This window comes from Nothobranchius furzeri, chromosome 2, assembly GCF_043380555.1.
Source record: "Nothobranchius furzeri strain GRZ-AD chromosome 2, NfurGRZ-RIMD1, whole genome shotgun sequence".
Classification (NCBI taxonomy): domain Eukaryota; kingdom Metazoa; phylum Chordata; class Actinopteri; order Cyprinodontiformes; family Nothobranchiidae; genus Nothobranchius; species Nothobranchius furzeri.
In genome coordinates, this window is record NC_091742.1 from 93,140,035 (window position 1) to 93,211,435 (window position 71,401).

The following is a 71,401-nucleotide window of genomic DNA, read 5'->3' on the forward strand; positions in this document are numbered from 1 at the left end:
TTGTGTCTTTTTGTCAATAATTCCATGAAGTTCTAATTTAGCTTTACGTAATTTGCTCATTGACTCGGGAGTGAGCATGCGCTGAGACGGGAGTGAGCATGCGCTGACGGCCGATCACCGGATACACGGCAGCGTTTGAAGCTGATGGCAGCTCGTTAACAAACATCCACAAACAATTAAGACACATTTTCGCCTAATTTATTTACTGACAACGCAAAAAATAATCTGGTAAGTATAACTCACTCAATCTGGAGGTAAGTGAAGAGAATTCAGAAAGTTTACTAAATTATATTGACGAAGTTTTCGAGTTATTCGTTATGGGTCCGAAGAAATCAGCAGCTGAGGCTGAAACACCTGCTGGGACCAAGAGGAGCCATCCTCAGGACTCGCCTGAGGCCTCATCTCCCCGTAAGGACGTATTAGAATTATTAGATTCTATTGATAAACGGCTTCTGGGATTTGAGGGGCGACTTCATCTGCTCGAGGTTCTTCACCAGGAGTTTCAGAACCTCCGAACATCTCTGGAGTTTAGCCAGGAACAGGTGGAGCGGCTCGCTGCTGAGAACGCGTCTCTGCGGAAGTCCGTCTCTTCCCTGGAAGAGGGAATGACGCGGATCACACTGGACAACAAAACTCTGAAGGAGACGGTTTTGGACCTTCAGGCCCGCAGCATGAGGGATAATCTGGTGTTCGCAGGTCTGCCGGAGCAGACGGGAGGGGCGGAGAACTGCGAGCAAACAATAAAGAACTTTCTTCAGACAGAAATGAATATTCCAGAAGAAAAAATTAAAAGCATCACATTTCACCGGGTACATCGCCTTGGAGCTAAAAGAGGAGACAGCAGAAGACCTCGTCCCATCGTGGCCAAATTTGAACATTTTAAGCAGAAGGATCTTGTTAAAAGTCACGGAAGAGAGCTCAAAGGGAAAGATTTCAGCGTTAATGATCAGTTCCCGAAGGAGATTCTGGATCGACGCCGGGTTCTCTTTCCGCTGCGTAAAAAGTTTATCCAGGATGGGAAGAGAGCTGTCATCTCGGTGGATAAGCTTTATGTGGACAATAAACTGTACAAGGAGCGAGGAGTGACTGACTGGCTGTTTTAGCCCAACATCAGGTCAGACATTTATTATTCTTATCAGGATTCACTGGGTTTGATCACGTCAGGATTAAACAGCTGCTGAATCCGTTTTGTAGATGATAAGATCACCTGTTAATCACCACCCCACACCCCTATTACCTTTTCTTTTTAGTTCTTACTTCTTTTTTAACCTATATCTATACCTTCCCTTCCTTTTTACCTGCTTCTGTACCTTTACACCTGTATGGCACAACCACACAACTTTCCAACACTGCGTCAGACTCGACACACGCACGCACACGCACACGCGCACACACGCACACATGCACGCACATGCACATGCACACGCACACGCGCGCGCACACACACACACGCGCACGCACGCACACACACACACACACACACACACACACACACACACACACACACACATATATAGATCAGGCAGGGGGCCAGAGAAAATTACGGAGTCCGACATTGTTTTGGCAAACTTACACACCGAAGCAACATTAATTTTAGTGACCTCCGATTGGCGTAACCGGGTGTCGTTACCGCCAGCGTGAATAACAATCTTACTGTATTTACGCTTATCCTTAGCCAGTTTCAGATAAGATTTAATGTCGCCCGTTCTGGCCCCAGATAAACATTTAACTATGGTTGCTGGAGCCTCTAATGCCACGTTTCTGACTATGGAGCTGCCAATGATCAGAGTCGGCTTGTCAGTGGGTGCGTCACTGAGCGGGAAAAATCTATTAGAAACATGCCCGGACATGTCCACTTTTCACTCTCTGTCCGGGGCGTCCCGACTGGGGGTTCTTGTATTGATGAAAATGTCCGGCTTTTGCAGGAGCAGGGATCGAATTATGGGGGAGCTGTATATCCTACACATCCACGGAAGCCGGAAAAAAGTTTTCTACCTATATTACATCATTTATGGACTCTTTTGAGCAGAGAGCACAGAGAGGGGCACAGCGCGTTGTTGCGCAGCGCTCCAGCGCACGGTCCATTCTCAAAGTGGCGCAACCAAAAAACTATAATTAGCACACAATCGTTCATGTCCGCACATGTTCTTTATTTTCTGTCTTATTTGCGCCTGAAGCGCTCTGCCACTGCGGAGCTCATCACCTGTGCTGCGGTGGTTTCACCTCACTGACGCAGCATCGAAACGCACACTCCGCTTTGTGGTCAGGAGATCCCTTTGATCTGCTCAAAAGGAAATGATGAGGTGAAAAAGTAAGAATCCAGGCAGCAGATTTTCTGGAGAATTAAGAGGAGATGCAGGAAGATGAGAGACAGACAGGGCAGGAAAATAGTTAAATAAAAACAAGAAAACAAAACAAAAAGTAGGTAGATTTATCTCCACTACACATTTTTACCTGCATAAAGCAATAAGTTACAAACATGTAATAATTATACATCTGATACAATTTAGATCACCTTCAACACTCAGTCACACACCCAGGGCCGTTTCAAGACATTTTGGGGGCCAAGGCAAAAAGACCCCCCCCCATAATTTGGCTCCCCAGAAGCCTCTGTTTAAACCCTACCCTCTCCAGGAGTATTAGTTATACAGTGTTTATAAAAGCCCCTCAGATATTACTGACATGTTCTAATATTATCAGATGAAAAACTAAATTATCAGACATGCTGTCTCATCTGCTTCTTTTCTAAACTTGTAAAAAGTAACAAAACCATTTGAAAGCCACTATTTGTGGATTCTCTGAAAGTTTCCATGGAGTGTGTGACAACTTATTTTTCATTGATCCTATCGTCTAATCTCACAGCTGAAACAAGCATCCTTAATAATCTGTGCACAGGAAGCTTACCGATGCTGTAGAAAAACAAAAGGTATAATAATTTCTTCTTAATTAAACCTTGATGCAGAAAAATGAGATTTTGCATTAAATATGCTAAATATTTACATATGAATTGTTTTAGAGCCCTTTTATTGGCAGAATCTGATATTAATTTAGTTCTTACAAAAAAATGGGTCCCAACGTTGTTTGTGTGGCGTTGCCATAGTGTGACGTCATAGGCACAGATCCCCTGTCCTCTTGTTTGGAAATGGAAATATGGTCACCCTGTATTAAACAAACTGTCCACCCGGGCTTTTGCGCTGCACAGAGACGCTTCGCTGCCTATGACTGAACGTCAGTTGAGAGTCAGTCTCATGCAGACTAACCAATGAAGAGAGGGCCTCAAGTTAAGACCCTCTCCTCATTGGTCAGTCCACACGAGGTGGGTCAAAGGTTACTCTGGGCGGGTTACGTGTTGTCAGGCATTCAAATATTGAGTATATTTACTGCATATTACAGTAAAATATTCTGTATGTGACCACATTATGGTGATCCTTGGGTTGTGATGATGGGGCCCTTGAATATTGTTGCCCAGGGTACAACAAAGTGTTAATCTGGCCCTGGGTGCTGGAGCCGATGAAACAGCGTTGACAGCACGACAAACCAGTCTATGGATAGTCTCCAGGTAAAAACGGCAGGTGTTTCACAGCGTCAAAGGGACCCCCCTTTGGGTCAGCGAGTTCAGCTTTTATTCTGAAGGAACCGTTGTTTTGTTGGTAACAACGACAGGATTTTCCAGCTTGACAGTTCTCAGCCTAAAAGTAAAATGTACAGATGGCCAGTCCTTACTTCACTTAGCAATGATGGACATCAGATGATCTCGAGAGCTGGTTGAATACTGAACTCAAAATGGCATTGTTCTGTTTTATTAATCTTAGTTGTTTACAATTCTTGATGAATCGCAGCGGACAGATTAAATAAACACCACAGACACTCTGCCACGCTTCAGAATGAAGGTTCTGATTGGATGAGTAAACAATGTGTCATGTGTTGACATTACGTGGATCAGGATGTCTAGTGCAGTTAGACCAAAGTCATATTACTCATTAAACATTAATCATAAAATTGTGATTTTAGTGATCGGTCACATGGTTATTATTGACTAACAGTTGTTTTGATTAGCTTTATTAAAATAGTTCTTTAATTAAAGAAAAGCGTTCTTCTTCCTTCTTCTGTCTTCTTTGCTGGAATGTAAACATCAGAAGGGAGTGCATGACCTTGGCTGTTCATGCACACTGGTGCTGTGTCAAAGGACAGCTGTTAAGAGGGGAGAAATGGTCCCTCCATAATGGTCCCTCCATAACAAAACATAACGTGTGTTTGTGGTCCCTGAATAAGCACAGAACCCTAGAATCGTCTGATTAAACATTCAAAGATCAGATTGATATTATATATTTGTATGGAATATCACATCTTATTGGTCATAATTAATGTTTTAATAGCTACAAACATCTAACATAATCTACGATAGAAGAAATCAGGCTCTGATGTTCAGAGTGACCCACTTACAGAGAAACACACATCTGTCTCTCTGGAATGAGCTGCTGCTCATTATTCGACCGTCACCATCGCTGCAGGTTTTTAAGAGAAGACTCGTTTTTATCGTCTGGTTTTCTGTGATGGGTTTTTATCTTAATTGCTTGTGTTATGACCTTTTTATCTATTTGTTTTAATGTTGTTTTTATTATCCTTATTGCTCTTTTGTGATTTTATTCTGTCGTGTTCAGCGCCTTGGGCCCCGGCAAGGTTGGTAGATGGCGCTATATAAATAAAATTTGATTGATTTGACATTTGATGGGTTCTGATCTGAACAGGGAGAGACTGAAGATCAAGAATCAACAAGAAATTATGTGAAAGCTGCAACCTGATGCAATAATGTAGCGTAATGGTTTATGGCTCTTTTATGAAAGATGAACCATCCTACATAATAATCTGGAATATTAATTTTAATAAATTAATAGCCAAATTTTATAGAGATAAGAAGACTCAAAGATTGTTTTCATCGATAAACTGACGATCATATCCGTATGTCTGTGTTTCAGTTCAATGCAAAGACAAGTTTGAAATTTAAGAGTTTTAATTCTTCAATTTAAACTAACGATTTGAAATGACAATCATAGGAAAAATAATCAACATTGGCAACCTTGTTGGACAATCTTTAACAGTTGATATTTTAAGCTTGCACAAATAGACCTTGTGTTGGACCATAGACTGTACATACTGGACAAAGGGATTCCATTGCCTACAATTACACGTTTGTTGTCTATAATGGGAGGTGGCCACCACCGCCATTTTGACCGTGTCACAGGTCCGTCCAGCCCAGACAATTCCATAAAAGGGGAGAGAGGAGGAGCTGAGGGTGGGGCTGTAAGGCTGGGCTCGAGTGACGACACCCGTGCGAACTAGCTACGAGCTAACCTGAAGCTAACCCTGGCTAACCCAAAGCTAACGCGGAGGTGGGAGCCAAGCTAACGGATGTAGCCACCTAGCTTCAACCCAACTGGAGCTAACTGGAACACCCATCGACCTGAACCTCACACGGAGTTTAGGTGGAGGTTTTCGGCGCCTGTTAGTGACAAGTACCTGGATTTAAAAAGTATTGAATCGGTAAGTTTATAATTTATTTCCGTAATGCAAACATTTTGCTGTGAGCAAGTTTTCAGTACCGTATCTTCCGGGCTATCGCTCCTGAGTCGCACCAGCCATTAAATGTATAATGAAGAAGAGAAAATATATTTAAGTCGTATTTTGGGGGGACATTTTATTATCTTTCTTACAAAATCTGAGACCAAGCGTTTCACATTGCAACACAAGCACCGGTAACCATAACAGAATGAACAACAGCCAGCAGAGGAGAGGATGGCAGTGTTTCAAACCCTCCCGGCCGGCGAGGAGAGCTCATTCCTGGGCTGGAGCCGGCCCTCAGCACCCCGCCACAGGCTCTAACAGATGCTGGCGGTGTTTGAAACCCTTCCAGTGGGACAGGGGAACTCATTCTTGGGCGGGTCGGAGTCGGCCCGCAGCAGCGCGGTGTAGCCTACATATTTTGTTATATAAGTCGCTCCGGAGTATAAGTAGCAGGACCAGCCAGAATATGTAAAAAAGTGCGAGTTATAGTCCGGAAAATATGGCAGTTATTAGTATTCGAGCTAAATATGCAGCCTAAATACATTTCATATATTTCCAAAATGTAATACTTGTTTGTATCTTGTACAGCCAACTAGTCTTTATTCTGGACTCAGCACAATTTACCAAAAGTAAAGAGACATTCTACAGATGAAGTAAGCACAAGATAACTTACTGGAAGACACGGGATTATCATCAGAACCAGAACAAGAGCCTGATAACAGTCATGTGAAAATAAGTTAAAAAGTATGTATGTATATTAGAAATAAAAATATATTAGAATTAGTGTAACTCACTGTGATCCAAACAATAAATCAGCCATAGCTGATTAGTAAATATGACATGAGGTCTTGGAGTTTTTAATTTTTATTTTTATTTTTTTCTTAGATCTGTTTAAATGTCACCATGGCAGCCTGTGTGTCTCCAACATCAGCTACACAAAGCAGCAAGTGTAAGTTCCACATACCTGTCTCACCACTTCATGTATGGTTTTGTACTTTAAACAATTATGACAAACCTGTTATTTTTTCTCCATAGCCATTTGGATCATTGGAGACAGCTGAGTGAGGCGTGGTGCCCAGAGAGCTGCAGAGACCGGAGACAACCTTGGCCTCCCTGACGTCTGTGTCTCCTGGTTCGGTTGGGGTGGACCATCGACATACATACATGTGCCGACACTTTGCGCCCTGTTTTATAAACTGTAGTGTTAAAAATAAATGTTTTTGCTCAATTACTGGAATTTCTTTGGTTAAGACAAAAGTGAGGAATAATCATTTACAAGTTATTTGTACAACAGGCCCATTTTAAATCCCAACAGTTTCTTAGCAGACAATAGAAATGTGTTCTTTACTAACTTTACTTGGTTTAAAAATCTTACTAAAATAGTGCCGTATTGCAAAACCCAATCATACTTATGTAAACATTAGCTTTGTAGATATTTTTTACAGATATGTATTTGTGTGCAACAAAACCAAACTAAAATAATTTGTCATTCTTTATTGAAAAACAATAGTTATACAGAAGTGTGGGAAAATGATAATGTGAAAGTATTGCTCTTTAAATGTAATCCTATTTATCTTTAAAAAGAAAAACTCTAAAAATGTCCTGTACAGCATCATGACAGAAGAATGGTGGTCTGTCAGAATGTGCTGAACAGATTTGCTCTTTGAAGAGGAGTGTCATGTTTGGAGGAAGGTACTTAACCCAAGACATGCAGAATACAACACTGACCAAAAACTGATGGAAAAAATGATTTATTTATAAGGAGGAACTTAAGGTGCACAGATAAGTCTGTGGTTGGAAATGCAACAACAGCTCAGCGTCTGGAGGAGGGAGAACACAGGTGAGCTTAGGTTCTGGTTTCAAAATCCATTGTAGGCAGGCAGAGGTGTTCAGCAGACTTACTGTGGTGGGTGTATGTGTTGGCTGGAGGAGGGAGAGGTAGAGAGCCGGGGGAAGCGCAGGAGAGGGAGCAGAGGTGGAGAGAAGCGGGGCGTCCTGGTGGATGGGGCACTGGGTGAGATGAGAGGTGGGTTATGGAGGGTGGTGATAAGGTCCGTGTGTTGAATATCCAAATCCTGGAGTAGAGGTCAGTATCCAATGAGGTCGACAGGAATCCTGAAGAATGGTAAATCCAATATAAGAGCAAAAACACTACGAAATAACATTAATCCTAGGAACACTAGAGGTAACACGAGTGGCTGGTTACTACCAAAACTGAGGCAATCTTCTGGCGTCAAATTGTTTCCTCCATCCACCTTAAATAGGAAAGCACCCCGCTGATTGCTGACCAGGAACGGCTGGGGTGGAGTCACCAGAACCATGAAGAACGTGTCTCCAGAGACAACCCGGGTCCTGGTACCGATCAGGAAGCGGACCTTATCACCCAGAGCTGCCAGGTCACGCTCAAAGCCTTCATGTTCACGCTGCAGAGCCTGAACGCTGGCCAGGTCGTGGCCGTAGTTGTCTGTGTTCAGGGCCTGGTTCTTCTCCTCGATCCACTCTTTGGTCTCATCAGCGTCTCTGAGAAGACATCAGAACTCCGTCTGAGTGTGGGTCCAAACTCTACTGACCCGTAAGCGGCGCATAAGTGTGCGGGGTACCTGTGGAAGCGCTGCACCTCATGGGCGCTGCCCAGCATGTTGCTCCGGTCTTCAGCCAGCTGTTGCAGCGAGCGCCAGCGGTTGTTCAGCTCCTGGAGAGAAACCAAACCCAGTGAGATGAAGGTGGACGCCAGCGGGCTGGACGCCGGACGAGGAAACCTGGAGACGGATCGCTCAGACAGGAAGGGAAGAGCTTCCTCTTACCTTGATGGAATTAAAGTTAGCCGTCGTCTGAACGCCCAACGGTACGGTCTGAGGTCAAAGGTCACAGGAAACACACACCAGTCAGCAGTCATACAGATGCATAAAGATAACTGTAGCCATGGCAACCAGCTGACATGTCCCCACTTTCACCAGCACCTGGTGCCTGCCGGGTCACCTGAATTCCTGTGTGATGTCAGCACGGTCGGCCGTGACTGCGGCCATCAGAGGTGACCTCTGATCAGCTGAATGAACTCACCTTCTAGGGTGACGCCGTCTTACCCCGGGTTTCCACGGGAGCCGTCAGCAGCACGTTACTGCAGCAGCACGTCTTGCTCGCGTAAGCTGCTGCTTGGCCCTTCCCACGAGACGCGAAGCAGCAGGGGAGCAGCTGTCACCGACCGAGCACGAAGTCACACGAGTGACTTCGTCAGTAAACACAACAACAAGCAGGAGAAAACTACAACATGGTTTGTGTTTTATGTTCTGTCCGTTTTATAATCGCCAATACGGACCTGAAAAACAAAGGAGACCGCTAGCTAGGTGATAACTTCTCACGGGGCCGCACAGTTAGTAACTGTTTTTAAAAGTAAAGCAACCGGAAGGCAGTACGTTCTTTATTCTGAAAATCTCGGTAGCTTCTCTCAATTTCCGCGTCCGATTTCCTGTCTTTCCTTCCCCAAAAATGTCGAACTTGACCCGTTTCAGAGGCGTCGCACGTAGAAAATAGAACCGGCGCGTAAGGGCCGCGACATGCTGCTCCTGAGACGCGGCCGACTCGCGCTGCTGACGGCTCCAGTGGAAAAGGTTCTGTTGACCACAGCGGTTCCTATCAGCAGCTATGACGTGCTGCTGCAGTAACGTGCTGCTGACGGCTCTGGTGGAAAGCCGGGGTTAGAGTCGGCTTCATCCTGTAAACAAACAAATGAGTGGTAACAAAAACACCACGTCTGGTTCTGGTGGAGGCGGAGGACAACACGCACCTTTCCAGGAGCAGAACCCAGATGTTCTTGTTGCTACAAACAGAGACGAGCAGAGTTAACAAACCAGGAAGTGAGAGGGACCAGCTGCTGCAGACAGGTGACGCTCACCTGAGCCTGAACCATAGGAGCCTCCTCAGCCATCAGACCTTCTGACTCCAGTTCAGATGCCACCTTGTTGATGTCCCGCAGGCGGGACTCGTTGGCCTTCAGGTCCTGCAGGACAAAAACACCTGCTGATTATCACCTGAGCTGATCTGACAGCTGCTGCTGGAAGACGGAGAGGAGGAAAAGTCCGACCTTCTGGAAGTCGTCAAACTTCTTCTGCAAGACCTCGACCTGCTCCAGGTCCGACCCGTCTCTCCATCCTCATTCAGCTAAAGACGCGAGTTCAAGTAAAACAACCTAAAGTCACACAAACACAAAGCAGGTGTGGAGATGTTCGCTCTGAGCTGGAGGTCGTTCCTCGGCTGTGAAGGGCACACGAACCTTGTTGGTGCTGTTGAGCAGCGTGAGGATGTCGCCCTTCTTCATGGTGACCTCTCGAGGACTCTTCTCCTGGTAGTCGTACAGAGCCAGAACCAGCTCCTTCCCGGTCTCATCGTCAGTTGGAGCCACTTGTTGCTGTCGGGTTAACAGGTCTGGTGTTAGAACGTGGTGGATAAGACTGTTCTGACGGGCCGAGGGTTCTGAACCAGCGAAGTGACCTGGACCCAAACAAAGTGAGCCAGAACCTGCAGACACCTCAGAAACATGTCAGGACCAGACCTGCTCTACCTTCCTCCATTATGGTCTCTCCTTTCTGGGTGACAGCCTTGATGCGAGGTTCATGACCTGTGATCTCAGCCTGCAGAGCCTGGTGCTTCTTCAGCAGGTTCTGGACACCAATCAGGTCCTTCCCTGAGGACACATGTTAGAGTTCAGCATTATGCAGTAGACAGACCAGTTTAACCTAGGGGTTTCTTTCTTCTACAATCTGCTCTTTAACTGTATTATTTCCTGCTATTTCAGCTGTTAACTTTATTTTTTCTCTAAGTGTTTTTCTCCCCAGAAGAAGCTACAACGATGTTCTGCTGAGCTGTGGTGGCCTCATGGAGGGGGCCATCATCTAGCACACTGCTGCTAACCACTTAATCATTCTCCCTCTCCTGATAATAACATTTTACTTTCTTTGATGTTGGATGTACTACTGCTAGTTTACCCGTTTAATTATAGATTCACTAGGATAAATACAATAAAATTTATCTCTCGCCAAATAGAATATTTACTAAGAAATCACAATGTAACGTGTGTGTGTGTGTGTGTGTGTGTGTGTGTGTGTGTGTGTGTGTGTGTAAAAGCCATGTGTAGTGTTTATTTATAAAGCATATGTTGTTGGATTTTATCCAGAATCGAGACTTTGAAAATATATTGTTTAATTACAGTTTGATTTATTTGACATCTGTATAATGTTTATTATTTTGTTTTTTCCCCCTAAATACCTAACGTTTGAGTTTAACATGAATATCAGTCATTCATCCCAATACATGAAGTTACACATTTTAAATTTTAATAGGGGAAGACTGCAGGAGGGAGTGGTAAAATCATAGACTGTACATACTTGCTACCCGCCGGCTGTGATCACAAGCGACAACATATTAGTTCCCGCTGCTTCTTCGGTAAACAGCGCAAACAAAAACAAAGAAACTTGGGATCTTGTCGGCGTGGCGGTGGGATTTAAGGGAAACGCTGTATGCCCTATAGACTTCTCACCGAGCTGCAGTATTTCTCCGGTCAGATCTGTCTCTGAGAGCTCCACAAGCGGTCAGCCCGCGCAGAAACTAGCCGCCGCACCGGTCAGGCTGCCTGGCCTGACCGCTGGGGATTACCAGATGGAAGAATGGACACAGGTGTCACTCCAAGCCTGCTGGAGATTTTAAGGGTTCAGATGAAAACACCCTACCACTCAGGCTGCTTACACATCGATATTAAGTTGTCGCTGTTGCGCTCACGCTGTAATACAGTATTAGATGCGGTTAAAGTCAGACATGAAAAACTCCACGAGCGGTCAGACCGCGCAGCAGCTAGGCGCAGCAAGTAGGCGCCGGATCGGTCAGGCTGCCCGGCCTGACCGCTGGGGATTACCGGGTGGAAGAATGGACACAGAAGTCTCCCTCTTAGCACTCCGTCATATTTCAACCCATTTTGATCTTTTACCATATTACCCATCTAAATATGCCCTATTAATTATTTTACCGTATTTTACATTTAAATTTCATGGTTAAACAGTACATGCTACATGTTAAACTGATAGTTAGCTAGCTACTTCGGTAAACTCAGCTAGTTTAAAGGCAGCAGTGACATAAAATACGAATATAGATTTTAACTTACCGAAAAAAATGAAGTGGAGACTCCATGGACGCTCTATTAGTGCAATTAATACCACTGCAAGTCATTTTGTCCAACAATTGCACCAATAATATCCAAAACAGAATTCACAAGCACAGAGACTCAAAATCCCGAAACAGCTTCCAGGAGGGGCCGAGGCTGTACTGAGGCCTTTCCACGGAGCTAGCTCTGTGGTCACGTGGGTCTGAGGCGGCGGTCACGTGTGTCGTATGCTCATTAATTATACAGAATTTTAGGCTTTCAATACACTTAAACAGAAGAGTGAGAAAAAAATTCACCCCCCTCAGAGTTGTCATGAGTATAAACTAGATAATTTAGACAAAAAACATGTTTTGGCACCAGGCTGTAAACATGTTTATTTCTGCTGTGAAATCGGCATTTTTAACATGGGAGTCAATGAGGATTTGCTCGCTTCTGGCACCTGCCCCCAGCGGATGAGGGTGGAACTGCAATTTTTCTTACTTCCGGGATGGGACCATTTTTAGAGCGGCATTGTGGGGGCTTGTGTTGGACGTGCTAAGATTTGAAAATGATGGAATTATGAATGCGTGCATGCAGGTGTCTGAGATTGCTTCAGGGAAAGAAAAGGTGAATCTGAGTGAAAAATAATGTTTTGAATTAAACTTTAGTTCTTATTAGAAAAACTGCATCAGAACGCTATCTATTGTGTTCTGCCTCACCGTACTCAGGACCCTCTTTCAGATCCGGACCTCGGAGGATGTTTATCCAGGTCACACCTTGGCTGGCAGAGGAGACAAAGGTGTGCAACGGTCCAGTCCAGAGTTGACCTCGGTACACGTTGCTGAAGCGTTCGGCAGATGCGCTTTCTCAAGTTTAAATTAACTCAGAAATCAAAGACTCTGGGACGAGTCTGACCGACTACAAATCATTCTGGAACAGAAGAACAGAACACACTCATAACACCTGAATGATGGAGGACACTCTAACAGGTCTGCAGATAACCTTTAATGTTCAAATAATTCAAAAATTAAACCATCATAACAGCCCTAGACAGATGAAGACACGAGACATTCTGTATAAAAGACGATCATGTCTCCTGTCAAGTGTTGATGATCCAACAGCGGACTGAACCAGAACTGCTCTGAACTGTGTCATTTACCATCTAAACACACATTGTTCATGATTCTTTCTCAGTAGCTTTTTTTCACACTACTGGCTCTGTCAGGTCCGTCTTTTTCAGGATTCATCTTTAGTCTAAAAATTTCCCTTTTTTTGTATTTTCATTATGGTCTTTGTTCGTCTTTTATTTTTTTAGTTTTGTCGTACTTATAAAGCACCTTATGAGCGTATCTTGAGAGACGCTATATACAAAAATTTTTTCTTCTGCCTAGTGGTATGCAAGCACATTACAGCGGTACTTGGAAACAGTTCATATTTCACTTCCCAGATGATGGCTATCAGTGATTCGACCGCATTTGCTGAACCTTACTTAAAAATCAAAACAAAACAAAAACACTGGACTGTGATCTGTATTGCTTAATTAATTCACAAATGAATAAACCCACAGCTTTTATCAGTGATAATGGCAAAAAAAATGCCTAAAGCCGGGCGTAAACTGTGCGACTTTCTCACTCGTAGCACTCAGCTTCAGCTCAAACTGTACGACTTCCTCGCAGGGCAGATCTCACGAGTCATGTGCTCACACTGCACGACCCAGTTCTCGGATGCGACCTGACTGCTCACACTGTATGTCTGGTAGCAATACGTCGACCCTAAAAATATGCTAAAAATAGCAGTTTTTACTCAACACGTTAGACTTTTTTGTTTGTTTACCTGTTGTCCTTCGGAAGTGCTGCAGGAGGACACACAGGGATTTATGGGGGTTGGATGAGGAAAACGAAATAAAGAAAGTAAATCTGTGTTTTGTGATCAGTTTCATTTGACATGAACACGACAAACACGCTTTCTTGACAATCTTTGTGAGCAAAAAATCGTGTAGAAACAAAAACGAAAAAAGTGTGTTATTAGGGAAATAGCGGGCGAGCGGTGTAGATGCATGATTGCGCATGCGCCGTGAGCGGTTCTGGTACTTTTTGGGTCGCAGCGCCGCTTCAACAGTGTGATACCCTCACGAGGGACGAGCAAAATATTAAACACGCCAGAAGTTTGTGCGAGCTCACGATTGCTGATCGGTAGCTGGTCACGTGGTGTTATTCGCCTCTCGTAACCCCCTGTACACTACACGACGCTCGGCGCAAAACTCGCCCCGATCTTGTGGATTCTCGCACGAGTGGAAAATCGGCTCAAAAAAATGAAAAAGTCGCACAGTGTACGCCCGGCTTAAACCACAACTACATGAAATAAATCAGAACAGGACAACCACATGATGCTGCGCTACTGACAGAGGGCGTGAAGCCTCGTTCACACTGAATACAGAACGCATGCAGAAGTGCTAAGTGTCTGTGATTAATTGTCCACCAGCAGTGATTAGTTGTGTCATCAGAAATAATGGGAATGTGGTTAATTTTCATGCTGAGCTGTTTCTTGGGAGTTCTACGACTCAATCATGGCAAAGTTTGAGTTAAAAAAGATAACCGGCTTATTACAATCTAGTCCATGTTAATACAAGCATCGGTACACCGGTGGAAAACCATGCAGCCCAAAAGTGGTTCTCTCTTTCCGGCATCTGTCCACTGCTTATAACTCTGCAACAGCATCTCTAACAACTCTGGTACAGGCACAATCCTAAACCTGCTTAGAATAGCAAAATGCTATTGTAGGAGAATGGAGTCTCCACAGAGCCGCCTTGTAATTTATGACTTCTTGACAACAGTCCCAGCTGTCTCTCCACAGCCTTTAAGGTGGAATTTCTTCTTATGGGCTCCAAATGAATAAGACATTATTTTTCAGCTGCTGTATGCTATTACTTTATATACAGATAAATTATTTAAAGCAGACACCACCGGTATCTAACAGCTTTAAATTGCAGTGGGTTATGTATGTAGTGGAAAATAGTGTATATATTTTTACACTGTAATTAGATCCAGATATTATAATCAGAAGCGGTTGTTTTTATCATCAGGGAGTTTACTTAAACACTTTGTATTGACTGAGAGACAAGAAAAGAGAGAGTTGGGATCGTTTAAGAATCTTTAATTTCTATAATTATGAATTCAAACAATCTACCAGGACTAACTCAATGATGGATGCATATGGATTTGAATGTTATAGTGTGTGTGTGTGTGTGTGTGTTCAGAATCTCTAGGCTGCCGTAGGTGGATCTGGTTGTCTGATGTTATGACTACGGACCACGAGGCTTCAGAAGCTTATGACATGAACCGCCATCTTGTGCCGTGACTACGTACCTATGGAGTCTCCCGCGGTCAGATCAGGAGTGTCAGGTCCTAGAACCCCCTTGGTGCTGGGCTGATGAAACAGTGGTGCAGCACGACAAACCCGTCTACGGATAGCTCCGGCAGTAGCAGCAGATCTTGGCGGGTTCAGCTTTTATTGTGAAGGAACCGTCGTCTTGTTGTTCAAACGACAGAAATTTCCAGCTTGACAGTTCTCAGCTTAAAGAAGAAAATGCATCTGGCCAGGGTGCACTTCTCTTTGCGATGACGAATCGAGAGCTGGTTGAAATGTTGATTCTCAGATGTAACTCCTTTGGAACTCAGATCGAACAGAACTGAGGCTGGGAAGGAACTAACTTTAAAATGGCGTTGCCTTGTTTTATATCACTTAGTTGTTTATAAATCTTAGTAAACCGGATTGGACAACTTAAGTAAACAGCCCAGATTCTGCCCTACGACAGACGAAAGTTCTGATTGGATGAGAGCAAATGTGTCATGTGTTTCTATGTTATGTTGATCAGTCTGTCTGGTGCAGAGTCCTGTTTATTCATTAAACACATAAATCATGACATCTTTATTTCACAGATCAGTCACCTGATTAATATTGATCAACATATATTTTGATTAGCTTATCACAAATAACGTACTTTGATTAATTAATGGAAAGCGTTCTTCTTCTGTTCTTCTGTCTCTTCTCCTGGAATGTAAACATTCTGAAACAAGCACCCGACCTTGGCGATTCATACACGTTGTTACTGTGTAAAGGGGCAGCTGTTAAGGGCAGACAATTAGGATATTCATAACGCTACATGTACTACAACCATCATGTGTCTGTTATCTTGTCTGTTTCTTAAATACAGGAGGGTATAAAGTTTTTTCTTAATCGTCGTCGTCTTCCTCCGCTTATCCGGGTCCAGGTCGCGGGGGCAGCATCCCAACTAGGGCGCTCCAGACCATCCCCTCCCCGGCCATCTCCACCAGCTCCTCCGGCAGGACCCCAAGGCATTCCCGAACCAGATTGGAGATGTAACCTCTCCAACGTGTCCTGGGTCGACCCGGGGGCCTCCTGCTGGCAGGACATGCCCAAAACACCTCCCCAGGAGGCATCCTGACCAGATGCCCAAACCACCTCGACTGACTCCTTTCGATCCGGAGGATTAGTGGATCTACTCCAAGTCCCTCCCGAATGTCCGAGCTCCTCACCCTATCTCTAAGGCTGAGCTCGGCCACCCTACGGAGGAAACTCATTTCGGCCGCTTGTATCCGCGATCTCGTTCTTTCGGTCACTACCCAAAGCTCATGATCATAGGTGAGGATTGGGACGTAGATCGACCAGTAAATCAAGAGCCTGGCTTTCTGGCTCAGCTCCCTCTTCACCACAACAGATTGGCTCAGCGTCCGCATCACTGCAGACGCGGAACCAACCACCTTGCGACCACAGCTAGCAACAGCCGCCTCAACAATCGCAGAGTGGAACAAGGCCCACTCGGAGTCAATGTTTCCCTCTGCTCTCGGGACGTGGTCAAAGCTCTGCCGGAGGTGGGAGTTGAAGACCGTCTTGACAGGTTCTTCTGCCAGGCGTTCCCAGCAGACCCTCACTATGCGTTTGGGTCGTATCATCTGCCGCAGGTCAGATGATACGACTACAAAGTCTATCATCGACCTGCGACTTAGGCTGCCCGGTACCATGGACGTAATTTTGGGGGGGGGGGGGGTCAAGGGGGACATGTCCCCCCCACTTTTTCCAAAGTCAGGTTTTGACCCCGTCACTTTTTACCATCCAAAAACAATATTACGCAATATTAAATTGACACTGGTTGAGCTCTAGGACCAAGCGGAAAACAACGGTTTGTGTTGAAGCCCGTTTCCCATTAGAGCATACTGTAAAGATCCCCCCCCCTCCCCCCCCCCCCCCCCCCCCCCACACACACACACACTTCTAAAGTGAAAATTACGTCCATGCCCGGTACCAAGTGTACCGATGAGCATCCTTATGTTCGAACATGGTGTTCGTTATGGCCAAACTGCGGCTTGCACAGAAGTCCAATAACGAAACACCACTCGAGTTCAGATCAAGCCAGCCGTTCCTCCCAGTCACACCCCTCCAGGTCATGCTGTCATTGCCCACGTGAGCATTGAAGACCCCCAGCAGGACAATGGAGTCCCCTGATGGAGCACTATCTAGCACTCGTCCCAGGGACTCCAAAAAGGGTGGGTACTCTGAACTGATATTTGGCCCATAAGCACAAACAACAGTCAGGACTCGTTCCCCGACCTGAAGGCGCAGGGAAGCTACCCTCTCGTCCCCCGGGGTAAACCCCAACACACAGGCAGAGAGTCTCGGGGCTAACAAAAAGCCAACCTCAGCCCTCCGCCTCTCACCCGGAGCAACTCCAGCAAAGGAGAGTGTCCATCCCCTCTCAAGGACTTGGGTTCCAGAGCCAATGCTATGTGTCGAGGTGAGTCCGACTATATCTAGCCAGTACCGCTCAACCTCTGCCACAAGCTCCTGCTCCTTTCCTGCCAGAGAGGTTATGTTCTATGTCCCAAAAACCAGTTTCCCTGTCCAGGGATTGGACCGCCAAGGCTCCCGCCTCGGTCTGCCACCCGATCAACACTGCACCGGACCCTTCATGTTCCTCCTGCGGGTGGTGGGTCCACAGTTGGATGAGCCTATGTATCCGGTTCGGGCTGGGCCCGGCCGGGACCCATGGGCGAAAGCCCGGCCACCAGGCGCTCCCTCACAGGCCCCAACCCCAGGCCTGGCTCCAGGGTGGGACCACGGTAAACCTCCGGGCCGGGTACTCCGACTCTTTGAGCTTACATCCATGAAAGGTCCTCTTTAAGTAATATTGTTTTGTATTCAGATTTCATGAATGAACATCTCAAATGTTTGGTTAAGGTCCGAGTTTAAAAACAAAGGAGATTTGAAAAAGAAAATCAAAAGAAGAGGTGGCTCAAGGGCCGAGTACGGACTTGATCAATGATAGTTGAGCAGAGGTACAAGACTAACATTAAGGTTGTAAAAAAACTAAATAGTACATTTGGAAGTACTGTTGTTAAATATATCCCTCGAGCCTCGTGTGGATGCTCGTATGTCTCTTTAAATGTGTCTTTCGGCTAAATCGTTGTCCACACAGCTCACAGGCAAAAGGCTTCTCTCCTGTGTGGACTTTCATGTGATCATTTAAATGTGACTTTAGGGTACATCTGTATCCACAGAGCTCACATGCAAACGGCTTCTCTCCGGTGTGGACTCTCATGTGTCTGTTTAAACTTGACTTATGGCTACATCTGTATCCACAGAGCTCACAGGCAAAAGGCTTCTCTCCTGTGTGAACTCTCATGTGTGTGTTTAAACTTGACTTATAGGTACATCTGTATCCACAGAGCTCACAGGCAAAAGGCTTATCTCCTGTGTGGACTTTCATGTGATTGTTTAAATGTGACTTTTGGGTACATCTGTATTCACAAAGCTCACAGGCAAAAGGATTCTCTCCTTTGTGGAATTTCATGTGATAGTTTAAACTTGCCTTTTGGGCACATCTGTATCCACAGAGCTCACAGGCAAAAGGCTTGTCTCCTGTGTGGACTCTCAGGTGATTGTTTAAATGCGACTTTTGTGTACATCTGTATTCACAGAGCTCACAGGCAAAAGGCTTCTCTCCTGTGTGGACTCTCATGTGATCGTTTAAACTTGCCTTTTGGGTACATCTGTATTCACAGAGCTCACAGGAAAAAGGCTTCTCTCCTGTGTGGACTCTCATGTGTGTGTTTAAACTATTTTTATGGCTAAATCTTTTCTCACAGAGCTCACAGGCAAAAGGCTTTTCTCCTGTGTGGACTCTCATGTGTGTGTTTAAACTTGCCTTTTCGGTACATCTGTATCCACAGAGCTCACAGGCAAAAGGCTTCTCTCCCACATGGACTTTCATGTGATTGTTTAAATTATGTTTACGGCTAAATCTTTGTCCACAGAGCTCACAAGCAAAAGGCTTCTGCCTGGTGTGGAATTTCATATGACGGGTTAATTTGGACTTTTGGCTAAATCTTTTCCCACAGTCATCACAACTAAATGATTTCGATTGTTTCTGGACTTTTCTACATGAGCCTCGATGTTGCTTCTCTTTCACACATTTTGTATTAACCGAACACTCTGAAGACTTTACTGCTGAATGACTTGTCACTCTCACATGTTGCTGAAGAGACCACTTGTGGAGGAACCGTATACCACACACAGGGCAGCTAAATGATTTGTTGACTGTCTTAATATCTGACTCCGAAGACTTGTTCTCATTACAGCCATGGTCTCCGTTTCCAATTTCAGGCCCAGAGTCTGAACACTCAGAGTCTAGATTCACATCATCTTCATCTTCTCCACTAACTTCAATCTCTGAAGAATCAGATGTCTTTTCATTAGGGTCCAGATCTAGGTTCTTGATAGTTTCTGCTCCTCCACCAACTTTTGCTGTCATCTGCCCAGCCAAGCTGCTGGTTGGGACACCTCCGTCTTTCATTTGATGGTTGTGGAAATGTAAGAGCAGAGGTTTCTCATCCGTCTCTTCTCTCCTCCTTGAAACTGCAGTGAACCAAGCAGAAATATATAAAAGAAAAACATTCAGTAAAAAGAGAAGACAAAAGACCTAGGAGGGTCTTACAATCAGTAATATACATAACCAATGTTGGTAAACACATTACTATTTGTGGTAATGCATTACTTTAACAAATAACTATGAATCTAATGAGTTGCTTTTAAGTCCAGACATCACTATGTGATTGGTAGAAGGAAAAAAACGCTATCTGCAAATTCTGATTAACGCCTCTCAGAGCTGGTCAACCCAGCCGTCCGTCACTGCTACTGTGGAGCCTAGAGATACCCTGACAGCAGCATTGTGTCAGCCCCTCCCTTCCTTTCCCTAACATTGAAGGCGCGCAGCAGCAAAAATGTAAACAAACATATCTGCCGAACCTTTACTCCGTGAGAGTGTTGTAAAGTTTGTATCCCACAATGAAATCATGGCGCGGAGGAAGCTGAATAAAATGCGTCAAAACAGTAAATGTAATACGTGTTTTAAGAAGAAACTGTGGGTGGAAAGAGGTGAGATTGTAAGGCTCGCTGCAGAAATAAAAAACACAGAGCATCAACACTCGTCTGTAACCCATAAAATAATAATGAGCATCATGCTGCTTGATCAGCAGCTTGTGATGACAGTTAGTTCCGCTCACTAGGTCAGCTGACCTTAATCCACAAGATGGGACATATGGCACTAGAATTCCAGATAAAGAGCTAGGAGCAAGGCCATTTAAACATTTGTAGGCCAGAACCAAAATCTTAAATTCAACACAGAACTGAACTGGGATCCAAGGCAGAGAGGCAACAACTGGAATGATATGATCAAATCGACCAGTGCCAGTCTAAAGACGGGCTGTAGCATTTTGAACTAGCTGCAGCCTAGCAATACATTCATGATCAACACCCAAGTAAAGACTATAGCAGTAGTCTAAACAAAATGCATTAAATGCATGAATAAGCTTCTCAAAATGATTCCTCATCAAAAAGACTTATAAAGATTCTTTAGGTGAAAAAAGCATACTTGAACCACATTATTGACTTGAACATCAAATTTAAGCTGAGAATCATTCTTAACACCCAAATTAGACACAACATCCTTTTCATCATATGAGACTGAGTAACTACAGGAGCACCACTTGGTGCAAACATAATCATTTCCGTCTTAGACTAATTAATCTGGAAAAAATTACAACCCAACCACAATTATTAACCTCACAAAGACAACTCAGAGCTAAATCCTTAGCTTTAACAGGAGCATAGACCTGACAGTCATCAGCATGAAGATGAAAGTCAAGCTCATATTTCTTAAAGATGGCCCCAAGAGGGAGCAAATATAAATTGAAAAGCAGGGGACCTACTACAGAGCCCTGTGGGACCCCATATTTCAGGGGAGCATCACTTGAGCTGAAGCTACCAATCTTAACAGTCACATACCTGTCAGCCAGGTAGGAACTCATCCAGAAGAGCGCTGAACCAGAGACCAAAAAAATTCTCCAGTCGATTGAGAAGTATAACATGATCAAGAGTATCAAAAGCAGCGGTCAGATCTAAGAGTAATAAAAAGACTGTCACCCACTTCAGTATATTGGTGAATGTCATTGAACACTCTCACAAGTGCAGTTTCAGTACTATGCTTTGTTCTAAAAGCTGATTGAAAAACTTCTTAAATTTGTTTTTATCTAAATGGTCTGACAATAGCTTAAACATGACTTTCTCAAGAACCTTAGAAAGAAATAGCAGCGTAGAAATACGTAGATGATTGGATAATACCGAGACATCAAGACCGGGTTTCTTAAGAAGGGGTTTGATTACAGCTCTTTTCAGACTCTTTGGAACATGCCCACACTGCAGACTAGAGTTGATTACATTATGAACCATATTTGAAATAGCTGGCCAAACATTTTTAACAATAGTGGATAGAATGATGTCGAGTGCAGAGCTGGATGGTTTCATCCGTCCAACAATTTCATCCAACATATCTGGGGATACAGAGTCAAAAGAATTCAAAGTAGTTGAATCAAAACAGATTTCTTCATCAATAAAACTAAACTGCTGGGGAATTTGAGCTTGAATAGCTTCAGTTTTGCCTATAAATTATGTCAGAAACCTCTCAGCAGTAGTCGAGGAGGCTTCAAGTCCACCTGCACACGAAGGATTTCAAATCTCATCCACGGTAGAAAAGAGTACTCTTAGGTTATGCTCATTAGAGCTAATAATATCAGATAAAAACGTGGATTTTGCCTTTTTTACAGCCATTTGATAGGAACAGCATGCAGACCTCATGTCTTCAAATGAGGGCTGTGACCTAGATTTCTTCCACTTCTGCTCACATTTCCTGCATTAGGTGAAGATTCTCTGTCATCCTGGACATGGATCATCCTGAGCTTTAATATAAAAACAGCTGGACATTTCTGGTTATCTTGAAGACGTTTTTCTTCTCATCCTAGAGGCTTCTTCACATTGGTTGTGAGTAGAAGGCTGTGAGTTATGGTCAGAAATAAACACACCGACGGTCTTTCTTTAGTTTCTCTTTTGAAAACGTTTTAGTCTAAACAAAGGTGATGTTAGTGTTCATAGAATTAAAATTCAAGTCCAAGTAGGACCTGTGGTTAGTTGGCTCATTTGAAAAATGTAATGTTTTTGACCTTGAAAGAATCGGGAATCGTTAGGAACTGGAATTGAAACAGGGGAATCGTTCAAATTCAAACGATGCCCAACCCAACTTTTCGTCTGAAGTGATTAACGTAACTGCAGTAAACATTGACAGATAAAAATAGATTGTGACCGGATTTTTTTAGACCCTGCTGGGGTCACTCAGTGATGCACCCATTGACAACCCAACTCTGGTAATTGGCAGCTCCGTAGTCAGAAACGTGGCAGAGACTCCAGCAACCATAGTCAAATGTTTACCTGGGGCCAGAGCGGGCGACATTAAATCCTACCTGAAACTGCTAGCTAAGGATAAGCGTAAATACAGTAAAGCCTGATTTATGCTTCTCCGTCTGCGTCAGTGCGGAGACACGCAACGCCATTATCCGTCCTTGTGTAGGGATCTGGCAGGCACGCAAGTACGTACGGAGTCGAGCCCACTTTTTTAAACATCCGTTGAACGAGACGGATTATGCAAGCTTGTGATTGGTCAGGACGCCGCTGTTGTTTACAGCGCCGCCATTGCAAAGAGAGCCGAGTTTAACTAGCGGCAGACACGAAGAAGCTTGGAAGAATACCTCGTGAAAAAACTCTAAAAATATGAACGTTTCATTCTCTCGTGACTGGAGGAGTGAAAAGATGTGCAGCAAGCGTTTTATTTGTGGACAGAAATGACAGGAAACATGGGTTTAGAGGTGGGGAGCGCATGAAGAGGTGGGAGAATGAGAGACAAATATGTCCGTGTTAAAAGTCTCTTATATACAAAAAACACAATATAAACACACGATCTTGGACCGATACATGACAGGATCCCACATAACAGCGCTACGCCCTCTGTGGTCCTGCCGGGCAATTGCTTTGCAACACTCCCCAGGAGACGGAGAAGTAAAAGAGCAAAACGCTTCCGTCAATCCGTGCGTGTCTGTCCCTTGCGGAGCTGACGGAGAAGCTTAAACCAGGCTTAAGACTGCTAATTACGCTGGTGGTAACATACCTGCAAACTCGAGGTGTGGAAAAAGGTGACAACCACAATGCCGCCCTCCCGTCTGTGGGGTTTGTAGTGACCTGCTCTGGCATTGACATACTTCTTGTTGGAATAATTAAAATAAACTCGTCAACATGATTTTTTGCAAAATGCAAACTATTTACTACCATGACGTTTAGTCACATTTTGGTTTAAAGCTCCTTTTGTAAATAATCCTCCGTAGTCTCCTTGAGTGTTAATACTCTTAAATATTCCTCCTTAGACCCCTTTGATTGTATTTTACTCATTTGTCGACTTCCTTTGTTGGTCCTAGAGCCTTTGTATCAATGATAAATTAATACTTAGTGATTTTACTCTCAAATAGGGTTAAATATACTTTCCAATAATTGTTGAAAAAAGACAGTTTTCTTTCCCTAAGTGGATATTATTATTATTTGAGATAGTGGATTAAATCTTCTCACTTTGTGTTTTGTCATCGCCCCTACAGGCCTGTTGGAGCATCCCACCTGTAGGCGCAGAGTCCAGGAGTTCCAAATAAAGTTTATTTTCATCATTTTAAGATTGTCTCGTCTTGGTTATGTTGCGGGTCCACCACTCCTAGTGAGTCTTGCTCAGGGCCCGTAACACTCAGAACAGCAAACATGGAAACATCTGAAAATATTCCAAAATTCCCAAATACTGTAACCATCCCAAAAAGGTTATTGTTGTGGGTCATAAGTGCAGCTGCTCTGATGAGTTTGTTGTGATTAAATGTTTAGAAAGAGCTGCAGCTGCAGGTAAAAGTAGCTTTATCTCAGCTTGAATACTTTAATTAACCACTGCTAAGGGCAAATAGCTGATCTGACTCTTTAATGCAGCAGAAATGTTGTTATGAAATTATCTCATCACGTGTTTCTCCTCCAGCGTCCTTCAATCTTCTGATGCCCAGATCCATTCACTGGGGTTTGTTTTACTGGGGTTTGAGTAAGGCTGTAGCATACTGGGGGCCATTTCTTACCTGAAATAGTATTTATGTCACTAATAGTACTGGTGATGTTTACTCCTGTATTCATTTAGACTAAATTTATTTATTTTTTAAAGAGGGGAAAAAAAGACTTGCAGCACAATTAGTGTGTTTGTTTTTGACCACAACTTCTAAGCTTGCTCACAACCCAAGGCTTAGAGCTGAAAACGTCTCTTGGATGAGAGTTAATAACCAGAAACATCCAGATGTTTTCATTAAATCTCTTAGGTTGATGGTGTCCAGGATGACTGAGAATTTACACCTACATGCTGAAGCATGACTCATCACAAAAGTCAAAAGGAAAACTAAAACACTTAAATGTAGCTGCTATCAGTAACAATCTAACAGATTTAATCTATTAAAAGCTCTAAACACTCTAAATATTTCAGGAAAGCAAAAAAAAAAAAAAAAAGAAATCACAACTTTGTGTGTTGTGAGATTTATTATCATTAACATTATTATTACATGATAACATAACCTGCGCCCACCTCGGCTGAAGACCCCCTGGATGCAACTACGACAGGACACAGTGAAGAAGAGACGCTGGAAAAGGAGAACTACTTCAATCACCTGCACCCAATCTCCAACCTGGTTTCACGGTCAAAGGATCAGAAGGACTTTCGGGGACAAGATCAGCTCCCTGATAGGTGGACAATTGGGCTGAACAATTTTGGAAAATAATCTAATTGCGATTTTTTCTTCAATATTGCAATTGCGATTTAATTCGTGATCATTTTCTCAAGGGGCATTTCTCATTTTTCAACTAACAGAAGCAAAAAATAAAATAAAAATCTATGTAACTTGTACTGAATATAAACAAGGTTTTGCATCTACATATTGATCTACATATCATATCAACAAGTTTATTTGTCTACATAAACACTCATGTAAAAACAAAATTTAGTATTTTAGGGTGCATTGAAGCCAGGAGCACATTCACTGAAGGACCATAGGTATTAACATCAATTGTGAAAATTGATTTGCAGGAAGTGTGTCTCATTTATTGAAGTATTTTGATTTTAGAGTTTTGACGTTTTGTCGATGCAGTGCTTCCGTAGTTCAATTTCGTTCATAGCTGCTAGCTAGTGGAGTTAAAGTATTTTAGTTTTCCAGCTTTACTAAAATATCTGTCTATACTTATTTGATGAATAACAGTTTTTACTTTTTATTAGACTCCAAATGTAATAATTTGGCACGTTCCTAATTCGTAATTTGTAAGAATGTAATCGGCAATATTAGCATTAGCATCCCTATAGGTTTTTCAATGTATATTAGAATTGTGCTAACCAATCACTGCCAGTCAAATTACAGCTTTTGCGATTAGAAAATCTCCTTTTGTCACATCGCTATTTAATTGTATATGCAATTAATCATTCAGCCCTAGTGGACAACCACCTCAACACGCCATGGAAGGACCCAGACGTCTCCCTACTGAGAAGTTGAACTGTGCGCTCTCACATCCCAAACTCCATTCTTGAATTCCAGACCTGGACTTCAAGGAACTCATCAACTTAAGACTGAAACCATCCTGATCAACGGACGAGGACTCTAACCGTTCCAAACCGTTCTTCAACCGGGACTCTCAGTCCACGGACAAGCCCTTTGATGAAGAACGCCTGGTTTGCCTCAGCTTCTGCCATAGTTAGAGCTGCATGAATTGATACTACCTGTTCCTCATTCACAGAAACAGCCGTGTGTGACCTGTAGCTTTAAATTCATCTGATGTTTCAATAAACTCTACTGATGTTTTCTGTGTATTATATGGTCTTGCTAATCCTTCCCAATCTCTTTACAGGAACTGCTCTAAACTGTAGAATTGTTGCATCACAGTAAATTCACATCAACATGTATGAAATAGCTCTTCTTTAGTTTATGATGGTGTTGATTTCACTGATTTCCATTATTTCACTTGTGTCTCTGTAAACTGCTGTTTGTTATTGTCAGTTGTGTTTGCCTTATCGTGTTTTATTATTTTATTAGTTCTTTATTTTTTTATTTTCATTTTGTTTGGTTATCCTATTCGGATAAACAGGAGGGATTATGTTATGGAAATGTTATGTTTATTATTAACTGAATGTATTATTCCATGACTGAAAGCATTCACTCACACACACACACACACACACACACACACACACACACACACACACACACACACACACACACACACAGACTTATCTTTGTTATAAACTCTTGAGAGCAGAAACTCGGGGCAGTTGCCTTGAGCTTCTGCCCGATTGCAATTGGCAGTGTTGCCAACTGTTTTTGGCTAAAAGTAGCTGAAGTTCCCCCCAAAAGTAGGGCTGGGGGTAAACGATTATTTTTAAAATGATTATTCTGACGATTATTTTATCGAATAGTCGACTATTCTAATGACTATTTATACAATTAATCTAATGATTATTTTTCTATTGCACAGTTAATAAAAACCAAAAAATCTCTAATAAATTCCTCCAAAAAATTGATTAATTGTTACTGTAAGAGAATAAACACTACAGGCCTCCCATTTTGTATAACACTGCTTTTATTGTGTTGGTTGGTTATGTTCTGGTGACATGTAGAACTTGGGAGTGCAGGCTGCTGCCTGAGAGGTGGTTGAAGATGGAGTGTCTCCATGCTGCTTTGTTTTGGTCACTTATGTGCGTGAGGCGAGTGGTGTTACGACTCTTCCTGGGGAGTTTGGCTCGTGTGCAAAAAGGAAGGGACAATAATGTGGGATTTAAAAGTTAAAATGATGATCAGGTTTATTTACAACTACAAAAAAACAAATCTTTCCATCCACAGGTAGGGAGCAATAAAACTAATTCTGCCTGTGGGGAATTAAAACAAAAGTACAGATAACTAGGGATGTCCCGCTGGGCAAAGATTACAGGGTTTTGGACCAAAATAAGGATCTCCAAAGTTCCAAACTCTAAACTGGGTGGTTAAACCAAACTCAAGGTGATATCTTAAACTAAACCGAAAACCCACAACACTCTAAATGTAATAAAAGGGAGATTTTATTACATTTAGACATTTATTAATTTGTACCACAAATTATTATTTTTTATATGTGTTCAACATGTTTAAATATCGCTTGTTTAATTAACCAACATTTCTAGTGTACAGCGCCTTGTTTGGTTGTAATGCCTTGTGAATGCGCTTTATAAATAAAATTGGATTGGATTGGATTGAAAAAAGATCAACTCTAAACCAAAACGTAACAGCTTATCCAAACGCAAGAAGCTGTTAGCGAAAATGCTAACAGTAGCTTTACCAACGTTAAGTTCAAGTTGCCAAGTTTAAATAAACCAAAAACACCCAGCAGCAAACAGACCAGCACGGAGGAGAGACTGCTACCACCAAAACAGCTCTCCTAATGTCTGAAAGAAGCTCCTTTATGAAGGGAGAAACGCTCCCGGTGATTTTCTTTATCTGCTATAGAGACGGAGCAGCGCATTTGACCCCGGAAGTTGTTGTCCGTTGCCAGGAAACGAAGGCGGGCAAAACAGGAAAGGAACCTAGTAGCGGACGGACATTGTTCCGGGTCTTCGGTATTTGGCGGAGATGTTAGTGAAGGCGGAGAAGAGGGCGAACTAGAGGAAAAACAGGCAGATTCCACCTCTATTTACAAACTCCTGGGGATGCAACAAGTGGGCGCGGTGCGTCGACTACCGGATCTGACGTCGACGAATTTTTAGAATCGAGCCGTCGACGTCATCGACGCTTCGCTACAGCCCTACCCAAAAGTCACTAGATGTCGCCACGTGCTAATTTGCATACGACGCAATGACGTCATCTGGTTTGCGTGATGACGTCACCGGTCTTGTAGAGTAAATAAAAAAAACACTTGACTTTATTAAAAAAATTATTTAATTTCTTTTTTAATACTTTATTAAAATAAAAACCCCATAGAATACAAAACAGCAGCCTTTAAAACATCATGGAAAGATGGCTCAAAAAAAATGGAAGGAATATTTATATTTTGTCTGAAGAGAATGGAACTCTTAAACACAAAAAATATTAAATTGATAGGAATGTATGTATGATTGAATTAAAATGAATTTTCTGTTGTAGTTTTCAAGTGCCTTGAGATGTATTCTTCTGTTGTGATTCAGTGCTATATATTGACCTAACAGATAATATATTTATATTGTTTTTGTTTGGTTTTGTTGTTTTTAGTACTTTTGTGTAAGAAGAAGCAGGCCGTATTTAGTATTCAGAAACGTTACATGCAAACTGCCAATGACCTGCCAATGACTTACAGTATTATTCTGTTTTTTTACAAAAGTTTTAAATGTGCTATGTTATTGAACCCATCATAGAGTTCCAATGTTCCTTGAATGCACCACAAGTGTTGAGAGAAGCCATGTGTGAGTGCGACGCTGGTGCCAGCCGAGCTCAGCTGCCGAAATGCAGCAGGATGGCGGATGGAGCGGTCGCCATTTATGTAGCTCGGGTGGCTATCTCAAATAATGGACTTGTGAAAGAAAACCCACAAAAGGTTTGATTGGCCAACGGGGGTAGCGTGATCATGCTGCAAGCACATGTGGGAATGTGGAAACGGACCTGTGGCTATTCCAAACACAGGCGCCATCTTGTTAGCGGCCAGAAGCAGAGTATGGGTGGGATGAGGCTGGCCCATACTCTGGAACAGCAGCTGCTATGTGTGGACTCTCATGTGATTTGTTTATTTACATTTGTAGTAAACCTTTCTCCACACTCATCATGACTAAATTATTTAGGTTTCTTCTGGACTTTCCTGCACGAGTCTACATGTTGCTTCACTCTAACACATTTCTTATGAACCAAACAGCCTGAAGACCTTATTGCTGGATGACTCGTCTCCCTCACGTGTCTCTGGAGAGACCACTTGTGAAGAACTTGTTGACAGACTTACCATCTGACTCAGAAGACCTGCTCTCATTCCAGTCATCATCTTCATCTCCAGTTTCAGACCCAGAGTCTGACAGCTCAGAGTCCTGATTCACACCATCATCATCATCATCTTCATCATCATCTCCACTAACTTCAGTCTCTGAAGAATCAGATGTTTGTTCATGAGGGTTCAGATCTGGGTTCCTGCTAGTTCCTGCTCCTCCACCAGTTTCTGCTGCCATCTGGTCAGCTGAGCTGCTGGTTGGAACATCTCTGTCTTCTATTTGCTGCTGATGAAGCTGTGAGACCAGAGGTTTCTCTTCATCATCCTCACTCTTTATAGAAACAGCAGTAACAGGAAACCCGACAGCTTCAGTCTCCTCCTTCAAACAGAGATGCTCTCCCTCCAGACTGGTCCAGAGCTCCTCCTGTTCCTCCTTTATGTGGAGGTGTTCTGGGTCCTGCTGGTCCACACCAGCACTCTGTTCTTCAGGAGCTTCTTCTTTAACCAGCTCCAGCTGTGGAACATCTGTAGGAAACACAGACACATGATGTTACAGACCACCATACCTTTATATTTACACCATGAGTGATACTGGCTACATGATGTGGGAAAAAGGAACAAGAACATGAACTTCATTTAGATAAAAACAGATTTCTACTTTAGGAACAATAAAAACTTCCATCACAATCAGCGTGTTTGTTTCTGACCAGAACTTCTAAGCCTCCTACTCACAACCCAAGCTTTAGATCTGAAGCTTATGTGAGGAGAAACGTCTCCAAGATAAAATCAGCAACTATTCAGTCAAAAGGAAAATGAATAAACACTTAGATGTAGCTGCTGTCAGTAACAATCTTTCACTTTTAAGCTCTCAGCAGGCTAGAGCACTACAAAGCAAAGAAATCTTACTAATTAGCATTTTGGGAGATTTATTGTTGTTGTATATGTGTATATACATATATGCAGTTAGGGCTGCAACAAACGATTATTTGGATAATCGATTAATCGGATGGGGTCTCGACACGATTAATCGATTAATCGGATTACATGGGGAAATTTTTAAAAACTGCTAGGGAAACGTTATTTCTCTCCTTCCTTCACTTTATTTAACACAACATTATTAGAAAACAGTTCAACAGCAGAAAAACAACATGCCATCACCTAAATTGTCTTATAAGGTGTATAGACAGAGACTCTAAGCTACATCTATCTGTGACCTAAAATGCTTGGTCCAAGTTAAACAGCTTAAGGGCAATTCTCATCTGTTTTGTTTGATCTCATCTGTTGACATTTATTTTAAATGTAATTAAACATAGGCTGTGAATTAATCAAAATTGATCACTATTTCCAAAAATGACTGAAAAAATACCAAATAAAACAAAAGTAAATGAATGCCATCCTCCTTGCGATGATGCCCTGGGCAACTGCCATAAAGTCACATCAAGAAATGCTGCTGATCATTCCAATGATCCCAAATAGACTCACATTAGGCCACATGAAAGCAACTGAACCCAAAAATATATTAACCAGTATATAACTGCACTCTCACACAACACGCCTGCAGCAACAGTTAGGACTCCTCCCTCCCTTTTAAAAGAATTTTTGCTTCTGAGGACATTGTGGTTGTAAAACCACATGCTAGTAGTCTGGCCCCGGTGTGATCAACCAGTTTCTGCGGGAATGTGACGGCAGAACCAGGGCCAGATTAACACTTTGTTGTACCCTGGGCAACAATATTCAAGGGCTCCATCATCACGACCCAAGGATCACCATAATGTGGTCACATACAGAATATTTTACTGTAATATGCAGTAAATATACTCAATACTTGAATGCCTGACAACACGTAACCCGCCCAGAGTAACCTTTGACCCACCTCGTGTGGACTGACCAATGAGGAGAGGGTCTTAACTTGAGGCCCTCTCTTCATTGGTCAGTCTGCATGAGACTGACTCTCAACTGACATTCAGTCGTAGGCAGCGAAGCGTCTCTGTGCAGCGCAAAAGCCCGGGTGGACAGTTTGTTTAATGTAGGGTGACCATATTTCCATTTCCAAACAAGAGGACATAGGGGATCTGTGCCTATGACGTCACACTATGGCAACGCCACACAAACCATGTTGGGACCCATTTTTTCGTAATAACTAAATTAATATCAGATTCTGCCAATTAAAGGGCTCTAAAACAATTCATATGTAAATATTTTGCATATTTAATGCAAAATCTCATTTTTCTGCTTTAGTGCTGCGACAAGGTTTTATTAATAATAAATTATTATACTTTACTACAGCATCGGTACACTTCCTGTGCACAGATTATTAAGGATGCTTGTTTCAGCTGTGAGATTAGACGATAGGATCAATGAAAAAATAAGTTGTCCCACACTCCATGGAAACTTTCAGAGAATCCACAAATAGTGGCTTTCAAATGATTTTGTTACTTTTTGCAAGTTTAGAAAAGCAGCAGATGAGACAGCATGTCTGATAATTTAGTTTTTCATCTGATAATATTAGAACATGTCAGTAATGTCTGAGGGGCTTTTATAAACACCATATAACTAACACTACTGGAGAGGGCATGAATTACACAGAGGCTTCTGGGGAGCCCAGTTATTGGGGGGGGCATTTTGCCTTGGCCCCCAAAATGTCTTGAAACGGCCCTGGGTGTGTGACTGAGTTTTGAAGGTGATCTGAATTGTATCAGATGTATAAATATTACATGTGTAGAACTTATTGTTTTTTACTGGTAAAAACGTGTAGTAGAGATAAATCTACCTACATTTTACTTTTCAACACTTTGTTTTGTTTTCTTGTTTTTATTTAACTATTTTCCTGTCCTGTCTGTCTCTCATCTTCCTGCATCTCCTCTTAATTCTCCAGAAAATCTGTTGCCTGGATTCTTACCTTTTCACCTCACCAGTTACTTTTGAGCAGATCAAAGGGATCTCCTGACCGAAAAGCGCAGAGCGCGTTTTCGATGCTGCGTGAGGTGACATCACCACAGCACAGGTGATGAGCTCCGCAGTAGCGAGCTTCAGGCACAAATAAGACAGAAAATAGAGAACATGTGCGGACATGAACGATCGTGTGCTAATTATAGTTTTTTGGTTGCGCCACTTTGAGAATGGACTGTGCGCTGGAAGCAGCTGCCTGGATCGCTGCGCAACAATGCGGAACCGGTTCGCAGCAGCGCAAGTCTGCCGGCTCTCCCTCGCGCTGATCTGCCGGTACCGGCTCTCCCTCACGCTGATCTGCGGCTCTCCCTCGCGCTGATCTGCCGGCTCTCCCTCGCGCTGATCTGCGGCTCTCCCTCACGCTGATCTGCGGCTCTCCCTCGCGCTGATCTGCGGCTCTCCCTCGCGCTGATCTGACTTGCTCTGGTCTGCGCGCAACGGCGGGCGGGAAGGGGGGGGGCGCTTTTGGAAGAGTTGTGCGACACAACGAATCGATGACGCAATTCGTTGCCAACGCTTTTAGTAATCGATTTTCATCGAATTTATCGATTCGTTGTTGCAGCCCTATATGCAGTCAAAAAAATATAAACGCAACACCTTTGTTTATGCTCCGATTTTTCATGAGATGGACTTAAAGATCTAAAATTCATTCCAGATACACAATATTACCATTTCTCTCAAACATTGTTCACAAATCAGTCTAAATGTGTGATAATGAGCACTTCTGCTTTGCTGAGATAATCCATCCCACCTCACAGGTGTGCCACATCAAGATGCTGATCCAACATCATGAGAAGTGCACAGGTGTACCTTATACTGCCCACAATAAAAGGCCACCCTGGAATGTGTAGTTTTTTGCTTTATTGGGGGTCTGAGGACTCAGAACCAGTCAGTATCTGGTGTGACCACCATTTGCCTCATGCAGTGCAACACATCTTCACAAAGAGTTTATCAGATTGTCAATTGTGGCCTGTGGAATGTTGGTCCACTCCTCTTCAATGGCTGTGTGAAGTTGCTGGATATTAGTGGGAACTGGTACACGCTGTCGTATACGCCGGTCAAGCACATCCCAAACATGCCGTAACAGACTTTTAGATCTAAGTCCATCTCATGAAAAATCAGAGCAGAAACAAAGGTGTTGCGTTTATATTTTTGAGTGTGTGTATATATATATATACAGGGTATCTTCAGGTTTAAGGGAGCCAAATTTAAGACTTTTTAAGACCTTTTTTAATGCCACTTTGACCAAATTTAAGCTATTTTCAATATTAAATTTAAGCTATCATTTCCAGCTATTGCCTGGAACCGGTGCTAACCACATCACGAACGTGGGATTAGCCATCCAGTTGCCATTCAACTTCTTCATGGCACAAGCTCCCCCTAGCTTAACCAGCTAATGTGCTCATCTAAAAATAGCCCCCTTTCACAACCAACTGAATGTGTACGGTTCCGCTTCCACCAACATCATACACAAAAAATCCTGAACACTGACTAGAAATTCACAGAATTTTTATAGAAATAAAAGAATCTTGTTTAGTGGGCCTTTGGTAATTTAAGACCTTTGGAAACTGTATTTAAGGATTATTTGTAATTTTTAAGGATTTTTAAGGCCTTAAATTTTGAAAAGCAAATTTAAAACTTTTTAAGACTTTTTAAGGACCCGCGGATACCCTGTAATATAATTATCATCATTAATATTATTATGATTATTGTAGTTGCTATATTTTATATATATATATATATGTGTGTGTGTGTGTGTGTGTTTTATATATTATATTGGTATAATTATTATCGTCATTAATATTGTTATTTTATTATTATTATTGTTACTATTATATTATATATATTATATGTTTTATTATATAAAATATTATTACATAATATATTGTTATTATCGTTATTATTATCATCATCATTAATATTGTTTCCTTAAGAATTTGCTCAGATGCCAACCAATTCCACCTGTGTGCATGCAGCATCTCTAGGACCAGAGAGTTGGTACCACTGGTCTTCCTACCGGACCGAGTACCTTGAGGCTGAACAACAACCTCCCTTGACCTCTGGATCAACCAGAGGGTCGTCTGACGGTGAGGTAGACACTTCCGACAGATTGCGCCTGGATGATCTTTAATAAGAACAACTTAGCTATTCGCAAACCAAATTCTTTTTTACCCAGAATGCTCCTCTCTCCAAGATACACTTTATGATACATTGCATTCACCTGCAAACAAACACACTCCACCTTAGATCCATCCAAACAAAGGGTTGCTTTTTAATACCAAAGTTTTAATACCAAAGCTTTCATAAATTGTCATGTTTAAATTGTTTAGTAATACATTTCTTAACTTTTTAAACTTGACTCGCCATTGAAATAAACACAGAGTGGGTGTATATGGTGGATCAAGATCAAGATGGCGCCGGTGTTCATGGCTTGCCGTCTGTCACTACCAGTGTTATGTTTGTTTGTTTTGATTTTATTGACTATTGTAGGAAATGCCAACTCTCTCTTGGTATATGATCGCCTATCCCAACTGGATCTCCGAACTTCTGCCAAAAGCTGGGGGAAATGGAACCAAGCTGGACATAAAACTTTGCCGCCGCTAATATCGGAGATCCCCGCTCACCTGTGCCGTGTCCCAGATCCACCTCTCCGGCATAAGTACCGTCGCCGGGGTCGCCGGGCCGGCTTCCTGGTGAAGCTGAAAGCTTCTTTTTGCTGTTCTCACAAGCCCTTATTTAGAAAACAAGGAGCGGTGCCTACCCTCCGCTTCTCTCAACGATAGTTGGATCCTGTCTGTGCCTGGCTGGTACCTGTCTTCGGCCTGGATGGGACGCCCCAGTCCCGAAAACCCTGCTCTCCTCGTCCCCGCCAGCGTGGTGTGAATCCGTGTAACCTGTGGCCTCTGTGTCGGGCTTCTATGACGGCTTGTGATGGGGACCCGCCGCTTACTGCCAGGTTTGGCCTGGTAAATGCTAGGTCCCTAGCGAATAAAACATTTATTTTGAAGGATTTTTGTACATCCCGAGGACTCGATTTTCTCTGTGTGTGCGAGACGTGGCTGAGCGCCGGTGAGTGCAGCATCTTCTCTGATCTTCTACCTGTCGATTGCTGCTATTTTAATTTCCCGCGTTTTGTTGGGCCGAGGAGGAACAGCCACTATCTTTAAAAGTCATTTTAGATGTAAACAGCTACCAGCCCCGTCGCTTACCAGCTTTGAACTGTCTATGTTTGAGCTGGGCTGCACTCATACAGTTTTGTGTGTGGTGGTTTATCGCCCTACAAAATACAAGGACTTTTTGGATGATTTTGCTGACCTCTTGGCTGAATTCATGCCAAAATATGATCGTATTCTTATTGTTGGTGATTTTAATATTCATGTGTGTTGTCCTGATATGCCTATGGCGAAGGGCTTTTTAAACCTTATTGATTCGTTTAATCTGGTGCAATGGGTGACAGGTCCCACACATGAATGTGGACACACACTTGATCTTGTTTTATCTCATGGCTTCTCTAGTTTTAAAATAGAGATTGGTGATGCTGTGTTTTCTGGCCACAATCCTGTGATGTTTGAAGTTCCTCCTGCATGTGTCTCAATTAAACCTTGTGCTGTTGCTCAGCGCAGTCGTGTTTTGAACTCCTCCACTGCTGAGCACTTTTCAACAGTATTTGACCAGATTTGTCAGATCCCGGATCTTTTATGCAGCCAGACCAGGGGTGGACATTAACTTCAAAACCAACCGGCCAGCTGGGCCGGTAACTCTGAATATTTACCGGCCCTGCCAAGAATCTACCGGCCCCGCTGGTCAGCTGCCAAAACGAGTCAAAATAACAACTGAACCGTTTTAAATGTAATAAACCTTCATTTTGTACACATTCACAAACATAATAATGTATTCAAGTTTGAATTTGTTTGTTCCCTCAACAAAACTCAATTTTGTCGTCGCATACTTACGGCATACAACGCAGTACATCACCAACTCCGCTTTGCTGTACTCGAGCCATTGGCTGTGTTCGAGATGAGCCAGTTCTGCGCAGATTAGACCAGCGGTGATCGGCGAGCAGTGCATGCCGGTTAGATTTGTGTCCGAATTGACGCCGACTTGCTCTGACGTCATGCATACGTAGGCAACGATAACCTTGTCAGATCAAGGCGACCGCAGATTTTGGAGCAAGGTGCTGCAGCTGCTCTCCCTCGGCTGCAAAACCTAGAGGATGACGGGAAACGCCTGGCTCTCACCTGATCTAAGATCTGATTGGTTCATATTCTGATCCAAACATCCGGTGGTAGAACATGAAATGTTAGTTGGTCACATGTATTCTGTAAATCATGTTACGTTGATGATAACAACAATATAGGACATGAAGAGAAATGTGTTTTGTTTTCTTTTGTCACATTTCCTATGAGCACACTGAAGCTGCAGCTGATAACCTTTACTTATTATTACAGTCAGGTCTTCATATACAATATATGATATCCACAAGCACGTGAGGATGTGTTTCAGCTGCTAACAGGCACCAGAATTAAAATTGAACAAGTGTGAACGCTAACGCGATATCTTCAGCCATCGTCACCCCCGAGCTACACATGTAGGGAAGTCCAAGAGATTCAACTGGCAGAAACAACTGGTTCACACCATAGTCTCTCTCTCTCACTCACACACACACACACACACACACACACACACACACACACACACACACACACACACAGGAAAAGAGCTGAGAAAAGGCAGAGAGGAAACGGAGGACACCAAGTAGTTAAAAGAAAAACTACAGCTGAGCCGAGGCGCGCCTCGAATGGGGCGCGTCTGATCTGAACTGAGGAGCGGCGAGCAGCGGCCGAATTTCGTGAGCGATTCGCTTCTCGGCGCTTCCGCGGCCGGTGTGTCCCCGGCGTAAACGCCGGCTTTCAGCCACTCCCCCTGCTGCTTCCGTCTGCTCTCGTCTGTTTTCCAGGCGAGCCGCTGCTCAACTTCTCTGCGCCTCCCGTCTTCTTTAAACCGCCAAGAATCATTCCACCTACGCACACGCTTCTCTGCTTCATACCGTTTCAAACTGTCTCGCTTCTCCTCACCAGTTTTAAAGCGTTTTGCCGGAGATTTCATCAAGAAATCCCATCCCTGTGGTGGCGCGATCTTCCTGCGTGCTTGTGTGTTTCTAGCGTGGTTCCACTTCGTCTTTAATAGTGAACTTATAGTTCACGTGACTATAACTAGAATAGTGCACGAATCGTACAAGTGCAGTACGTGGTTAGAGGCGCGCAGGTTCACGCGCGCGAAACGAAAACGGCGACTTCCTACAGGGCGGGGCGAAAGCCGGTGAAAGCCGGTGTGTAAATGACAAATAAGGCTTGGGCGCCACCCGGGCGGTAAGTCGCCAAGTATTTACTGCCCGATGAGAAAATTTAGCGCCATTGGCGCTCAGGCGCTTTAAAGGTCCACCCCTGCAGACTGAGGAACTGAGCTCTTGGTTTGATTCCACCTGTCGGACTGCTTTGGACACTGTGGCTCCATTAAAAACCGGGCTGCCTAAAACTAAATCTGAGCCTTGGCTGAAAGACATGACCCGAGTTGTCAGACGCGACTGCCATCGGGCTGAGCGCAAATGGAAAAAGGACAAACTACAGGTGTCATTTCAGATGCTGAAGGACTGTTGGCGTCACTATCAAAGAAATGTGAGAGAGGCCAAAAGAAAACACTTATCTGACATTACTTTGACTAACTGCCACAACCCGCGTGTCTTATTTAATACTATTAACTCTGTTCTTAGTGCACCGTTTACTGACTGTATTGAGCCCTCATCTGAAGCCTGTGAAAATGTTTTACACTTTTTTATTGAGAAGGTTTCCTTAACAAGGGCTCAAATCTGTCCTTGTGCTCATGACCCCTCAGTCTTTGTTTCCTGCTCTGCTGTCCTTGGCAGGTTTGAGCCAGTGACCCTGTCCATTATAACGGAGACTGTTGGTCGTCTTAAGCCTGCTGGGTCTCCAAATGATGCTGTTCCTGCTCGACTTTTAAAAGAGGTGTTACCTACAGTTGGTCCTCTGGTTCTTGAGCTGGTAAACCATAGTCTGATGTCAGGCGTTGTCCCTAAAGATTTTAAACATGCAGTAGTCAAACCTCTGATTAAAAAACCTGCTCTTGATCCGCAGGATCTTGCGAATTACAGGCCTATCTCCATACTACCTTTTCTTTCTAAAATTCTTGAAAAGATAGTCTATAGCCAAATATTGGCCTTCTTGGAAAATCAAAATGTATTTGAGGTTTTCCAATCTGGTTTTAAACCCTTTCATAGCACTGAATCAGCCCTTTTAAAAGTTTTTAATGGCATATTCTTAGCTACTGATGCTGGGGACTGTGTTGTTCTTGTGCTTTTAGATTTGACAGCTGCTTTTGATACTGTGGATCATGCCATTTTATTCTCTCGTTTGGAGCACTGGGTGGGCATTAGCGGCACAGCTCTCGAGTGGTTCAGGTCCTACTTGGCAGGGCCAACATTTTGTGTCAGTCTTGGTGACTATGTGTTGTCCTCTGCTCCTCTCTTGTGTGGTGTCGGTATGTGGGCTCGGTTCTTGGCCCTCTCCTCTTCTCTTTGTATCTTCTTCCTCGGGTCTATACTGAGTAAGCATGGCATTGCTTTTCACTTGTATGCTGACGACTGTCAGATCTATGTCCCTCTTCAGAAAAAAGGCAGAAACCTCATACAGCCATTACTTCAGTGTCTTGATGACATAAAGGCTTGGGTGTCTATTAACTTTTTAACATTCAATGATAAAAAGACTGAGGTGATGATTTCTGGTAGTCCTACTGAGACCCCCAATGTGTTTGTTGATTCCCTGGCCCAGTTTGTTAAGCCAACTGTCACCAACCTGGGGGTCAAAGTGGACTGTGATCTGACGTTTGAATATCAGATTAGGGCGGTGGTAAAATCTAGCTTCTTTCACCTCAGGCAGCTGGCGAAAATAAAGCCAATTCTTTCACGGCAGCACTTCGAGACAGTGATCCACGCCTTTGATACCACTCGGCTGGATTACTGTAACGCACTCTATATTGGGGTCAGTGCATCTTATATTAGTCATCTACAGAGGGTGTAAAATGCCGCAGCCCGTCTTTTAACTGGCACTCCAAAGTTTGAGCACATTTCCCCTGTTTTAGCTTCACTTCACTGGCTGCCCATTTCTTTTAGGATTCATTTAAAAAATCTTTTGTTTGCTTTTAAATGTCTCCATGGCCTTGCACCTTCTTATCTCTCTGTCCTGTTACAGCCTTACACTCCCTCCCGCTCTCTCCAATCAGCTGATCAGCTGCTCCTGAATGTACCCAGGACTGGGCGTAAACTTAGAGGAGATCACGCCTTTGCTGTAGCAGCTCCTAAACTGTGGAATGAGCTTCTTTTAGAGATAAGACAGGCCAGTTCCTTACCTGTTTCTAAGTCACTCTTGAAAACACACCTCTTTACCCTTGCTTTTGACACCATGTGAGATGTCGGTTACTTTTTTTTTTTTTAGTTTTGACTTATTTTAGCTGTTTTTGTGTTTCACTGCTGTTTTTATCTAGTTTTTATTCTTATTATTGGGCTGTTTTAATTTTATGTCTCCTGTGTTTAATTTATTTCTCTTTGCTGCTTTCTGTTTATTCTATTGTTTTAATGTATTTTCTGTACAGCACTTTGTTCCTGTGCCGGGTGTTTTAAAGTGCTTTATAAATAAATGAACTGAACTATATTGATCACTGAACAAACAAAGATCTTTAGATCTTCTGAATTAACAAATAACCTTTGCAAATAAATTAAATCTTTAAAAATAAATATTATAATCTTTTGATTAAACATAGACCAAGCAAGTTGGTGTAAGAATTTATATCTATTATATACATAGCACGTATATCACATATAGCACATATATTATATACATTTATATCTTTTATATACAAGCACATATATCCTTATATGTATATATGCATGTAATTTCATATGTCAATATGTTTGATCTTCTTAGGAATTAAAACATAAGCTGATAGCAACAGCCTTCAATTTCTAGATATGTAGTTCATTAACCTCTACCCTACTTTGTGAGAAATGTCCCCACGTCTGTGGAGGGATCAGACATGGACACTGCTTATTATGGGATAGTAATAGCACCGACTCCTCCTCCAGCATCGACAAGCCTGTAGTTTCACTTTGGTTCGCTCGGTCGTTTATTTTCTAACTTTGTTGACAACCATGTCGGTCACGTCCAGCATGCGTGCAGCAGAGCAACGAGGAAAACGTGGAACGGACTTCAGCAGAGGGGGGAGGTCCCTTCTGACATAATGGTTGCGACATCTATGAATCATCTCCAGTCGATCAGCAAATTCAGTAGTTTGCTCGTAGTTTTCTTGATCCAAACGTTGGACCGTTTCTGCCTCTAACAATGGTTTCTGATCTTGCTGGTTTCTCTTTTTTCCGCCACAGCACCGAGATCACCACGTAGAGCTCCAGTAAAATGTGTTCAGACTGTGGAGCCCACGTTTGATGAAGCTTTGAATCAGTAGTAAAATGAATCGAGGAACTTAATGAATCAAAGTCGTCATTTGCATTTTTTTTTTTACTGTGTGGGCATCGGAACGAGCCCCCGCACCGTGAGAAACACAAACATCCCAGCTCTAAAGTCGATCTTCATCCTGTTAAGTGTTATGTTCTGATGTTGTGTGTTTATGTGTATATGTGAGGTTTGTTCTTTTTATGGGCATGGAAAAACGGAAGTGACGTATGTGTGTGTAACCTTTGACCTGTGACATTAGTCAATAAAAGCGAGCTCCTGGTGAAAGATGGGCGTGTGAGCGGTGCCCGGATGTAGTGGACTGGCCGTCTGACGCCGAGCTCTAAAACGGTGAATCTTTGAGTCCGTGTGAGTTTCATGAGTTAACCTCCTTTGCTGCGAGACTTGCACTTCAACTTTCGTCTTGATTCCGCTGTGTTAAAAGACATCGGCTAACAGGTTATGGGCCCAGATGCTTCAAGACGGAGAAGATTGTAAGTTAAGCTAACTGAAGCCATGAGTCAGAAACGAGAATCAAACTCTCGCTGGTCAAGGCTGGTGTTCGATGGGGATGAGGACAAATATGAGCTGTGGGAAACTAAGTTCCTAGGCCACCTACGTCTACAAGGTCTGAAGGACGTGATCTTAAAGTCTGACGAGGATGATGATGATGAGGAATACACGGATAAAAACGCTGAGGCATACGCGGAGCTGATTCAGTTCCTGGATGACAAGAGCCTGTCCCTGGTGATGCGTGACGCCACTGACGATGGGCGGAAGGCTCTCCAAATATTAAGAGACTACTACGCCGGGAAAGGGAAGCCCCGGATCATAAGTTTATACACGGAGCTGACGTCGCTATTGAAGGGCGACAGTGAAGGCGTGACGGACTACGTCCTGAGGGCGGAAGCCACCATTACTGCTCTAAGGAGTGCGGGTGAGTCTTTGAGTGATGGCTTACTCATCGCTATGGTCATGAAGGGACTACCAGATTTGTTTAAACCCTTCATCGTACATGTCACTCAAAGTGAGACAACAATGACTTTTGCTGACTTCAAAGTAAAATTAAAGAGTTATGAAGACACTGAGAAAATAAGAGTTGCAGCAGTAGCAGGAGGCGATAATGTGATGAAAGCACGAATTCAGACAAAAACTAAGATTGCACCGCCAGATTTGGGAAGTTGGAGAACTGTTGATGCTGATGTGATCTGCTACAAATGCGGTCAGAAAGGACATAAAGCTAAAACCTGCTACCGAAAGAGATGGTGTTACTACTGCATAAGTAACACACACCAGACTGCAGCATGCAGAAGGAAACCACAAAAGGATGTGGCTCGGGGAGCAGCTGATGAAGACGACGGCAAGGAATTCGTATTTCGACTGAGGGATGAGGATCAGGAAATCCAGACGAATAGCCGGGTTACAGGATTGATGGTGGATACAGGAGCAACATCACATATCATCACCAACTTGGACAACCTCCGGAGATTCGATGAGGACTTCAAGCCTAAAACCCATCACATCGAGCTGGCTGATGGAACGAGATGCAAGGGTGTAGCAGAGAAAAGAGGAGAAGCCGTGGTTACTCTGACAGACAGCAGAGGACGACAACACCGAGCAGTGCTTAAGCTGCGCTGGACATCCCATCTTATCCACAGGACATCTTTTCAGTGAAGACAGCCACTAGTAACGGTGCAACAGTTTTCTTTAAACAGGGTGAAGACGTGCTGAAATGTGCTGACGGAACCAGATTTCCCATCATAGCGCATAACCGACTGTACTTTCTACAGACTGTGAGTAATGATCAATGTAACGCCTCGTACGACATACAAACTTGGCATGAAATCACGGGTCATTGTAATTATGATGATTTAAGGAGACTACAAAACGTTGATGGGATGAATATCAAAGAAATGAACGATAAAAAGGGAAATTCATTCAAATGAGAAACAGATAACCAGATGCTAGAGCTAAAGCAGTATTCGAGCTGGTGCACACAGATTTAGCTGGACCGATTAGCCCTGAGACTAAGGAAGGCTACAGGTATGCCCTATCATTCACTGATGATTATTCAGGAGCTGTTTTTATATACTTCTTAAAACAGAAGAGTGACACTGCAAAAGCTACTGAGAGGTTCATAGCAGACACGGCTCCATACGGCAAGGTTTTATGCATAAGATCAGATAACGGCACAGAGTTCACAGGACAGGGCTACCAAATGGTGTTGACTAGAAATGGGATAAGACATGAAACTTCAGCCCCATATTCGCCTCATCAGAATGGCACAGCAGAAAGAAGCTGGCGGACTCTTTTTGACATGGCAAGATGCATGTTGATAGATAGTAATTTGCCTAAAACTTTGTGGGTTTATGCTGTGCAGGCAGCAGTCATAACAAGAAACAGGTGCTTTAACAACCGCACCGGTCAGACCCCCTACCAAACAATTCGTGGTAAACAACCTGATCTATCTAGAATGCATAAGTTCGGTAGCAAGTGCTATTCATACAAACAGGTAAAGGGTAAACTAGATTCGAGATGTGAGGAGGGACTTTTTGTAGGATATGACAAAAACAGCCCTGCCTACCTGGTTTACTATCCACAAACAGGACAGGTGCAAAAGCACAGGTTGGTAAGATTCAGTACAAGAACAAGGCAGGAAACACAAACAAACATGGTACCAGAAGATGAGGATGAGTTAGACATATACCCCCAAACCAGAAAAGGAGTGGCTGAGACTGCAGAAATGGAATCAAAACAGGATCCAGTCACCAAACCAGAGGACAGCAGTCAGATTAGCCCTAGCCCTGATGCAGAGCAAGCTGCAGCCCGTTACCCCACTAGGATAAGGAAAAAACCGAGCTATCTACTGGATTATGTGACAGAGGAGGAGTCTGATGATCAAGCTTCAATAAACATTGATTACTGTTACAGACTTCTATGTAATGTACCTTTAACATATGAGGAAGCTGTACACTCACAAAACGCTCAGGAATGGAAAGATGCAATGGAGGAAGAGATGTCATCCTTAAGAGAAAATGACACATTCACTCTAACGATCCTGCCTGAGGGCAAGAAAACAGTGGGAGGTAAATGGGTGTATGCATTAAAGAGGGATACAGAGGGAAAAGAGAGATTCAAGGCAAGATACGTAGCTAAAGGATTTACTCAAAAGAAGGGCATAGACTACGAGGAAACATTCTCACCAACTGCAAACCTAACAAGCGTACGAGTGTTGATGCAAAAAGCAGCCCAAGAAAACCTGAGTCTACATCAAATGGATGTGAAAAGTGCTTATTTACATGCACCGATAGATCAAGAGATATACCTAGAACAACCCAGAGGTTATGAAGAAAGGTCAGAAAGGGACAACATGGTGTTAAAGTTAAACAAGTCAATATATGGTCTCAAACAAGCTGGTCGAAACTGGAACCACACATTGCATGTTTTCTTATGTAACAATAACTTCGTACAGAATCCTGTAGACAGTTGTGTGTATACCAGACAATCGAAAAATGACAAAATCATACTCATCATATGGGTGGATGATCTGATTATTGCAGCCACAGAGGAGAAAGTACTAAAAGAGATCAAAGAAACCTTAACTTCAAGATTCAAAATGAAAGACTTGGGACAACTGACCTATTTTCTAGGCATTGATTTTAAGCTGGATAAAGACTATATTAAGATGTCACAAACAAGATATGTAGAAAGGATCCTAGAAAGGTTTGACATGCAGAACTGCAAGCCTAGATCTACTCCTTGTGAACAGAAGCTAGACTACAGTGGTGATTCTAAAAAGATGGACAATGTGAAGAAATATCGGGAGGCTGTTGGCAGTTTTATTTACTTGGCTACATGTACCAGACCTTATTTGAGTTTTGTCGTGAGTAAACTGTTGCAATATTTTTCAGAACCTACAGAGCAGCAGTGGGTCACAGTCAAACACGTGCTAAGATACCTGAAAAGTACCTCCAGTAAGGGATTGTGCTACAGGAAAAGCGAGGATGAGAAACTTGGGCTACATGCATATAGTGATGCAGACTGGGCTACTGATGTAAATGATCGTCGCAGCACTTCAGGTTATTGTGTAAGTCTCTGTCAAAACGGACCAGTAGTCTCATGGAAAACAAGAAAACAACCCACTGTCGCACTATCAACATGTGAGGCTGAATACATAGCACTAGCGGCAACTGTGCAGGAGTGTTTGTATCTGATGCATTTTCTGAGGTATCTTGATGGATGTGAATACTCTAGTACACAGGTGTATGAGGATAACCAAGGGACAATTGCAATAGCTAACAATCCCGTACAAAGACAATGACGTAAACACATCGATATACGGTATCATTTTGTAAGATCAACCGTAAGGGATGGATTATTATGTCTGAGCTATTGTCCAACCGACCAAATGGTTGCAGATGTCATGACAAAACCCGTTACAACCTGCAAGCTTGTCAAGTTCAACCACTTTATGTTTGGTCCATATTTTTAATGCTTCTGAGAGACAATGGGACAACAAAACCTCAGAACAAGTGGGAGTGTTAAGTGTTATGTTCTGATGTTGTGTGTTTATGTGTATATGTGAGGTTTGTTCTTTTTATGGGCATGGAAAAACGGAAGTGACGTATGTGTGTGTAACCTTTGACCTGTGACATTAGTCAATAAAAGCGAGCTCCTGGCGAAAGATGGGCGTGTGAGCGGTACCCGGATGTAGTGGACTGGCCGTCTGACGCCGAGCTCTAAAACGGTGAATCTTTGAGTCCGTGTGAGTTTCATGAGTTAACCTCCTTTGCTGCGAGACTTACACTTCAACTTTCGTCTTGATTCCGCTGTGTTAAAAGACATCGGCTAACACATCCACATACGTCACATGATCAGGAAGCAGAAAATCCATGTGTTAGCAGATTGTTTTGGGACGCTGCTGAAAAAAAAGTTAGACAAGAACCGGAAAAGCTTCTACCGATCACAATTCGACAACGGATTATGAAAGAACAGATAACACTCAAAATGCGCGGATTCTTCCTGATGTAAGAGGTGAGTCTACTCTTTGTTTTGGTAGTTTTGGCGTTGACATCATCATAGAGCAACGTTCTGTGACTCTTAAAAAAACAGTAAAAACACTGAAAAACGCTGGCAGCGAAGAGCTTTTCTGATCAGGAAACGGCTGGCAGTGAATGAGTTAAACAAAAAGAAAATTCTAATTTGTGGCGCGCATCCATAAAATAATCCATGTTTAGACTTCTTCTGTGTTCACAAATCAGTCAGTGAATCATACCTTAATCAGTCACACGCACAAACCACGGCCCATCGTCATTTATTGGACTAATGATGGACGAATGGAAAAACAGCCCAACCCTAGTGTGGGCTACCGGAGCTGCAATACTTACTCTGAACTGCGTGGCACTAAAGAGTCGAATGTTTTTACACAGTGGGCCTTTAAGCTCTAAACCACAGCGACATGCTGAAGCAACAGCAGTCATACATGCTGTCAGCACCGCTGCCGTCGTGTCTGCAGCATGCTGTCTCCCCAACTGTGATTGGTCAAATGATGATGCGTGACTGACGCTACAACAAAGGTAGGTTGTGAACAAGATGAAAACCTCTCCTGTCTCTGACTGATTCTCGTAGTGACTGAAACCCGACAGAAGACCAAATAGTTCCCACAGCTTCATCTCACCGCTCCCCATGGGGACGGGTCAAATGCAGGACGTAACTTCACCAGTGTGTGACGATGACTTTGGGACTTTAACTCCCCTCAAAACAAAAAATTCTTTGGATCAAAACGAGTCACGTGACCACTATACTTGGATTCAAAAATCATTCATTGGAGAGATCTCTTCACTCTAAAACTTCAATGTTCTACAACAGTCTGTGAACGAGTGAATGACTGTGATGTAAAACGCTTTGGGGGGTTTTAGAACCCCAGTAGTGCTAAACATATACAGATCATTATTTTAAAGATTGAACCTCATTCTCATAATTTCACTGTAATGCCCCACCATATACTGACAATATATTCATTCATTCACCAGTACCTGTGTCCATGCTGTCCAGGTCCAGGTGGTGAAGAACACACGATGAATCAGTCCCAGCTGATGGATGATCCTGAAGTGGTAGCAGGTTTTCTTTAGCCGTGTTTAGCTAACAGCTGCAATAGAAACAAAGCAGGAGAGCTGATTAAGATGCTGCTTCAGAACAACGCAGGAGATTAAAGATCCAACGCTTTGGTTCTGGCCAAAGGAACAGCAGCAGATCCAGAGGGCAGGAAGTCTAGAGAAAAGCTTTTCTCACCCGCAACCTGATTCTGGAGCTCCGATTGTCACGAAGACCGCAGAATATCTTCTCTGGTTCTGGAAAGAACTCCACCAAGTTGTTGAGGAGGAGAAGAAAGTTTCCACAGCCTGGTGAGAAGATTTCTGCAGCAGCAGCAGTTAGTCGCTTTAGCTGATCAACTCTCCCAGAGACTGAAGTGAAGACATTTTTACTGCAGAGCCTCAAATATTCTCCTCACATACCAGAACAACAAGCTAGCTCTGTTAGCAGCTTCCGGTTTCTGCTTCTTCCGGTGGTCGGTGATCAGCGTAAAGGTGCACTACCGCCACCTGCTGGAGCAGAATAAAACACACCTGTGTGTTCAGAATGGGACTAATAAAACACATAACATGTGATATCTTCCTCAAACAATTACTTAAAGTAAAGACAAGTTAGTTTTACACCTGTAATAATTTTGTTATTTTCTCTATTTTTATTTCAATCTTGTTTGATTTCATCTCATCTGTTTCTCTTTGATGTAAAGCTAATTATGTGTCTGTTGCTGCTGCCTCTTGGCCAAATCATTGTTGTAAATGACAATGAGTTCTCTATCTGGTTAAATATATTTCTGATACACACACACACACACACACACACACACGTATATAGATATGTATAGTTTTATGGTGGGCTGGTTTGATTAATATGTGTGATACGCTGGGCGATCAACTGTTTGAGACATCAACCAGTCCTGCTACATGTACATACAAACAGTCCAAAGAACTGGGTGTGAGCGTGTGGCCCCCCACATACGGCCCTTTGAACACCCAGATGGTCTGTCACACATAAGTTTCTGGTTCTGATCAAGCGGTCAACAATATTTACATACAAACGGTCCCAAGTCAATATATACGTCTGTGGTCACAAGTCCTGGGTGTGAGTGTAGCCTCTTTGTGGCCCCCCACAACATGATGAACACGGGTTTTAAAAACTTTGAACAGCTCCTGTGGTTTAGATTCATCATATATTTCCCCCAGTTTCAGCTGAGTGTCTCATTTAGTAATAAAACATGATCTTGGTCTAGAAGCAGACTCTTGTTCATCATTGATTGTTTTTTTCTGTGACCCCCCCCCCCCTTTTTTTTTCTCTTTCACCTGTCTCCATGACAATAACAATAAAGTTTTAAGTATCAGGCGTGACATTAAAGCAGAAGCTTTGGTGCTCCACCTGAGAGTAAATCTATCAGGCTTGTCACCAGCATTCAGACATTAATTCTGTTAGCTTCATAGCCAGACAGGACGGGGGGGGGGGGGGGGGGGGGGTTGCAATCGCGGACGGTTGGACGCGCAAAAACATGGCAGACCGGCAAGAACTAGTATGGCAGAGGTTCGTAAACACAGACATTTGTATGATTCAGCTCTCAGAGATCACCGGGATCAACATGTTGTAAATAATTCTTGGAGAGAAATAGCTCGCACTGTCGGAAAAGACGAGCACGCTGTTAAAAATGCTGAAATGCCATGTTGTAAACAGTAATTTTTACTTCTACTATGGTGTAGTGTTGGATGCATGCCGTAGAGCTCCATGCTGCCCCATTCAGTTTGGGAGAATATTGGCTCACCGCAGAGACAAGCCGCACGAACCATAAACGCTGCAAGTTGTGAAGCGCGTTCCAGCCGCGAGCCGCATCACCAAGCGGAAAGTAAATGCGTCAAGCATAAACCAAGCTTTACCTAGGTGCGCGTTGCGGAAATTTTTGGCCATGCGGAGGCGCGGTGGAGGGGCGTGATTGTTAAAATGACGCAAAATGACGCAATTTTTCCGCGCGGAGCCGTGCGGACCTCGCACACGCGTCAAGCATAAACCAACCTTGACGCCCTCCCACAGTCACTCCAAAGGGATTAGCGGGGCTGACACGTGTTTAGCCGTCAGAGCCGAGGGGCTCATGCTGCAATATTGCTACCAAGCGAGGCGGAACGAATGCCGCATTATTCGCGCAACGCCATGCCTGCATGGCGCATTTATAGACATACCATTGCAGTAATATTACAGTGATATGACAGCATGGTGTGTCCTATACAAGCACCTCATGTGACAAATGAGTTTTATTCTCCTTAAATATATCTGCTGTTCAATTTCACTTACGGAGTTTTAATTTAGCAGTATTTATCTCCTGTTGACAAATTTTAAGCATTATTAAAATGACATTGTGCATTGTTGATGTACTCTGAAACAACCTTATTTTACTGACTCTATGTGAAGTTGAAAAATTTATTTTGTATTTAGGACTGGTTTCGTTGTTAGTTAACTTCAGTGTTGGAAGCAAACAAATAAAATAAAAAAGTCACTTGGTTTTGGACATATTCCCTGAATTAGCTCTGATGATGTAAATAAAGGTGAACGTTTCTGGCAGAAGGAGAGCAAAACACATAGAGCCTATGACATTTTTATTTTGTGATATGAGCTTGTGGATGCTTGACGAGCTCCCCCTTTCCCCCAGAAGGGTTGATTCTTTTTGATTTTGTTAGATTACAATCTTATGCAACAGCTCTTCTACAGCGATTTCTCCTGTCACTTATAGGTGATGTGGATCACATTTTGTGTTTATTTTCATTTTTTTCTTACACTGATTAAGGCAGTCTGTTAGTTGTTTTGTTTTGTTTGTTTTATGTATACTGTGCTGCACGGCTCTGCCCCCTGCTGATGTAAACTGGTGATTGCAAGTTCCTTGGGATGGGTATTTTTGGCTTTTAGAGGAGCCATGTAATGCGAGATCCAACTTTTGCATCGGTTTGCACTGCCTTGTGGGTCTCGGCTGCCTCTGTATACATTTTGCACACAGCATCTGTCCACCAGTCGGTGTGGCAACATATGCTATGCTTAATTGCTTGCCGGCATCGGACCTGTTTTGCTTATATCCTTTTATGCCTCTTTTACTCTGGTTAGCCATGAGTTATCTCATGTCTCAAGAGGAGGGACGGCGGTTAACGATTTTCCTACACAAACAGTTAGTTACATAGAGGAATGATGCATTAACAAGTAGCAAGGTGCTATGCACCCACCTGTGTGCCTCTGTTATAAGATAAGTAAATAGAACATATTTGTGAATGAGGTAATGGCTGGATGTTTGAGACCTTGAATTTGAGCTGAAAGAACTTTTGTTAGTACAACTGTGGATGAGAATAACTGGAGTCCAGAGTGACAGAGAAAATACTTTAAATAATGGATGATAAGAATTTTTGCTGAAAACAAGTCAAAATCAACAGGATCTCCCAGAATTTTTTGTACTTTTTCGCCCACAGGTCGTGAAACCAGGAAATTGGGCTCTGATGAAGGTGCTGAAACAAGACAATTGGGGCAGCCAGAGGTGAGAAGGTCCATTCAAAGTACTCCTCACCACTCCTACTGCTGTGAAGATTGCTGAGAGGTCATCTTGGATTCATCTATCCCACTGCAAGCTCATCAGCGTCAACTGAACGCTATTAGAGCGCAACGAAGTCCGGCTTTCAAAGGCGTGATGTTAACAATAGGTACTCACATCTCAATCCCGGTGAAGATGAAGATCTGCTTCAAGCTTGCTGGTTTCACCACATTGTTGATGTTGGTGCACGTTCATGGCCCTGCACTTGGGCCGCCTCTCAGCATCTGATGGAACGACTGGGACAGCAGCATCTGACTGGAACTGGATCGACGGATTGGGGCTCCTCCCTGATGTCACACCTACATGAATACACAACCTGCGCCCACCTCGGCTGAAGACCCCCTGGACGCAACTACGACAGGACACAGCGAAGAAGAGACGCTGGAAAAGGAGAACTACTTCAATCACCTGCACCCAATCTCCAACCTGGTTTCACGGTCAAAGGATCAGAAGGACTTTTCGGGGACAAGATCAGCTCCCTGACAGGTGGACAACCACCTCAACACGCCATGGAAGGACCCAGACGTCTCCCTACTGAGAAGTTGAACTGTGCGCTCTCACATCCCAAACTCCATTCTTGAATTCCAGACCTGGACTTCAAGGAACTCATCAACTTAAGACTGAAACCATCCTGATCAACGGACGAGGACTCTAACCGTTCCAAACGTTCTTCAACCGGGACTCTCAGTCCACGGACAAGCCCTTTGATGAAGAACGCCTGGTTTGTGTAAGGTTATGAAGTTCATTGTTTTCAACTCCATACAGCTGCCCCCTGTGCACAATAACACCTGTGTAGAAAGCCAAGGTCGGGTGTTCCTCAGACTGTTTACATTCCAGGAGAAGAGTCCGAAGGAGAAGAAGAAACTTTACTTAATCAAAGTACTTTATTTGTGATTAAAATTATTAAGCAAAACAGATGTTGATCAACAATAATCAAGTGAATGATCTGTGAAATAAATATGTCATGAATTATGTTTAATGAAAACAGGACTACGGAACAGACATACTGATCCTCATCTCCATAGAAACGCATGACACATTGTTCCAACCAATCAGAGCTTTCGGCTGCCGCAGGAGAATCTGGTGTTGACTTCAAGTGTCCAATCCACTTTACTACAACTTATCAACAATTCAGAGATATAAAACAAGGCAACGCCATTTTAAGTCAGTTCCATTTTGACTTCAGTTCTAGTCACCGTCATCCTAAAGAAAAGCACAGCCTGGCCAGATGTGTTTTCTTCTTTAAACTAAGAACTGTGAAGTTGGAGATTTTTGTCGTTTAACAACCAGACGACGTCCTTTCAAAATAAGAGCACCTGCTGACGCCGCCGAACGGTACCGGGGTCGACCCTCCAGACGGGCTTTGAAACGTTGTGATCGCTGCGCCGACAGCTCCAGCGTACATCCGAGGTTCTTGGACCTGGCATTTCCTGATCTACCTGGGAGGCCCCCACTGGGTACGTACACGGCAAAATAGCGGCTCATGTCATCACTTTATAAGCCTCGTGATATCTAGTCATAACAAAGACTACCAGATTCAATGACGTCATCCTAAAGAGTCTGAACCAACCACACACACACACACATGCACCAACATAACATCCATATCCATTTTCATCCATCACAGAGTTAGTCCTGGTAGATTGTTTAGAATTTATAATTCAGAAATTAAAGATTCTCAAACGATCCCAACTCTCTCTCTTTTCTTGTCTCAAAGTCAATACAGAGTGTTTAATTAAACTCCCTGATGATAAAAACAGCCTATTCTTCTGTTTATAAAAAGTGATCTACTTACAGTGTATTAAAATACAACTTTAGATAGTTACATCACTTTGATTCCGTTACATTTGCCTCAGCTTCTGCCATAGTTAGAGCTGCATGAATTGATACTACCTGTTCCTCATTCACAGAAACAGCCGTGTGCGACCTGCAGCTTTAAATTCATCTGATGTTTCAATAAACTCTACTGATGTTTTCTGTGTATTATATGGTCTTGCTAATCCTTCCCAATCTCTTTACAGGAACTGCTCTAAATTGTAGAATTGTTGCATCACAGTAAATTCACACCAACATGAATGAAATAGCTCTTCTTTAGTTCATGATGGTGTTGATTTCACTGATTTCCATTATCTCACTTGTGTCTCTGTAAGCTGCTGTTTGATGTTATTGTCAGTTGTCAATCAATCAACTTTATTAACAGACTCAAGGTCCAGAGACAATAAAAACAAACATAAGATAAAAATTACACAAGACAGAAATAAAAAGAAGTCAATATACACACCTATACCAATAATGCCATAATTCAGACTGATAGCATGTGGTACTACAGCCAACATTAACCAAGCACTTAATAATAACATTTTCACATTGATTAACTCGGCAAAGAAACGTAAACATCAAGTTCCTCAACATAGCATGGAATGTACTGATCCCAGAAGAGACAAACAAGCAACTCGCACTTTCCCAACGAGGCCTCTTTAGACAATCATTATATGCTGCATTAAGATGCCTAAGACTTGTTTGCTTATAGGAAGACCACAAATGAGCTGTATATAAATGTGTACAGTATAATTTAAAGTGTCTTTTTAACTGCATTAGTGCACATACTAAACCTACGCACTAACATATTTGCCCATGCAAACATTCTACGACATTGATGATCAATATCATCATCATCAGCCAATTCATCATTAATAAAGTGCCCCAAATATTTATATTTGTCCATCACAGGCAAAACATTACCACATTATTGAAATTGGGGAAACTGCAACCCTTTATCTTCTTTTGTTCTACAGGTCATGATGACACTCTTACTAGAATTGTAATTGATGCCAAAATCCACCCCATACTTTGAGCAAATATCTAGCAGTTCCTGTAATCCCACACTACTAGGACTCAGGACGACAAGATCGTCAGCATACATAACATGGTTGACCAGGGTTGATCCAATCATACAACCAGTTCTGCAGTTATTTAACTGCTGTGACAGTTCATCCATGTACAAGTTGAAAAGCACAGGAGAGAGTACCCCGCCTTGCTTTACTCCATTAGTAGCACCAAAAGGAGCAGAAAATCTACTACCCCATCTCACCTGCACATCCTGATTAGCATACTAGTAGACTAGGATTCTCAGAATGTACTTAGGAACCCCTCGTTGTAGCATTTTAACAGTTTCAGATGATTTACACGGTCAAAGGCTTTAGACGCATCAATAAAGGATAATAACACAGACGAGTTGTCTCTTTGAAACTTCCTAATGATTTCTTTTAAAGCAAATATGCACAAATCTGTGCTAAGCTTAGACTTGAAACCAAACTGATTATCTGTAGAGTAGATAAAATGCCTTAGCCTACTTAGTAGCACTTTTTCCATAACCTTGGATACAATGCTTGCCAATGCAACGGGCCTATAGTTGTCCATGCTACCTGCTCTACCTGCTTTGTCTTTTATGACAGGGACCAGAATAATAGACGTACGTGTATCAGGCAGAACACCATGTATCAAACAACTAGTAAAACAGATGGCCAGTAGAGGTACTAACCTAAAGTTAGCACATTTCAGATGTTCCGTGTATATCAAAGTCAAAGTCAAAGTCGTTTTAATGTCACTTCTACCACATGTGCAAATATACAGAGGAATGCAATTGAGTTTCAGTACACACAATTCAGAGATCAGACATACATGGGTAAGACACATAACAAGAATTGGTGACTGTGGTCCTTCGCAACATGAGTCTCGCTACCTTAATAGATGAAAAAAGGGAATTACATGAGGATAGGTTGGGGGAGGGAAAAAAGGCATACCAGAGTTACTCCCAGTAGGGCGTAGCTGTACTATGCAAAAAAACGCTGCAACATTTAAGCACGAAGATCACATTTCACAACATGAGACTCCGATAGGGAGGCGGGGGGGGGGGGGGGGGGGGATCCTGTTTCCCCAGGGCCTAGCAGCTATGTGTGGCGCTCAGCCAGCTGTATCTGCAGGAGGGAGCGAGAAGCGCAGAGCATAATTGAGTTTCATGCAGATTGATGACATTGCTATGCAGAAGTCCACAATCTGAAGGCGGGGGGGTTGACGGCTCTCTCTCTCTCTCTCTCTCTCTCTCTCTCTCTCTCTCTCTCTCTCTCTCTCTCTCTCTCTCTCTCTCTCTCTCTCTCTCTCTCTCTCTCTCTCTCTCTCTCTCTCTCTCTCTCTCTCTCTCTCTCTCTCTCTCTCTCTCTCTCTCTCTCTCTCCAGGTAATGGGTTTATTGATAAATATATTGATAAAATCCCTAACACTCTACCTCAAGCCAATCGGCAGTTTCAAGTTGATGTAGGTAGACAGCTCAAGTTCCCAGAAAACATAACATCTATGTCTCTCTGCCCAGATATGGTGATAACATCTGAGTCCACCAAGCAAGCGGTCCTAGAACTGACAGTCCCTTGGGAAGACCGTATCGAAGAGGCCCACGAGCGAAAGAGGGCCAAGTATGCAGAGCTGAGCTCGGAGTGCCGGAACAACGGCTGGAAAGTTCGCTGTGAGCCTGTCGAGGTTGGGTGCTGAGGCTTTGCTGGCCACTCACTGCTGCGAACCATCTAACTCCTTGGAGTAAGAGGACTGCAACTGAAGAAAGCCACCAAAACCATCCTCGAGGCCGCAGAGAGGGCCTCGCAGTGGCTGTGTATCCGCAGGGGGGATCCGTGGAGCAATAGGCCACTTGGACACAAGCTGGGGACTGATCACCCCCAGCTTGGTCGCCCGGGTGAGGGTGTATGCAGATTAAAGACCTGAAACACCCTATGACCCCGGGTTCTTCACTGATGACGTGGCCAAGTAGCACTGGAAGGTGTATTCAAATTCTAATAGATGATGTAAAGTTGGTTCCAGACGTCAGAGGTGTGGCAAGTCTAAAAGAGGAGGAGCAGCTAAGGTGGTTGGGAGAAGACAGTGAGTATAGATGGACAGATTACTGAGTGGGTTTTCCAAGTGGCTAGGGAGGAATAGAATCAAGGGTCCAGGAATCGATGGTTCTAATACACTGGGGAGTAGGCTGAGAAACTAAAAGAGGACCAGGAATTATTTTCTTACGGTTGACGGTGGAGGGCAGAGCAGGTGACGCACGGCAGAAACTAAGCTGCTGAAGAGGACTGAGAGCAGGATGGCAGTGATGATACGAGGAGACTTGGGAGCCAACGCAGGGTATTTCCAGGAGGGCGAAGTTCAGAAGAACGAGCCTTAATCGCAGGAATCAGAGAAACCGGAGGCAGGTCACTAAGGAGACAGAACAATGAATTAGAGAATTAAATCTGAAGACTCTTAGATCAAGACCTCAGGGGCTGGAGGTTACCACAAGGTGCAACACTCTTGCGGTATGCATTTGGCTTCCAGTTGCTTTTATCCATAGCAGTTGATGAGTAATGATGTGCATCTGAGTAGAGCGTGACCACGGTGCCCTCCAGAGGCCAACCTATAGACTCAAGGGAAAAAGAGACAAAGGTGAGAATGAGCAGAACTGGACCCAAGACCCTGACAGGGAGGTGCACTTTGACTCAGGAGGGAAGAAAATAATCTGCTCGTTTTGTTTTTATAATTGTTTAAAACCCAGATCATAGTTGTAATTACAATTTGATTAATTGAGCAACCCTAGTTTGAACTGGACAGATAAGGGTGTGGCTACAGAAAAATATAATCAGAGAGTCGTCTCTTCAGACTCTCAGGGACACACGGGCAGTTCGCTTCGGCTTAGAGGTCTCCAGTTATGCCTGTGGGGAACATTACTCATGCACTACTTTTTATATTTGATAGCTAAAACTGCTTTAATCTTAATTTTGTCTGGCTTCCTTCTCATGAAACAAATTTAGCAGAATCACAGATTAAATCTCAAAAACACTCACATTTTATTATCTTTGATAAGACAGAAGCTTAGGATTCGTCACTTTCTGAAGTCCCGACTATTCACCCTGCCAACAAGTTGTCTGGACATAACGTACGAAAAGACAGTTTTTTCTTTTTTGTTGTAGATCTTTTTAACCAAACCTGGTGACTCAAATCTTTAAAAAGTACATATTTTATCATCTTGGTTAGGATTGAAGCTTAGGATGGAATCTGTGAAAAAATGAGACTTGACTAGACAAGACAGCTTTATTTATATAGCACATTTGCCAAACAAAGGCAACTCGGTATGCTTTACAGCAATAAAGGACAAAACAAAAATGAACAATAGAATTAGAAATAAAACACTGAAGACTAAAACTAGAAAACACACACAGTCCTGTAGATGAATGAAGGACAGAAAAGTTAAATTCAGAGAAAAAGCTTCTGCCGATCACAATTAAACAACGGATTATGAAAAATCAGATAACGCTTGAAACGCACAGATTCTTCCAGATTTTGGAGGTGAGTCTACTCTTTGTTTTGCTATTTTTGGCGTTGGCATCATCCTAGCGCGCAATGTTCTGTGACTTTTAAAATACAGTGAAAACGCTGAAAAACGCTGGCAGCGAAGGGCTTTTCTGATCAGAAAACGGCTGGCAGTGAATGAGTTAAACACCGTGTAAGAACACAGAAGTCACTTGACACAAATGAACATGGGTCAGTCGGGAGCACAAACAACCAACCCCCACCCCCGCAGCAGAGATCTCACAAAGTACATGTTTGAAAAGTGCAGAGTTTTGACCCTAATAGCCATACATTGGTAAAGTCTTACTCGAACACAAAAACACTGCTTGCTTGCAATCATTTAGATTTGTACTGCCCCCAATTGCCAGGGAAAGTAAACACCGTAACTTTAAATTTGTCCACAGAGCTCACAAACAGAAAGTTTCTATCCAGTGTGGACTCTCATGTGCTTGAATAAAAATTTCTTTTGTCCATATCTTTCTCCACAGAGCTCACAAGCAAATGGTTTATGTCCTGTGTGTACTCTCATGTGATCGTTTAAAGTCGACTTTTTGGTAAATCGATTTCCACAGAGCTCGCAAGCAAACTGTTTTTCTTCTGTGTGAATTCTCATGTGAGTGTTTAAACCTGACTTTTGGGTAAATCTTTTTCCACAGAGCCCACAGGCAAAAGGTTTATGTCCTGTGTGGACTCTCATGTGCTTGTTTAAAGTCGACTTTTCGGTAAATCGATTTCCACAGAGCTCGCAAGCAAACTGTTTTTCTTCTGTGTGGATTCTCATGTGAGTGTTTAAACCTGACTTCTGGGTAAATCTTTTTCCACAGAGCCCACAGGCAAAAGGTTTCTGTCCTGTGTGGATTCTCATGTGATTATTTAAAGTTGACTTTTGGGTAAATCTTTGTTCACAGAGCTCACAGGCAAAATGTTTCTGCCCTGTGTGGATTCTCATGTGATTGTTTAATGTTGACTTTTGAGTAAATCTTTGTCCACAGAGTTCACAGGCAAAAGGTTTACGTCCTGTGTGGACTATCATGTGCTTGTTTAAAGTTGGCTTACGGGTAAATCTTTGTCCACAGAGTTCACAGGCAAAAGGCTTCTGTCCTGTGTGGACTATCATGTGATTGTTTAAAGTTGACTTTTGGGTAAATCTTTGTCCACAGAGCTCGCAAGCAAACTGTTTTTCTTCTGTGTGGATTCTCATGTGAGTGTTTAAAGTTGACTTTTGGGTAAATCTTTGTCCACAGAGCCCACAGGCAAAAGGTTTCTGTCCTGTGTGGACTCTCATGTGACTGTTTAAAGTTGACTTATGTTTAAATCTTTTTCCACAGAGCTCACAGGCAAAAGGTTTCTGTCCTGTGTGGACTCTCATGTGATCGTTCAATGTTGACTTATAGGTAAACCTTTGTCCACAGAGCTCACAGGCTAATGGTTTCTGTCCTGTGTGGACTCTCTGGTGTCTGTTAAAGCTTGGTTTTACCCTTAATAATTTTCCACAGTCACCACAACTAAATGATTTTAGTTCTTTCTGGGCTTCCCTATATGAGTCTACAGGTTGCTTAAGTCCAACAGATTTTTTATTAACCAAAGAGCTAGAAGAACTTATTGCTGAATGACTGGTTACTCTCACGTGTTTCTGGAGAGACTGCTTGTCATGAAATCGTTCACCGCACTCACGACAGCTAAAAGATATGTTGACTGTCTTAACATCTGACTCAGAAGACCTTTTCTCATTCCAGTCATGGTCTTCGTCTCCAGTTTCAGACCCCGAGTCTAACATCCCAGAGTCTAGATTAATATAATCATCTCCACTAACTTCAGTCTCTGAAGAATCAGATGTTTGTTCATGAGGGTTCAGATCTGGGTTCCTGCTAGTTCCTGCTCCTCCACCAGTTTCTGCTGCCATCTGGTCAGCTGAGCTGCTGGTTGGAACATCTCTGTCTTCTATTTGCTGCTGATGAAGCTGTGAGACCAGAGGTTTCTCTTCATCATCCTCACTCTTAATAGAAACAGCAGTAACAGGAAACCCGACAGCTTCAGTCTCCTCCTTCAAACAGAGATGCTCTCCCTCCAGACTGGTCCAGAGTTCCTCCTGTTCCTCCTTTATGTGGAGATGTTCTGGGTCCTGCTGGTCCACACCAGCACTCTGTTCTTCAGGAGCTTCTTCTTTAACCAGCGCCAGCTGTGGAACATCTGTAGGAAACAGAAACACATAACGTGAATTACCAACTGCTGCAACTTTAAAAACACGCATATGAGAGTTGTGTTATTGCAGGGGTCTCCAACATGTTGGTTGCAAGCTACTGGTAGCTCTTGAAAGTCGCTGGCCTGGAAGCAGCCAGTGAGCCGCCCAGCCTGACTTGTAATTAACAAGGGATGGATTTCTAATTTGATGGCAAGCCTTCCCCGGTTCTCGTAATATCTCATGTAAAATTAGAATTTTGTGGAAGTAAAATAAAATCTGATTATTGCACAAATCTTTCGGCAAAAGTGTTCTACTGGAAATATGTGGAATGGATTAATTGCTCAGGTTGCAGCGCGGATCCCCGTTTCTGATATCAGCGGCTGCAGCTGCAGGTGCTTCTACAGACGAGGTGACGTCGGTCATACAGACCTGGTTTCAGAAAAACATCCTCAATAAAATATTGTGGGCGACTGTAAAGTCCTCTGTGCGTAAATATGTCGTTAAAGCAAATTAAATGCCCTTCGCTTATTAACACGATTAACAGGCTTCCAAAGTCTGGACATCTCCTGTGATTTAGTTTCAACAAATTTCCTTCAACAGTTTCAGCTGATTGTCCCGTTTAGGAATAAAACACGATTCTTAAATCTCTCTCTCTGCTCTGTGTTGCTCATCCGTCAGACCCGCTGATCCAGAGGCAGAGAAAAAGGTTAAACCTCCAACCCTGCTTTAATGTTGTCAACAATAAATGCAGCAAAGCATTTATTGTTGACAGGTTAATCATTCACAGAAAGCAGATTTGTTATTCATTATCTGAAAGTATCTGATTAGTTAATAAACAAAATATTTTGTTTAGTTTGATTTTCAGAATCTCACTTTCTTCCTTGTACTTTTTTATAATATTGATGTATTGAAATAGAGAAATCAACTAACATAAGCACATTCACACATGGACTTGAACACATCGTATGGCGGCAGCTCTTCTGTACTTTCATTAAGTAGCTCACGAGCCCAAAAAGGTTGGAGACGCCTGGATTAATGCTTTAAGTTGGTGAAATCAGAAACGACTCAAATTACAGGAAATCTCTTTTGAATTGAGAGACTTTTTCTTGGGAGGTGAATAAAAAAATGTAGGCTTACTAGTTCCAGACCAACAAAAGCCCATGTTACTCAGAGGTTCAGGTTATGTTATTGACAAAAATAGACAGACATAGACTTACAAATATATACAAAAATAAAAAATACAGTTTCAAGATTAAGAGGAATTCTCAGCGTAGCACAACCACAAAGTGTAGATTTGAAATTTAACTCACAAAAATTAAATGAAAACAAAATAAGACTTTCTGGTACCCACAACACATTCATGCTGTTATTTTAGCACTTTCATTCGTATTTGTTCCTTTAAATAACTATTATAAACACTCAGTGGTTTACTTTGTGGATCAACCAAGCCCCCATAATACTGGTATGAAAATGAAGCCAACACGGAAGTGAAAAAAAATTGCAGTTCCACCCTCATCCACTAGGGGCTGGTGTCAGAAGCGAGCAAATCCTCATTGACTCCCATGTTAAAAATACCAATTTCACAGCAGAAATAAACATGTTTACAGCCTGGTACCAGAACATGTTTTAGGTTTAATAGATCTAGTTTACACTCATGACAACTCTGAGGGGGTGAGTGTTTTTCTCACTCTTCTGTTTAAGTGTATTAAAAGCCTAAAATTCTGTATAATTAATGAGGATCAGACCCACGTGACCACAGAGCTAGCTCCGTGGAAAGGCCTCAGTCTGAGCCTCGGCCTCGCCTTAAAACTGTTCCGTCATTTTCAGTCTCTCAACTTAGACCATTAGTTGTAGCGTTTGTGCGTTCTTTTTGGATATTTTTTGTGCAATTGTTGGACTAAATTACTTGCTGTGGCATTAATTGCACTAAAAGAGCATCCAAGGAGTCTCCACTTCATTTTTTTTAGTAAGTAAAATTATATTTATGTATTTTAGGTCACTGCCGAGCTGAGCTTAGATTTTAACATGTACTGTTTAACCATGAAATTTAAATGTAATAGGTGCATTTAACATAACGCTGCATTTTTGAAAATGGGTTGAAATATGATATGTTGGTGGAGCTGGGTTCCGACTATCAGTATGGTCCCCTCCCCTCAGCGGCAGCCCGGCGTATCTCTGACTCAGAAGCTCCGGTGTTGTGCACAGGTAACTCCGGTTGTAGCTATGTAGCTACCTCCTTTAGCTTAGCTCCCACCTCCACATTAGCTTTGGGTTAGCTTGTAGCTACATCGCTTCAGTTTGGCAGGTGTCGTCATTTGATCCCAACCTTACAGCCCCACCCTCAGCTCCACCTCTCTTCCCTTTTATGGAATTGTCTGAGCTTGACGGAATCTGTGACACGGTCAAAATGGCGGTGGCCACCTCCCATTTTGGCACAAAAACGTATTATTGTAGCCTATGGACATGAATTGTCCAGTATATATATGTTGATCGGATCAACCTGTACAGGCTTGTGTTCCTGAGCCCAGGATCCCTCATTAAAATATGGAATATCAATCCATCTATCCATTTTCAGCCGCTTATCCGGGGTCGGCCGCGGGGGCAGCAGCCTAAGCAGGGAGGCCTAGACGTCCCTCTCCCCACCTACTTGGGCCAGCTCCAATGGGGGGATCTCCCAAGGTGTTCCTTGGCCAGCCGAGAGACATAGTCCCTCCAGCGTGTCCTGACTCTTCCTTTAGGTATCCTCCTGGGTGAACGTGCCCGGAAAACCTCACAAGGAAACATCATAATCAGAAGCCTGAGCCACCTTAACGGCTCCTCTCGATGTGGAGGAGCAGCAGATCTACCACAAGCCCCTCCTAGATGATGGAGTTTCTCACCATCTCTAAGGGAGAGCCCAGACACCCTGCGGAGAAAACTAATTTTGGACATTGTTTCCACGATCTGGTTCTTTCAGACACTACCCAAGCTCGTGAACATCGATGAGGGTGTGTATCTGCCATCAAAGGCAACTCTCGCATTTAAGTTCATTTTATTGGATTTAATGTTGAAACAATTAGTAGTTGAAAGATTGAGAAATAATATTTCAATAGTAATTCATGTTCTGTTCATTAGATTTATATGTTTAAATGTGTATTTGTGTTAACTGTGCAATTAGATGGGAACCTTTTCTATAGTTCCGTCCATTGTTGCTAAGGGGGCATTTTTCTTGGCACACTCAGCAAGCAATTAAGAGATGAGCCACGAGGTTGCACGTCTGCAGTAAGTTAAATAAAAGAGTGCCTTTTTTGGACTACCTCACGGCGTAAGGATTAAAGTTTATTCCCTTTGAGTGAGGCCAATGAGGTAAATGTTTTCTTTTGTTTATTATTGTTGTATATGTAAACTATGTAAATTTGCGTGATATTCTATTGCAATTACCGCAGTGTGAAGTGTAATGTGTATTTTATTGATTGATTTGTTGACATGTTCGTCATATAATGCTTAAGGACTTTATTAAGAATATTCATTTAAGTTTATATTTCTTTTTAGTTCTGACGGCATTGTATCGGCTGTGGTTGGACATCATTACATGTTAAGACATGTCGAAGAATCCTCCTGTCCGAAATAAATGTCAGTAAAACCAAAGAACAAGTTGAGCTTTATTAAGACTCAAGGGGAGTAACAGGGTGGGAACATAGATCAACCAATCAAGAGCTTCGCCTTTCGACTCAGCTCTCTTTTCACCACGTTGTGAGGAGAAACCTGCTGACATGTCAGCCACCGAGTCTAGCAGAGACAACCCATTTAGCATAATGGGTTCTTTTAAAGATCCTGGTTCTGGTCTATAGGGCCTTACATGGACAAGCACCATCTTACATTGGTGATCTTCTTAGTCCCTACACCCCCAGCAGGTCCCTGAGGTCCAGTGATCAAAGCCTACTGGTTGTGCAACGCACCAGGCTAAAGACCAAAGGTGACAGATCATTTGCTGCTGTGGCCCCCAGACTCTGGACCTCTCTCCCCCTGAGCCTGAGATCAGTGGACTCAGTGGTCTCCTTTAAAAAGCAGCTGAAGACTCACTTGTTCAAGCTGGCTTTTGTATGACCTTCTTCACCACTCTCTCTTTATTCTGCTCTCCCCACCTATTCCACCTTCCTCAGGATCCACCGATTTCCCTCTTTCCTGTTCACTCTCTCTCTTTCTTAACATGTTTTTTAATCCAAATTGCCTATTTTTGCTCATTTTAAATATATTTTTAAACATTTTCTAAATGTTTTTTTTATATTTTTACATTTTTTGTTTTTGTGAAGCACCTCGTGATTTTTATCTTGAGAGGCGCTATAGAAATGGTATTTTCTTCTTCTTCATAAGGACCTAAAACCCAGCTCTTCTCATTGTGGACGTCAAACTAGCAACCAGGGTGATTTCAACCACTCACAAACTAGATCCATCTTTCCTAGAGAAAAACTTAATGACACACTAACCAAGGTGTTTTAATTGTTTTGCATGTTTCAATATTTTTTTATTTTATTTCGATTTCAGGTTTTTAATTCTATTTAGTTTCATCTGAGCTCTTCTACATTTGTTTGATCATTTTAGTAAACAAAGATAAAATTCAATCACTGCCTCCTCATCTTGAAGTCCTGCTGTGTTAAAATTAAAGTTGTTCAATAGTTCAAAAGCTCTGGAGCTTCTCTCCTCTGTGAAGAAAGAACCAGAGAGGTTCGGACCGAGCTGCAGCAGCAGACTAAAACACAACACGGACATGTTTTAATGATAACACCTCATGGGAGAGGCACTGTAATGTCCCACCATGCAGTGATGATATATTCATTCATCCACCAGTACCTGTGTCCATGCTGTCCAGGTCCAGGTGGTGAAGAACACACGATGAATCAGTCCCAGCTGATGGATGATCCTGAAGTGGTAGCAGGTTTTCTTTAGCCGTGTTTAGCTAACAGCTGCAATAGAAACAAAGCAGGAGAGCTGATTAAGATGCTGCTTCAGAACAACGCAGGAGATTAAAGATCCAACGCTTTGGTTCTGATCAGCTGAGGACAGATCCAGTCTGGAAAAGAGGACCTTTGCTCACCAGAGTTCACGGAGTAGAGCTAACCGCTTTTTCCTCCAGAGTCACATTCAGATTCGGGGCTTTTCCGTCGGTCGGATAGTGTGAGCAGGATGGATCAGTCCCAGCTGATGGATCCTTGCCTCTGTGCTCTACTAGGTCTTTATCTGTATTGTGTTAAATTTATTCTGTATGCATTTTATGTGTATACCTATTCTGCGCTGTTTTATCTTTGTTCTATATTCTGAACACAGTTTTATTCTGCTCCAGCAGGTGGCGGTAGTGCACCTTTACGCTGGTCACCGACCACCGGAAGAAGCAGAAACTGGAAGCTGCTAGCAGAGCTAGCTTGTTGTTGTTCTGGTGTGTGAGGAGAACATTTGAGGCTCTGCAGTAAAAATGTCTTCACTTCAGTCTCTGGGAGAGTTGATCAGCTAAAGCGACTAACTGCTGCTGCTGCAGAAATCTTCTCACCAGGCTGTGGAAACTTTCTTCTCCTCCTCAACAACTTGGTGGAGTTCTTTCCAGAACCAGAGAAGATATTCTGCGGTCTTCGTGACAATCGGAGCTCCAGAATCAGGTTGTGGGTGAGAAAAGCTTTTCTCTAGACTTCCTGCCCTCTGGATCTGCTGCTGTTCCTTTGGCCAGAACCAAAGCGTTGGATCTTTAATCTCCTGCGTTGTTCTGAAGCAGCATCTTAATCAGCTCTCCTGCTTTGTTTCTATTGCAGCTGTTAGCTAAACACGGCTAAAGAAAACCTGCTACCACTTCAGGATCATCCATCAGCTGGGACTGATTCATCGTGTGTTCTTCACCACCTGGACCTGGACAGCATGGACACAGGTAGGGCTGCCACCTTTCAGATATGTAAATAAGGACTCCACCACAGCTTCTCGGGGCCATGACCAAATATGAACTTTCTGCTGTAAAACCTGTTCTGTCCTCTTCAGCAGCTTCTGTTTCTGTTACAAAATAACCAGTAAAAGTGAACTAGTACTAAATCACATTGTTGGATTGATTTTATTTATATGTTGGCTCTAAAACAGGAGAAAGACAGAAGGGTTGCACATCTTTCTGTGATCAAAGGTTCGATATGAATCTAGATTCACAGGTTATGATTCCATTTTACAAACTATATCCTTTTATTAAAGACCCGTTAGATTCAAAACGATTAGATTCGAATTCTCCGTAAGAACGAAACAACTTGATTCTACTGTTAATATTTATTTGTAGATATTTTATAAAATTAAGATGCCAGTTCTGTTAAAGTGACTGTAATATTCTCATTTTAAATATGTAAAAGACCACTTATCCCAAAGCAATGTTGCTTAATGGCAAAAAACATCACTGCATGATTGTCAACGTATTTATTTTTAGACGTGAACCCACAAAAAGTGTCTGAGTCTTCGGATGGGAACTCCACAGGTAAACATAGCACATAATAAGAATAAAAAGCAACATTTCAGCTGGAGCATAGTGTTTTGAACACTAGAGGTGGGTAATAATGTAAACAAGTTACACACCTATAAACATACCAAGTAACACTAACCCAATTATGATGGTGGTCATTCATTTCAAAATGTAGCCTCAGGCCTGGGGAGCCAGGATAAACTTCATTCTTATCTCAATACTTACCGTGTCACAGGTTCCGTCAAGCCCAGACAATTCCACAAAAGGGAAGAGAGGAGGAGCTGAGGGCGGGGCTGTAAGGCTGGGATCAAGCTAACCTGACGCTAACCCAAAGCTAACGCAGAGGTGGGAGCTAAGCTAACAGAGGTAGCAACCTAGCTACAACCGGAGTTAACTGTGCACAACACCAGAGCTTCTGAGTCCAAGATACTTCGGGCTGACCGCTGGGTAAAACCGGGTGGAAAGGTTTCCATCCCAGAGCTCCACAAGCCGGCAGCCTGCGCAGCAGACAGAGGTGCGGGGAGGGGAGAACCGGGGGGAAAACATCGGTCTCCCGAGAGCTCAACAAGCCGATAGTGGGAACCCAGCTCCACCAACATGTTATATTTCAACCCATTTTCTAAAGTGCAGCATTATGTTAAATGCACTGGGTTTTACCCTATTACATTTAAATTTCATGGTTAAACAGTACATGTTAAAATCTAAGCTCAGCTCGGCAGTGACCTAAAATACATAAATATAATTTTACTTACCGAAAAAAATGAAGTGGAGACTCCTTGGACGCTCTATTAGTGCAATTAATGCCACAGCAAGTCATTTTGTCCAACAATTGCACAAAAAATATCCAAACAAGAATACACAAACACAGAGACTCAAAATCCCAGAGCAGTTTCCAAGCCAGACCGAGGCTCTACTGAGGCCTTTCCCCGGAGCTAGCTCTGTGGTCACGTGGGTCTGATGCTCATTAATTATACTGAATTTTAGGCTTTTAATACACTTAAACAGAAGAGTGAGAAAAAAATTCACCCCCCTCAAAGTTGTCATGAGTGTAAACTAGATAATTTAAACCAAAAACATGATTTGGTACCAGGCCGTTAACATGTTTATTTCTGCTGTTAAATTGGTATTTTTTAACATGGGAGTCGATGGGGATTTGCTCGCTTCTGATACCAGCCCCTAGTGGATGAGGGTGGAACTGCAATTTTTGTCACTTCCGCATTGGACTCAATTTCTGTCCTGCATGGCGGGGGCTTGAGCCTAACCCACACGAAGCTTAAAACAAGCTACTCTAACTTTTAAATAAAGCATTTATAATTATGACTGTTTATTAACCTACCACTCCTGAAGGAAGCATGCTAGTTCTGTTAGCTGTCACCATTCACACACGGAAGAGGGTTGACGTCAGCCGGGAGGTCCGGTGTTGTGAGAAATCGTGTTCCCCAGCAATATTCTGTCCCCCCGTGTCGGGAGATTGCACTTCAGGCTATTTTCACAATATTTGTGATTAACTTTTACAGTAAAATGATGTAATGTAATAATGTTATGCTTGTTATTTTTTTAATCTGTATTTCCTCCTAAAACAATAAAAGGATACAGTAAAAACATTCTTGTTCAACTTTTGCAGCAAGCTTATATATCATTTATGAAAGTTATGTAAAAGAATGTAATCTCACTCAGTTTCACCATCTTTTATTTGAGATAGTTTAGTCCTCATAATGGACAATAAGTTCTGTAGATTTCGAAATATTTGCCCTTGACTGTCTAAGGGAAACTGAATATTTCAGGGGAACATAATTTCCCACAACACCCTTTTCACGTGGATCACGGAGCGCACCGCTCGATGTAAACAAACATGCTGCCGCTTCCGGCTTATATGGATATGGAGAGATCACTGGCTGCTCGTTAAGCCTGGTTCATGCTTCTCCGTCAGCTCCGCAAGGGATTGACGGAAGCGTTTTGCTCTCATACTTCTTCGTCTCCTGGAGAGTGTTGCAATGCAATTCCCCGCCAGGACAACAGAGGGCGTATCGCTGTTCTGTGGTATCCTGTCATGTATCGGTCCAAGATTGTGTGTTTATATCGTTTTTTTGTATATAAGAGACTTTTTAACACAGACAGATTTGTCTCTCATCATCCTCTACCTCTTCATGCGCTCGCCACCTCTAAACTCACGTTTCTTGTCATTTCCGTTCACAAATAAAACGCTTGCTGCGTACTCCTCCAGTCACGAAGAAATTAAACATTCATGTTTTTAGAGTTTTTTTCGCGAGGTATTCTTCAAGCTTCTCCGTGTCTGCCGCTTGTTATCCTCGGCTCTTTATTTTTTTGAGGGCACAATGGCGGCGGTGTAGACAACAGTAGTCCGTCTCGACTGACGGATGTTTAGAAAAGAGAGCTCGACTCCGTCCGTCGTTGCGGAGCTCTCCGCAGGCCCGCAAGGACGTTGCGTGTCTCCGCACTGACGCAGATTGAGAAGCGTGAATCTGGCTTTAGCCACGGCTGGTTCAGGAGTGTTGGTGAGTCGGGGACATGCTGGAGATCAGGTGAACAATGCTGACTTATCCACCAGCTAATTGTGGTTCACTGCTGGTGTGGTGGAGATGGGCGTCACAAGCTACTAGTTAGCCACAGCTAGAGCCGGGAAGAATCTGTGTACGCTGTGTGTAAACTCCCACGGATTACCAGCAAAAGGAGACCCACGTCTAAAGGTAACATTTGAAAAGAAGCCCTCTGAGTCAAAGTGTCTCAGTAACGCGTGGAGAACTACATCGCCGTTAGTAAAGTGTTGTGGAGATAAAGTAAACAACGCTAATTTAAGCTTGGTTTATGCTTGACACATTTACTTTCCGCTTGGTGATGCGGCTCGTGGATGGAACGCGCTTCACAACTCGCAGCGTTTATGGTTCATGCGGCTCGTCTCTGCGGTGAGCCAATATTCTCCCAAACTGTAGGGGGCAGCGTGGAGCTCTACAGCATGCATCCAACACTACACCATAGAAGTAAAAACTACTGTTGTTTACAACATGGCATTCCAGCATTTTTAACAGCGTCCTCGTCTTTTCCGACGGTGCGAGCTATTTCTCTCCAAGAATTATTAACAACATGTTGATCACGGTGATCTCTGAGAGCTGAATCATACAAATGTCTGTATTTACGAACCTCTGCCATACTAGTTCTTGCCAGTCCGCCATGTTTTTCCGCGTCCGACCATCCGCGTGGTTAGAAAATTTCCTAGGTGCGCGGTGCGGAAATTTTGGGCCGTGCGGAGGCGCGGTGGAGGGGCGAGGTTGTTAAAATGACGCAATTTCGCAGTGTGGAGCCGTGCGAACCTCGCGGATGCGTCAAGCATAAACCAAGCTTTAGCCACTGGCTAGCGGACGAGCGTGTTGGGACAGACTGCAGGCTGCGGGAAGAGAGGAGACTTGAGTAGAAGTACTTTGGAACGGACACGTTGGGACCGGGTCGGGAGTTCTGGTACTAGAAAAAGACGGACGAACAACTTGATGTGAGTTTGGGAGCCAGAGACACTAATTCAGGGATTAAAGTTCTCTGTCGTGGCGACGGAAATCCGTCAGTTGGAATAATCAGAAAAAAGTTCCATCAAAATCTCTTCTCGCGCTCGCTCTCTCCTGCTGCTAATTGAAACGAGTTTCTCCCATCGACATATATACATACATGTATATGTGGTTTCTCCACCGTTCTGCACCGCCCAAGCTGCAAAAACGTGCGTGCTCATTGCTCGCTCCCGCGGTGCGCACAAACACAAACAGCGCGCGCTCCAGGCGCTGGTATTCTAACAGAGCCAATAAAGCTCTGATATCACAACGAGAGTTAACGTGATGAGCGGAACCAGGACCCAAATTCCCGGTGGGCCGATCTGAGGTCGGTGTTTTTAGTCGTCTCTTTGTTTTTTTTTCGGGCCGGTGTTCAGTCATGACGCTCTGCTGATCACCTGCTGATGAGAGGATTTCTCCTGTCAGTGGAACAGGTGAGCTGCTGAACAAGCGTTAGTTCCTAGAAACACTTTCTATGCCCAGACTGTAGTGACCTGTTATTTATATTAATATTATTTATTTTAATAATTTTTATTTTAATATTGATTATATTTCATTTCTAAGGTGTGGATGTCTGTGAACATTACAGAATATTCAGACTGGTGTAAAGAACATGATATTATTAATAACAGGTCATGATCTAAAGCTGGTCTGAGGTATAAAACTCTGCCCTGGGCCTAAAGCCCTGCAGATAGATTTAGTTTCTATAAACACCAACAACAAATAAACAACAGCAGCTGGATTCTACTTTGTTCCTTAAATTGAGTCACGTAGTTTTGCAAGTTCTGCAGCTCACACGTTCACCAGGGAGCTCTGGCAGCTGATTGGTTCTTTTGGTACCTAGTGCAGTTCTGGTGCTGAGCAGCATGGATGCATCAGTGGATTTCACTGTAGTCTGTGTTCATAATGGATTAAGAAAGGACAGGAAAACATTGTTAACTCAAATATATCATTATAATGAACATGTATAGATACTTTATCATACATACTTACCAGCCTGTAACTCTACTTTCCCCCAAAAATGCACCAGACTGATGCATCCTCTTCCTAATTAAAAACCAGGCCAAATGCAAAGTTCAGGGCAGAACATTGTCATGCGACACACCTGCAACCACTTCAGCCACCCCTTTAAGAGAAACCAGCAACCACTGATGACGAGCTGTTGCTGCCTCGCCCAGAGCTCTGAATCCCCAGAGTTCAGTTGCTGCTGTTAACATCCAGCTGTGGTCTTTGTGGTGTTTCTACCTGGAAAGGTACTACCTACTCTTGAGGTGACGCTATTGCGTCCCTCAGCTCGCTAGGAGAGATGTGGTTGGTGAGGGAGCAATAAAGTTTGAGTGTGGGTGAAATAATAACAGAGCGTAAGTGTCCAACACAGGATTGTATTAAACAACACAAAAGGAAGATATTCACAACAGGGAAAAATACTAACAAAAAGGGCTGGGGAAAGAGGTTTAACCGAAACAAAATAACGGCTAACTGCAAGCTAATGGAGAGACACCCTGTTAAGCAGGGACGCTGGGAAAAGTCCACAATCGAAGTCAAATAGCCATTACTACATCGGGATTACCAGAGAGTCGAATCTAATACCAAAGTGAATACCTAAAGCCGAGACTAACCAACACACGCGAGAAGAGAGCAGCAAAAACTCTTCCGAGCCTTCACTACCCTGGACCTTCCCCCAGACTGTGGGCAGGAGAGCAGCCTTTAACAGCTGACTGGTGATTGCTAGATTACACACAGCTGCGCAAGAGACAGACGAGGCAGAAGCCACTGAGGCCATCTTGTGGCCGAAAAGGGGCAGAGCACGTATCAGCAGGAAGTAAGACAAACTGGTGCTGCATTCTCTTTGTGCTTTGGGTAACTGATACCCCTTCAGTCTGCTTAACTGCTGTCAGAAGGTTTGTGCTTGTGTATCTCTACTCTCCGGTCAGGTTTTTTTGGTGGATATTTTTGTTTCTTTTTCTTCAGTTTTCATCCTCATTGGATTCTCCTCGGTTTTACCTCGGATGGCGAGCTACCATTCAGAAGGAACCTCACTTGGAAAAGGACTAAATGAACCTGAGATCACAAGGACAAAACGCCTTGTGATCTCTTAGGACTTGAACTGAGTTGCATTTTTGTAAATTGTTATCCTGTCCTTTTTTTCTTCTCACCTGTAAATAACTTTAATACACTGTTTGAACCAAAGACCATTTGTGTTCTGTTCAGTTATCTTTATTCACACACTTCGACTCTAGAGCCGAACCTTATTCTGATCCCCATGCCACCTGCTGGTAAAAGGCAGGCTGGCGTGCAGTCCTGACCAGCGTTACACAGGTTTCCTGATTGATCAGACGCATGAAGAAGCAGAAACTGGAAGCTGCTAGCAGAGCTAGCTTGTTGTTGTTCTGGTGCCGCAGAGCTATGGTGATTAATATCTTAGTGATATTAATATCGACTTTTGGTATCGGCCCAAAAATTCACATCGATGCATCACTAGTTTATTCACCCGTGCACTGAAGGAGTATAAAATATGGGGCAAACCTGGACGGAAATGACAGGAAACGCGGGTTTAGAGGTGGCTAC

At 43.1% G+C, this 71,401-nt stretch overlaps 5 protein-coding genes and 1 long non-coding RNA gene across 10 annotated transcripts in view; 2 read left to right on the top strand and 4 right to left on the bottom strand.

The window, feature by feature from the left end:
• Nucleotides 1–5,281: 5,281 nt before the first annotated feature.
• On the top strand, nt 5,282–6,790 carry LOC139066209 (uncharacterized). Of its 2 annotated transcripts, XR_011519157.1 has the most exons (3): nt 5,282–5,541; nt 6,448–6,511; nt 6,598–6,790. It is a non-coding gene; the product is annotated as an uncharacterized lncRNA (long non-coding RNA). The 2 variants fall into 2 exon arrangements; XR_011519156.1 differs by having other exon boundaries at nt 6,448–6,790.
• Nucleotides 6,791–7,059: 269 nt separating this feature from the next.
• On the bottom strand, nt 7,060–8,360 carry LOC139066182 (uncharacterized). Its single transcript, XM_070548367.1, has 4 exons — nt 8,163–8,360; nt 7,772–8,082; nt 7,465–7,677; nt 7,060–7,382 (listed from the first exon to the last, which is right to left on the bottom strand). The coding sequence occupies exons 1-4, from the start codon at nt 8,198–8,200 to the stop codon at nt 7,318–7,320; spliced, it is 627 nt and encodes a 208-aa protein (XP_070404468.1). The 5' UTR covers nt 8,201–8,360; the 3' UTR covers nt 7,060–7,317.
• Nucleotides 8,361–8,367: 7 nt separating this feature from the next.
• On the bottom strand, nt 8,368–12,503 carry LOC139066190 (spectrin alpha chain, non-erythrocytic 1-like). Of its 4 annotated transcripts, none has more exons than XM_070548379.1 (6): nt 11,714–12,503; nt 10,121–10,243; nt 9,833–10,050; nt 9,644–9,720; nt 9,455–9,559; nt 8,368–9,379 (listed from the first exon to the last, which is right to left on the bottom strand). In XM_070548379.1, exons 2-5 carry the CDS (start codon nt 10,128–10,130, stop codon nt 9,553–9,555), a joined length of 312 nt encoding a protein of 103 aa, XP_070404480.1. In that variant the 5' UTR covers nt 10,131–10,243; nt 11,714–12,503; the 3' UTR covers nt 8,368–9,379; nt 9,455–9,552. The 4 variants fall into 4 exon arrangements, with proteins under 4 accessions (XP_070404480.1, XP_070404482.1, XP_070404481.1 ...); XM_070548381.1 differs by lacking the exon at nt 11,714–12,503 and adding an exon at nt 11,096–11,173; XM_070548380.1 differs by lacking the exon at nt 11,714–12,503 and adding an exon at nt 10,944–11,057.
• Nucleotides 12,504–16,968: 4,465 nt separating this feature from the next.
• LOC129163060 (oocyte zinc finger protein XlCOF6-like) lies at nt 16,969–47,127 on the bottom strand. The gene is made up of 4 exons (XM_070548215.1): nt 46,876–47,127; nt 46,620–46,732; nt 29,135–29,641; nt 16,969–19,624 (listed from the first exon to the last, which is right to left on the bottom strand). The coding sequence occupies exons 2-4, from the start codon at nt 46,627–46,629 to the stop codon at nt 18,105–18,107; spliced, it is 2,037 nt and encodes a 678-aa protein (XP_070404316.1). The 5' UTR covers nt 46,630–46,732; nt 46,876–47,127; the 3' UTR covers nt 16,969–18,104.
• A 9,238-nt stretch (nt 47,128–56,365) lies between these two features.
• LOC129163063 (gastrula zinc finger protein XlCGF26.1-like) lies at nt 56,366–64,032 on the bottom strand. The gene is made up of 3 exons (XM_054739999.2): nt 63,894–64,032; nt 63,650–63,762; nt 56,366–58,827 (listed from the first exon to the last, which is right to left on the bottom strand). Exons 2-3 carry the CDS (start codon nt 63,657–63,659, stop codon nt 57,062–57,064), a joined length of 1,776 nt encoding a protein of 591 aa, XP_054595974.2. The 5' UTR covers nt 63,660–63,762; nt 63,894–64,032; the 3' UTR covers nt 56,366–57,061.
• LOC107372648 (zinc finger protein OZF-like) overlaps nt 63,902–71,401 on the top strand; it is a 10,244-nt gene continuing 2,744 nt past the window's right edge. Inside the window, exons 1-3 of the mRNA XM_070548298.1 lie at nt 63,902–64,028; nt 64,143–64,456; nt 64,600–64,712. The gene's annotated coding sequence lies outside the window, so the exon portion shown is untranslated. The remainder of the gene's footprint in view (nt 64,029–64,142; nt 64,457–64,599; nt 64,713–71,401) is intronic.

Bases quoted from the DNA above. Each gene is read 5' to 3' on its own strand.
- LOC129163060 (XM_070548215.1), bottom strand. The intron at 19,625-29,134 runs GTAAGTCTGTCA...GGTTCACTGCAG, and splicing joins CAGGTCTTCTGAGTCAGATG to TTTCAAGGAGGAGAGAAGAG.
- LOC139066182 (XM_070548367.1), bottom strand. From the start codon at position 8,200: ATGCTGGGCAGCGCCCATGAGGTGCAGCGCTTCCACAG. The intron at 8,083-8,162 runs GTACCCCGCACA...ATGTCTTCTCAG, and splicing joins GAGGTGCAGCGCTTCCACAG to AGACGCTGATGAGACCAAAG. The intron at 7,678-7,771 runs GTAGTAACCAGC...ACCATTCTTCAG, and splicing joins AGAAGATTGCCTCAGTTTTG to GATTCCTGTCGACCTCATTG.
- LOC139066190 (XM_070548379.1), bottom strand. The intron at 9,721-9,832 runs GTTCGTGTGCCC...TCGCGTCTTTAG, and splicing joins TGCTCAACAGCACCAACAAG to CTGAATGAGGATGGAGAGAC.